Genomic DNA, 63942 nt, shown 5'->3' on the forward strand with positions numbered 1-63942 from the left:
GCAACGGCGATAACAGCAAACAGCGGGTGGGTGGATTCTCTTCCTCTTTCTAGCTACAATATGCTGCTAATTTATAGCTCTAGGCGCACTGCCCTCCGGCGCGTCGAGCACCCTATCTCGCCTGTGCCCACAGCACGCACAGCGCGCACAGCGCGCACAGCGCTCTCTCTAACCTGTTTCGCCCTCCTGCTTACGCGACGCTTATTACGCGCTTGGCCCGCTAGTGCCGCACGTCCGGGCTATGTCCCAACGCGTTTCGACGCGGCTATGCCGGTGTTATGGGCTCCGGGTGGCCTCTCGCGTCCTCTGCTGTTGTTTGTTGCGTCCTAGACGCGTCCCAAGGGCCCCAATAGCTCTCGCTGGCTTGTACGCCGTTCGGACGCGGAACGGAGCTCGGTTCGGTCATCGGACCGGCCTGTCATCCCGATTGGGAAACACCGCCCGGCCCGGCTGTGCGACTGCGCCTGCCAGCGAAATTCGCTCAGGCCCGATCGTTGAGGCTGTGGCCGGGCTGTGTAGCCCGATTCTGCTATCCCAGCTCGTGCGGCTGCGCCCTCATCATGGTTGTTGGAGCGGAGCGGCGGGTGTTGTTCGGCGCTCGATGGGGACGCCGATGACGACCCGGAACCGATCCTCTCGGTCGAAACATGGCCTGTGAGCCATTTGCAGTAGATTCCGCTGGTGCGCGAATCCAGCGCGCGTCATCTCCCCCCAAATAAAAGATTGAGTGTCCTCACTCATCGTCAAACCGCGGCCTTCATCACTCCATATCGGTATGTCGGATCAGTGGTGACTAAGCATGCTTCTTATTCTTCTGCGAGTAATACTCGTCACTTGCTCTGTTTCTGGCCATTCCAGTGGCGCTTCAAGCAGACTTTCTCCCTGTCAAGGCTGGAGACACCACTCGCGACTGCTTAGCAAGGTCCCTGGGTTTCTCGCCAATTACTTGCGCTCGCTCGTGGATGACGTGGCAGTCGTCCTCTGGTCATCTCGTAACTTCTGGTCTGTTTCTGTTCGTGTCTATCCTCCATTGGAGCTGCATAACACTTGGGACACCAAATTCTTCTTGAATTAAGCCATGCTTTCATTTCCGGGTGTCCATTTCATTTTTGTGAGTCATTTTCCAGTTGTTTTCTCTTGTTTATGACGATTTTCATCCACCAAACCATCCATATATCCTTCAAATTTCTTATACCTGTGTTCTCAACATTCCATTTCGGTCAACCCATTGACCTCTTCCTCTATTCCTTGAATTTTGTCCGTTCTTTTTGCTGATTTCTTTCGTTTACCACGTCTTGTCTTGCTGAATGTATTCCCAGCTTTCAACCTGTCTTCTGCTGCGCGTTCTAAAGCTCGCCGCTGCTTCATTGTCAGCAGCGGTACAAACGGTCGAAGCTCTCTGCTGGGCTTTCCGGCGCGTTCTCCTCCGCCATACCACTCCTCCCTCAACCAATTCATCAGAAGAACATCTTCGGCATTTGTTGCTGACTGGGGCGTCTCACTGGACACATAGACCGGTTTCCACCGCTCAAACCTCCCCAAATCGCTACTCTGCGTTGTCTCAGCGCGTACCGATCGGCTTCCGTCTGCGAGCCGCAAATACGCGTCGCTTATGTCCTCCTTGGTCGAAGCTCCATGTCCATGAGATGGACCGGCCAGCGCTTCAAGACGGCGTTCAAGATTTTCCGTTTGCTGACGCAACCGCTTTATCGGCTCTTCGAACACACTGCTGGCCGTGTCTGGCCGTCTTTCCGATGCTTCAATCCAATCAAACCGCTCACGCAAGTCCTTGACCGCATCTCGGAGTCTGGAACGGGAATCCTCAAGAGATCCCAGTTCTGGATTCATGCAATCGTCATTTCTGGTTCGTGTGTCCTCGGTACTCTTTTGGAGCCGCTTCACAACTACCCAGAGTGACTTTAACTCGTCCCGTATGTTGCCGAGAGTATCCTGGATGTCCTCGCCTACCGGTCCGACATGTTCTAGCCGTTCGCGATTCAAGGCGGTCCATGCGGCTGTTTCATTTCTCAACGCTTCCGCTGATGTTTCTGTCGTTGGCATGCGCTCTCGCAAAATCAAACCGTCATTCAGTATGTCTCGCTCCGGCTCATTCGCATGCGCAAATCGCCTGCGTTGATCATTCGGTGCTGGATCATGGCTATCCTGGTCCGAAATTGGCTGATGTTCTTGGTCTGTAGGCGCCCTCGCAAGCCATGCGGGCTGGTAACAGTCGTCTTCATGCCCAGGACTCACTCCGTCTAGGTTGTACCACGTCAGTTTGACTTGGCTCGGTGAGTTTATATCTTGTTGGTAATGACGGTTCCATTCTGCAGCCTCTACTTCAACCGCGTCGCTCTTCCAATGTGTGGATTCAGCTGGTCCGGTGGGCATTTTCCTCGGGTGCACACGAAATGTAGGCGCATTTTCATCCTCGCTCCTTATCCTCAGACTAATATTCGGCCTAGGTATACGTTGAGACCATTCACCAGATCGCGATTCTGGTGCTATGACCGTCTCGCGTTCGCAGTCCCGCGCACTGGATATCGGCACCGATGGCATCCGGTTGCGAGTGCCAGGAGCATCAGACTCCATTTGCGTCTTGCGTGCCTCTCGAACGTCACTCCCTTCGCCCGTGTCAGCCTCTAGACTCGCTCCCGATATAACTGAGGTGCGTCCGTGATCTTTAAGTGGTTCGCTGAGTGGTCCAGACGATCCTCCGTTTGAAACGTTTGCACTATCAGGTAAGTCGATTATTCCTATTGCTGCTAATCGTTCAGCGACCTGAATAAGTTCTTCTAGTGAATTCGGGTCTTCTCGGCGTCGGTCCGGTGCTGCGATACGGACACCAACCTCTTCTTGGACGATCCTGCCAACCTGTCGGTCTAGCAGCGCACGACGTAATTGTCGAGCAGCCTCGACATGGAGCGTATCGAGGTAATAGCTGCACGCTTCTCGATTTGTCAAGATTGACGGCTCTCTTTGCAGTTTTGTCACTAAAATCATAAACTGGCGTCCGAATCGTCTCAGGCGGCCTTCCTCCTTGAGCGTAAGTCCGCCATGTTCCTTACACAATTCTATCAAGTCCTGAAGTGTTCCAGCAGTCCTCCGTGCCAATTCGGGGTACAAATCGCGAATCTCTGCTTCAAACTGTTGGTACGAATATGCCACCCCATACGTCTTGAGTTCACGCCAGAATTCTCGCTTTCTAACAGGCACATAGCTGGTCATCAACTCTTTGCGCTGCTGTTGACCGGCGACGCTGCCGAGTTCGAAAAATCGTGGCCACGTTGTCGAGAAATTCAACCAGATCATCAATCGAGTCTGAGTCGAACGTTGGTTGTTGAGTTTCCCATGGCCTTGGAATTCGAAATGGAGCCGCCGAATTAGAGTTCGGCATCGCTTGTCCCTGTTGTCGTGGGCGGGGTATCTGGGATTGTCCAGCCATAAATACATAAGTTACATTGTTCTGTGTGCTGTCTGGCAGCTGATTGTCCAATAAATAATTCTTGAGAAAGATTTTGTCTTGTTTTGATAAAATAAAAGGAAATTGAGGATTGTTGTAAATTTTTCTAGCAGAGTCCTGAATCAAAAGGGGGCTAGAATGGGTATCTTGAGGAATCTTCAACTTGTCAGGGTGGTCCTTGTTCTTGTCCTTATGGATGATCCCCTCGCGGTGGGCTCCATATGAAACGCATGCAATAGGTGCAATGGTGCAAGTGAAAACTCCACTAACACCACCAACAACTAAATCAAGGCGGGTGAGGTCGGGGCTCCATGCAAAGTATATGCATGCTGCAATCCATAAGAAGCAAGTACTGACAAGAGTGAAGGGTGAAAGGCAAAGGAGAAAGAGAAAGAGAAGGTGATGATGTGAGAGGGCCAGGTAGAGGTTGAGCTGAACATGAGAGCAGGTGTGACATCTTGAACATGTCTCTTGCAGTGTGACCTGCACTCTCCAACAACTAACCCAAGTGAAACCTAACCAAAAACCAAAACCAACACCAAAACCCAAAATGGTAGTGGTCACAGTCACAGTCACATCTGATTTGTTTGGAGTTTTCATGTTTTCTGATGTTTTTGGTGATTTTCCTCCTAATAACATAACCACCTGCATCAAGAGCAACAGCTGCCTGAAAAGCAGCTCCAACATGGGTCGCTCAATCCAAATAGGAGGTCGACGTTCCATGGTGGGAAGCGCGTCTGAGCATGGTGGGGTCCACATCAACACTCTATCACATCAACAACACAAAGGCGGCAACGAGAACTTGAATTTGGGGGAGTCGGAAGTCGGGGAACGGAAGTCGGGGCTCGGATCGGAGATAACGAATGACAAACGGCGATAACGGCGACAGAGATAACGATAATAGCAACGGCGATAACAGCAAACAGCGGGTGGGTGGATTCTCTTCCTCTTTCTAGCTACAATATGCTGCTAATTTATAGCTCTAGGCGCACTGCCCTCCGGCGCGTCGAGCACCCTATCTCGCCTGTGCCCACAGCACGCACAGCGCGCACAGCGCGCACAGCGCTCTCTCTAACCTGTTTCGCCCTCCTGCTTACGCGACGCTTATTACGCGCTTGGCCCGCTAGTGCCGCACGTCCGGGCTATGTCCCAACGCGTTTCGACGCGGCTATGCCGGTGTTATGGGCTCCGGGTGGCCTCTCGCGTCCTCTGCTGTTGTTTGTTGCGTCCTAGACGCGTCCCAAGGGCCCCAATAGCTCTCGCTGGCTTGTACGCCGTTCGGACGCGGAACGGAGCTCGGTTCGGTCATCGGACCGGCCTGTCATCCCGATTGGGAAACACCGCCCGGCCCGGCTGTGCGACTGCGCCTGCCAGCGAAATTCGCTCAGGCCCGATCGTTGAGGCTGTGGCCGGGCTGTGTAGCCCGATTCTGCTATCCCAGCTCGTGCGGCTGCGCCCTCATCATGGTTGTTGGAGCGGAGCGGCGGGTGTTGTTCGGCGCTCGATGGGGACGCCGATGACGACCCGGAACCGATCCTCTCGGTCGAAACATGGCCTGTGAGCCATTTGCAGTAGATTCCGCTGGTGCGCGAATCCAGCGCGCGTCACCACCACAAGCCTCTTGGAGCTCGCCAACACTGTTGGCTCTTGTCCAAGCTACTCCCGGGACCCCGCGCACACAACGCCAAGATCAAAGTCCGGCGGGAACCGCGGTCGACGCCGGTCGTTGCTAGGTGTTGCTAGGACTTCCTAGGCCCCTTATTGGAGGCCTTCAAGGCGGCGCTGCGACTTACAAAGGCCGGCAACACTCAGCATAAATGGCGGCCAACGCCAAAATGTCTGGCGTGCCAAGCCGACAAAATGGCGTGTACGCCTGATGGGCTGGCGTTGGCTTTGATCGCCAGCCAAACGCCACTCCCACGCCACGCCACGCCACTTGGCGCGGGCGCACGCCATTCGGCCACGCCAAAACGATAGCTCTCTTTCTCTGCTCGCTCCAGTTCACAACCATCTGGACTGCTTAGAATCTTTGGATTTTTTTATGCTGAAGCCACTGTCTCTTTCCCACACCATCGACTGTTTCTCAAATGCTCCACAATTGAGGAGTGTGACATTCTTTGGACCCGCCAAGGACGTCTCAACGTTCAGGCTGCCATGGAGCCAATTGCAACATTTCTCGCTCCACACTAACTTCAATGTTCCGTCTACTCCTGCCGACTTGCGCTTTATTCCCTTATACAGGCTTCCATCTGGCGGCACATTGTTCCTCGACTTGTGTCTTGCACTCGGACCAAATAACAACCTGACATCAGCGACGCCCCAACGGGTGTTGAGCCAGTCACTTAGGCTTTATTTCTGGGCGGAAGTTGGTAACAGTGACGCGGCTCACAGTAGTCTGGGGCAAGTCCTAGCTTCTCTCTTGTTTCCCAAGGTCACGAAGTTGATACTGGGAGCACAAACTCCCGGGCATCCGACCTACCTATGCTGGAACCAAGCGGAATTCTGCGCCATCATGGAGCGCTCAGATATGGGACAACACCTGACTTGTCTCATCATCACCCTACCTTTCAGGACGACTGAGCTCTGCGATATTCTCGCTCGGCTTGAATCATTAGAGGATTTGTGCCTCACAGACCTATACACCGGAGAGAGTCCGCCGCCCCTCGTGACGGACGAGCTGCTGCACCGGCTTACCGTCTCTGCAGACTCGGATCCGGATCGGATGCTGGTCCCCAAGCTCGGCTTACTCGAGATCTCTGGCCGCTTCACATTCACGGACCACGCCTTGGAGGAATTCGCACACAGCAGGATGCTGCATGCCAAGGCGCTGCCCCTGCCAAATGTCTTCACTCTTGGTCTATATCACAACAAAGGAGTCGAATGCCCAGTAGGTAAACAGCTCGAGGTCCAATTTCGACAGCGGTTTCGCGTTACCATAGAAGAGTACTGACTCGAATGGGCGGTTATAAGTGTCGCTGGTGCAAGAGGCATCAACAACCTTCACATTCCAGCTGCAGGTTACCCATTGTATAACTACCCGAACCTTGTCTTTAACTGTTTCATGATCGCAACCTGTCCTGGTACTAGTATGCAGTGTTATTTGGCACTTCAAGTTATCCGAACGAAGACGACTCGAAATTGAGATATTCGCTTGCAGAGGGCGAAAGAATCTGAACCATGCGTGATTCAATTCTTGTAATGGTGGGTGCAAAGGCAGAAAGGTACAGCAGGTTGGAGCGATGATTATAGTTGTGGATGAGCGAAGGTGGAGAAATGAAATGTGAGACTATCAAAATATCGGAGAAGAAAGTACGTGGTGGATACGGCGTCAATATGTATCGGGCAGAAGGAAGAATATGTGGAACGCACAGTAAAGTTATAAGACCAAGTGCCGCAAACTATCCACCAGCGCCGCAAACCACATCACTCTCCTTCTCTCTATCCACAACCTGAAAACCGGCTCCGCCACCCAACTTTGGCTCCCGAACCCAAAATGCAGCCAGCAATTTGTTTTCCGCCAACACGCCTTGCTGGACCGCAGACGATAACGCGCACCAGAGGATGAGGTCAGGCGTGGCCACGAACGACGTGGCGCGCCTCCTCCTCGACACACAGCCTTTATACCCGCGAGATCGGATGGATAGTGGTGTAGTGGAAGTGATGGTAGGGGTTGATGGTAGAGCGTGGATTGGACAGTAAAAAGCAATGCGGACACGGACTAAAAATCTAGTCCAAGACGGGAGTAGAAGTAGCAGTAAGGTAAAGTATAGAAGGAAAACTAAGCGGGGGCAAGATCGGAAAAAGAGAAACTCAGCATTGAGATGAGACAACGGTAGAGGAAGGATGGAAAGAGAGGGGAGGTATGTACAAGTGAAGGCTCGAGAACGATTCGAATTTCGAAGAGAAGCAATTTGTAGTTGCGCATTGGTGAGAAAATAGGAAGGGAGTTGAACCCAATGCCGTCAAGAAGGTCGGATAATATGAGTGTTCAAGTCCAGGTTGAATTCTGTCCAGTTTATCAAGTCCGTCTTGCTCGCGTTCCAAAGGTTCAGTCAAACAAGGCTCATCCCACAAAACGGCGTCAACGAGGATCTTCGGGCATGTCGTAGCGCTTGGAAAAAATTGGGTGGCACGAATGGTGTAGAATGAGCCACGGGATGCAGTCTGCAGCGGCGTAGGTGATGCAGGGGCAGAGCGACAAAGTCGTATGGGGGCACCATGACACGTGACTTTTGAGGGAAGCAATGGAAAAGTAGGTGGTCGACTCCGTAAATGGCGGGAGTAGCACGAGCTAACGCTGGCGCAGATGCGGAAAGACGAGAGAATGTCTTCGAAGGAGGGAGGGTGGTTTTTGGCACGGGGCATCTTTTGCACCGCAGGCCAAGAGTAAGAGACATTTGTCGACAGAGGAAATGAGGGCACAAGATAATATGCGGGCGCGTTAATCTTGCTGCCCACGTTAAGTCAAGGTTGCTACCAGGCAGCTTTCCAGCCTGCCTGAAAGCGAAATCAGTCTACTGTTGGTCGTAAGGAAAACAACAAGACAAACGCACGAATGCAAGCCTCTTCAAACAGAATTTCTCTCTGTGGCATGTTTTGGTGTTGTTGTCGTGGTCCATGCGAGTCGCGACTTGCGTTTCCAAGCAACACAAGGCTCGCAGGCTAGTCTCCCGTCCCTGGTATAGTCGTAAAATAAGAGTTCAGAGAGCAACTGCGAAGAGAAGAATGTTAGCAAAAAGCGACAGAGACAAGGCCGAGCTTGGCGCACCAAGAAGACCAGCGGTTCGGAGTGCTCTCCAGGCACATCCCACTGAGCTCTTTCACTCTAAGAGCTTGCGCATGTCAGTTGTCGAGGCAGTAGTGCCCCGCAGCATTGGGTGGAGACAGCGTCCGCTGTATCATCCTGTTGGCCACCAGTGAGTGAATCTGACTGTGGTTTTGAGAATAACACATACGATTAGAGCCCGCGATTCGTTCTTTTCTTCGAAGTCATTCGTTGTGTCGGAGGAGAGATTTATCTTCATACCTTCGCTTGTCGATAGAAGGTGAGTGGGTCGATTGACTTGAGGCACTTGAGTTCGCCGGAGCAAGGATCCACGGACATCTGCAAAAAGAAAAGGTTAGAAAAAAAGGAATGGACAGCGAGGCGGCCATGACACACCAAGAGGGCCCACGATTCCGAGTCACCACCATAGCCCTCCCACCACCCAAGAGCACGCGCTTGCTGAGTGTCGAAGCTCGCGCCAGTGCCACGTAGTATAAGCGGACACGCTAATCGGGACTGGTGAGCAGGCTTTTGCTTTGCTGGCTGTAACACGTATCGGGTAGCGTGCCTTCGCTATGGTTAGAGGGATTGAGCGCGTGGGCGGAGCAAGACAGCGTCGAGGACGGAGGCCGGACAGCGATTGGTGGTCGTTGTCGCGAGCGGAAGAGGACTCGGAGTGATGGGAAACGGTCACGCATCCCTCACGATCTGGCTTTGTCTCGACGAGCACGGCCCACTTGGCTTGCACGATTCTTTGAGCTTGCGCATTCTTCCTCTGAAGCTTTCGAGTTTCAACGAGCACAACATCCATATCTTTCTTTCGCGCCATCACATCTCGACGTGCGCGACCCGCTGCAGGCAGCAGATCGCGCTACACACTGCCGACTCTCCCGGACTTCCTGTCTGTCAGAGCAAGCACCGGTACCAGCGACACCTGGGCCGTCTTGTGTTCAACTTCTACGACTTTGAGCCCGCGAATGCGACACACGTGCCGACTTTCTGGCGGGGACACACGGAGACCGCCAGCTTCCGGAATGACCTCCTCCATATGACCTCGGCGCAATACCTCTTCGGCGCAGTCTTTGGCGGCGTGCACTGTCTCGCCTGAGCCACGTTCTTCCCATCCGTTGTGGAGCAATGGCTGTGGCGCGTGTCTGCCGTGCTGGTCACCACCCTTCCTGTCGCTTTGATCTGGTTCTTGCGGACGGTCCCGGTGCGGTATATATCCCAAGACATCGATGACTCCGAGTCGGACTCCAGCTCGCTGGCGCCGTATGTGAAACATTGCGGGCAGTGCTTGTGAGGCTGGATATAGCGGTATACTGCGTGGCCAGGATCATTCTGATTGTCTTACCCTTGTCGACGCTGTGCTCATTGCCCCCAGAGGCGTTCATCGATGTTAATTGGAGCGCATATATTCCACATCTGTAAAATAACTTCAAAAGGAGAGCTTGTCTTTCACGTAAGTATATGAGTTGCAACTGAGGCATCTTCACGCTCTGTGTTTTGTGCGGCGAACTCTCAGTGCTCGCGTGAGCTCGGTAGTGCTCATTTCTATCCTCAACCTGCATGCTATTCCAGGTCACCAAATAGATCCAAGTCTGAAGTTGGAAAGACATCACTCACATTTCTACCTACAATACTCAACAGTCAATATCGATTCTATCGAAGCCTGCCTTTAGCAGTCGCTCTTATCAGCCCCTTCTCAAATGCCTTCGGTATATATTCAGAGCTTCGCCTCCAGCTTGAGGAATGCAGCACGCTTCGGCGGATCGCAGGATGGGTTATGCCGTCGATAGTACTTAAGAATATCAAGATGCCACTCGACGATGCGGATGGCGGGGTGGCGGTCCAGTGCATTGTCAAGAAGCTGGAGTGTTGCAGCACTGGAAATGAAGGGATAGTGATCGTCGACGGCTGGGAGATGCTGGAAAGTGAGTTGGACATGGACTAGCGACGGCGCGCCATTTCGAGAGAGCAACGTGACGAGGCCCGGAGGCGGATCGAATGAGTCGATGTTGAGGATTAGCACCCGCAGACGCGAGAGCTGGGCGGGGAAAATAAGCTGTTGTTCAAGAAGCGATGCTGGGTCTAAACAAAAAGAAATGGGAGAGGAAAGATGCTGACTGGAGGCAAGATTGAGATATATGTGCTCGAGCGTTGCGGCAGAGGAGAAACATGCGGAGAGCTCTACCTGGCTGTTAACCCAGTCGAGCTCCAGCACACGCAATTGCTGGATGTATGGCAGGAACTGCGAGTCCGTCAAAAGGGTTGTGGAAAATTCAGGACTCTGTGCAATGCTCAGATTTGTGAGTGGCTTCTCGCACTCTGGATAAGCAGCTGTTCCAGACGTGTCTGAATGGGCAACTTTGATATAAGCAAACGTGGATGATGTGGCAACCGAGAGAACGCGATGGAGCAGGCCGTGTGTGAGAAGAACATTGTGGAGGGCAAAGCACCGCAGCTGTCCATGGGCTTGTAGGATACTCAGCAGCGAGATGAGGAGGCTTGATTTCAAGCTTAACAATGGTGGTTCATAGCGCAGGCTGTAGATAGTAGCGTCGCGAACGCAGGTGAGCCGCCTGAAGACAGACTCAGCAACGGGGTGGTTCTCCTCCAAGTCCGCCGCATCATATTTAATCATGATGTGGAGGCTGGTTACATATGACGCGAAGCGTGGGTTTGCTTCAAAGAGGCCAGCTGCGTGGCCGTAGGAGCCGGTCGCGATGTGAAGAGCCGAGAAGAGTTGCTTTTGCGCGGGGTATCGGAATGAAGTCGAGACCAGGGAGCATGCGGAGAGTGTACGCCTGTCCTCGTTGGAGATGTTGGCAAGAATAGGCTCATAGAGCTCTGGCGGAAGCCGGGTGGGCATGTCGCAGGCAAGAGCAAAAGCAGTCGAGATCGCAGATACAATAAAATGGGATTCAACGGGATTCAGACGTTGGGTAATTGATCACTTGAGAGTAGAAAAGGACGTTGAAATGCACGGGCGATTAGTTCTGGTGGCGAGAAACAACGAGCGAAGTGGCGACTGTCACAGCGACGATGCATCAAACTCCCCTTCTCTCTTACTGTCACCGCTATGTCCATCCATCTCTCTAGGCCGTTGCAGTGCACAGCCCGCAGCATACCCATTTCGTTCCAACTCAAAATCGAAGCCAAAGGCACAACGGCTGACTGGACGAAGACCGTTTTTGGCTGAGGAGGCAAAACTGCGGCAGTTGTGTGTATGTCCCGGCACACTCTTCTAGCTCTTCTCCGTTTTGCTGACCCGGCCCTGGCATCCAGAGAAACGACTACATGCTCCGCTGGGAGCTGACTACACGAGAGGCTGGATGTGTTCTTAGGCAACGGAGCGATGTGCGTTTTCGCTCGCCTTCCTTTGTAGATGTGGCTAATTCAGAGAATAGTAATAAGTACCTAGAGCTTTACGCTCGGGCGAACTTGCAGCAATGCCTTCTGGGTACAACCACAACAAACTACCAGCAAACACGATGTCGGTCCGCAGTAATGGTGCGGCGATGGAGTTTTGGGTGGTTCTCGAGAGGGCAGTGGGAGACAATTTAAAACGGATTTGGATATAGGTGCGCGCAAAAAGTCACTCTCTTTACCCAAGGTTGTTACTGACATTCTCCCTCGTAGGCTCTTTGTCGACTTGATTTCAGGGTCGCAACATCGCGACATTATTCTGATTCTCCAGCAACACCTCTTTCGGTTAGACAGTCTCGAGACTCGTCATTCTTCCCGTATCTGGAAGACTGCCATGTATACTGGTGTTCTCGAGTGCGTATTTGACCACGCCTACTTTCATCCATTGAAAGTGCTGAAGTGTCCTCCCCGCCATAAATGGCATATACACCCATGATTTATCTCCGCAACCACAGGAAGACCAGTCGACACACGCGTCTCCTTACCCCAGACATCAAGATGGCCGACGGAAATACAACGACCCATCTCATCTTCCGTCGGCAAGTACATTGGAAGGTACGGTCAACTTTTTTCTACATCTTCCATGTCTGAAACGCCGTTTAGCCACATGAACAACAATATCCCCTCTTAAGCAACATATACATACTTCCCTGCTTCGTTCTTAGCTCTCCCGCTTTTCTGTCGACGTCCGCACCATCCGCCCAAGCGAATCAAATTTTTTGTCCGCATGTGGAAAGTCACGTGCGCACCACTCGCCTGAAAGACGTCCACATATCTTACTCAACGCGGCAGCTAGCGCTCTACGGAGTGTATCTCGTTGTGCCTCATACCTGTCCCCTCCTACCTATCTCTTTATTCCCTACCATTCGACGGGGAAGGCCCCCATTGAACGCGTTTTCTCCTACAGCCATATGGGAGGCATGGGCGACTTTTCTTCCTCGACGGGATACATACACGTCGGCGGAGGTTATTCGGGGCGATTTTCAAGGGATAGGGGAGCTTGAGAAAGCGTTTTAAGCGGGAGTTCTGAAGCATTTGGCGAAGGACAGCATATGCGGACCGTCATCCGGGTCGGACGAGCTCCCAAGCAAGACGATGCTACATATCTCTCGACACACGAAGGCTGGGCTTCTTCTCAATTTTCCCAACGACTCTCCTCGACAGTTGCCCCCTTGTTTGCGTGGAGAATCTCTTGGATCGTCATTCCACTTCTGAATGGACACATAAACTACGATATATATCTACCTCTGCAGAATTTGAATGTAGTGCTCTTTCGTGGTTTACAACAGTTGGCAAAGAATCTACTATGTTACAAGTGTGCAATGTGCGCTCCCGGCCCAGTCGACGTCTGCAAACGTGGTTGGAGGTAGAGAACGTAAAGTGGCAAAGGGCAAGCCTGAGATAAGTAGGATAACTCGAGCCGCCGCCAAGTACAGTGTAATTGTCGCTGTTATACCGAGCCTTGTTTGGGGAACGAAGACGACGGGCTGCAGAGATAGTGATGACCAACGCAGAGATGCGCCAGAGCAACATTTCGACGGGCGAAGGGAATGCCGCCTCACAAGGCAATAGATGGCGCAAAACAGGAGGCCACAGATTAACTGGCTGATGTCGGCGAGGGACCACGAGAACATGCTGGAGGACTGGAGAATGTGGTAGTCGGTGAAATGCGTGCACCAGAATGTGGGGACGGAGGCGTTGTCGAGGACTCGAGCAGGTCATGCTCACCACTGTGGTGAAGACGCCGCTGACGCAGCGGGGTAGGGTGGGCCGCGGTTATGCTAGCCGGGAGGGGCGGTGTACTAGGGTAGTAGTTTGGGAGTCGTATCTCGTCGATGACTTGAATTTCTTTAACCATGCTTGATTGACCATCATCGGAGCAGCTGGCTTTTCGTGACGATTGGGTGCCCTTGTTCGTCGATGAAACCATCCATGAGAATAAAAATCAGTGGCTTAGCGACATTTTAGTATACTCATGAGTGTTAACGCGGAGAAGGCGGAACTACAAACCTTCTGAGAGTGACCAAGCCATCAAGAGCTACAGCCGCGAGTCCAACGAGGGCCACGGTCATCAGCTTTGCGTGAAAAGCAGTGGAAAATTCCGCCATTTCGCCCAGACTGAAAGCTAGATGCAGAGGAAGATCGTAGCGAAGCAGCCCCCAGAGAATATCAAAGAGGCAGCTGCATTCGGGTCGACAGGTTCATCCAAGGGAGAGCGATAGCGGAGCGAGGGAAGGGCAAGAAGAACTAGCATTAGTACTAGCTCCTGACGCACTGCGATGGCGTTCCTGGCCCTCGAGCACACTTGAATGTCAGAGAGAAAGTAACTCAAATCAAGGATCAAAATCCTGTGACGCGTTCTCTTCCGCACCACGACCTTTAGGCCATCTACTTCGTCCACCACGCATTGCTACGACGATGCAGGTCGTTGAGCCTGAACTAAGGGAGAGCTTCATGGGCGTGGGGGTGAGCGGAAAGTGCGTTGATAAGCTCTACATCTACGTTTGGCACTGACATTTGGAAGAGGCTACAAAGCCCTAGTGGCGTTGCGAGGATGGAACTTTGGGTGGTCGCAGACTCGGAGGATGGATATGGGCGGTATACTGTATCAAAAGTTTTTCACAACTTTCAACTCTTTTTTTCAGACTTTTTAGGGACAACTCCAGGCAAGGTGTTTCCAGCTAAAACAACTGCCAGAGGGATTAATACAACTTGTAATTTACAACAACATCTTTTATTTTCTCAACTACAATCTCCTGTGCCTAGGCTCTGTGCTTGTTTCTGAATAGTCTGACTCCCAGCAGATTCCAATTAATGATGGAAATAAATTTAATGATCTGATTGAACTCCCATATTACATAAATGAATAAATAAAACTCTCTGCTAGAAATTCCTAGCTTCTGTTAATATCAGAGTCAAGTTTTAAAGACAGTTGCACCAGGCTTGTTGAAAGTTGCAGTATAAGAGATTGCAAGTTGCACATGCTTTTCTAAAGTTGTAAGTTGCATGTCCAAAGTTGCAATAAGGAGTGCTAAGTTGCAAGTTGTTCCTGTCAAGTTGCTGCAGGGAGTAATAGTTGTCAGCCATGAAGTTGTGCATGAAAAGTTGCAAGTTGTGCACAAAAACAACCAGTTGTATCATTGAGTTTTGAATAAAATCAAAGTTGTACCTAAATTCTCACTGCTTTGGGTAGAAGTTGTACTAAAACTTTTGATACAGTATACTGCCCATAGATGGATAATGGGCGACGAGCGGCTTATAAGTACGTGAAAAGCCCGCTCTCCTTACCGAAGGTCGTTGGTGATAATTCTCCCTCGCAGGTCTTTTCGACTCCATTTCTACTTGAAGGAGCGGGGCCATTCTCATCCTTCGGCAACGTTTCTTCCAGGACCCGTTCTGCTTGTCCATGCCCTGCATATTACTTGCTGTCAAGAGAGTGGGCACTACTAGTAAGGGTGCGTATTGTAACCATCCATCTTGCGGCCAGTAACCAAGTACTTAGGTTCTACCCGCCAGCAATGACATATTCACCATTTGTTGAGAATTGACGTTGGCAGGCTCTGCAGGACAGTTGGTATTTGGCCAATTCGGTGCGTCAAAGCATGTTCTTGTCTTCTGCAATTTGCTTGACGTCTTTCACCGCAGAGGTTCTTTGACTCCTCCTCTGACGGGTGTAACTGCGGCAGACCACTTGTCCTACCAACTCGAAACCGTTGGTACCGGTCAGCTTACAATCACCTGCCCCCGGCCCATGACGACGGTGGAACAACAACTTGAGAAACAGCTCATATTACAAATGGAGAGGAGAAAATTTTTGTCAGAGACGGGTTGCGTTGTGGGTCTTATTTCTAGGTCTAGACTAGCATCCGCTCATTTCTGTGTTTTACAATATGAAGGAGCCCGCCAAATCCGCGCCGAGCTAATACTTTGGGGTGGATCAAGTGGGGAGGAGGAGGAAGGTCGCCGTGCCACATGCTGCACATTCTTAGTAACTTGTTGCAGAGTCGTATCTATGTCGACGTGTTGAATGCACGCTTTCTACACATGAAGCACTCGTTCTGTATTTGGACTGAAGCCAGCGAAAACGTGAGGTTGCGCAATTGCGACCAGAGTGTATTGGCTTCTGTGGTAAGTCGCAATTGCTTGTTCGCGTATTACTTACGACCTTTTCCTTTGGCAGATACCTGGTACATGTGCTTCTTGCAGGCGCTAAAACGACTGGAAGAATCGAGGCCACGAGTTCACTGCCTCCATGTTCTATGTCGATCATGAACCCGTTTTCTGGGAGATTTTCTCAAGACTCTGGTCCAATTCAGGATGTCGCGTGCAAGCCTCACCCCACTAAGCGGGCATATATACATCGTACAGACACATGCCCGCTCGCCCATTACCATGCTCCTCTTACTCGCACTTGGTGGTTCCTCTCTTCAGCTTGCCTCGAGTCAGTCCTCCGAGTCCATAGCGCCTTGCTCGTGCGAGAGCCCACATGACTCCAGGACTCTCTTCGACATCGCATGGGGCTGCTTTGCAACATTGTTTGCATGCGTATGGGTGTCCGTACATCCCAACGTTCCTCCTCCCCCGCCGGAAGAGCCGCTAGAGCCTGGCGTATGGAAGAGGGTCAAATGGCATCTCCAATGCTTTCTTGGGCCGTTGAAACGCCGTCTAACGCTGATGGCGGTGGCCGTCCTTGCTCCCGAGCTCATATTTGGCCTTGCTGTAAGGCAGCTTGTGATGGCGCGTCACTTTGCTAGGAGTGCGTAACAGTTGCCATTTATTGCTCTTTTAAAACATTCTAATTACTTTGAACAGAGCACGAGATTTCCATTACCCATGGTTTTTTTGTCGGTATGGGGGGCTTTGTGGATGCAGAGAAGCATCCAGTCGTTACCGACAAACAGATCGACTCAAATTCCGCAGTGCGAGCTGAAATTCAAAGTACTCCACTGTTCAGCATCCAAGCAAAAAGTAAGGGTGACTTATTTTCCAAAGGAATTGCGTTTTTCCAAACACTTTGGTTTATTCTGTAGTGCATCGGGCGATGTGCTCAACATCTTCCCATCACACAACTCGAAGTATCAACACTTGCCTTTGCCGTGCTCACATCATTCATCTGGCTCATTTGGTTGAAGAAGCCCCTGGATGTCCAAGAGCCGATTCAGCTCACAAATAGAATCTCGATCCTCGACCAGCCTTCAAGTTTTGCTGCGGGTCCAGACCTCCCGCAAGCCGGCACAACCCTTATCGAGAGTTTGGATCGTGTGCGCTTGCCAGGCACCGTTCAAGACTCGGCTCGGGACACTGAAGCGGCTGACGCGGAAGCATCGGCCCGGGCCGTAAAAGCATTACCAGAGGCTGCACTGGCAGGACTCCCCGGGCCGGAAGCTACAAAAATCTCCAGTGGAGTGCCAGTGCGATCTGGCACGTCCAAGCCGAGCCACCGTAAAATGCTTCTTCATCACCTGGGCAACATTCTTGTTGGGGGGCTCAGCTCTTCTGTGGCCAATCTAAACTCGGCAACTTCTGTCCCCGCATTTTGGTGTGGGGTTAGAAATGATCTTCCTGCTTCTCTTGTTTTGGGGTCACTCATCCTCGAGCTCATTTGTGGATCGGTTTTTGGTGCCATACACTGCATTGTGTGGTTTGTTGAATTTCCCAGTACCATGGAGATGTGGATTTGGCGCAGCTCTGCAGCTTTGATCAGTGCAGTCGCGCCGATTTTCATTCTTCCTTTCCTCATATACTTCATGGTGCGAACACTTGTGGAGCTCTCCTGGCTAGTCATATCCTTCCTGTGGCAACACATATCGCGCGGGGACACCAGAGTAAAGTTGGCAAAGGATTGGGATGACGTTGTGGGATCGGTGCTAGGGCCAGTGTTTCTGTTCGTCTGGGTTCTCTATGGGGTCATTTATTGCCTTGCACGAGCGTTGATCCTGACGCTCATGCTGACAACCCTCCGCTCCCTCCCCGCAGAGGCATTTATCAATGTGAACTGGAACCTATACATCCCTCACTTGTAACTTGGTCGAATTAGGATTATATTATCCAGCCCAATAAATCAGGTAAACCCCGCGTGGTAGTAGGCTCAGACCATGATAGACCGAATGCTCTGGAGACTCTACGCAGAGACTCGGATAAACGGTGCATTTTTGCAATTGCTCGTTGATCATGGTGAATATCCAACTTGAACAGAATGATGTCAGGGACACAGCGTGTATAATTTCATTGGACTGGCCGAATTCCGATTATCATGATAGCATGGGCAGTTCCCGAGGGAACAACTAAAGCGCCAAAGGGCGCGCTGGTGGGGTGTGCCATTTCGTAGAATGGCGGATGCATTGTCTAGGCGGTACTGGCGGGACAACGGGAGTGTCGAGAGACGCAAAGCTTTGCATGCAGGAGGGCGTGTCAGTGGGTATGAAGCAACTACGGGCGACGTTGGGGGCAGGGCTGCGAAGCGCTGTGCGCTCCCCGCAGAAGCGCCATAACTTGACTCCGATGTCTGTAAAGTCACGGTCAGGTCGTATCATTGGCAAAATATTCGACACAACTTGAAGCATTGCCAAAGGATATGTGGTAGCGCCACTTGCAAGCGTTTATTGCTGCACGACGTCGCACAACGCATCTCGAAATCTCAGTCCTGAGTAAAGAGGTTCATGCCAATCTAGCAGAGAAGTTTAGTAACTTGACATGCCTTTCTCTTTACTAGCGCCTCGCTCAACTTGCACTGGAGTCTGGCAGTGAGACTTCACGGAACGGCTGGAACATGGCTCGACTCACTCGAGCAAGGGTTTCGACGAGCAAGACGAAAGAGAGGAACAGGAACTTGACTGCCCTCTGAGGCTCTGGGCTGCTGATCACGATATTGACGCGCAGGGCGTCAGACGCTTGCTAATCCTACGGATTCCTACCGATCGAGTCAGTCTTCTGTACACTCTCAGCGCTAACTTGAATATCGCATACGCACCCAAATCCTCCAGCAGCCTGAGCTGACGTTGAATAATTGAAGACGTTGCCGCCCCCGCTGACAGTGGTACTGTTTCCGAGCAGAAATTGTGGCGGTATAGACCAATTAGAGGTCGAACGAAGGAGTAGGCTTAGATACTTGGAAAATGATTGGCGTTACAGATGGAGACAGCGCAGCATGATAAGTACCTTCTCAGGCTATAAAGGCAGGCTCCTTCCGGCGCGTTTTGGTGCCAACAGGATCCAGAGGTCGGTGAGCCAAGCAGAGTATTAGTGACGCGCGCGTGCGAGTAGGTAGAAGCCCCAGTATTAGTCCATCATGGGCCCCCGGCTCGCTTGAGCAATATTGGCAGGCGAAAGGCGGGAGGGGAAGGAAGCAGTCGCAGGCGTCGTCGTCGCAGAAGACAGAGATCGGCCCGAGCACGTGATCCCACCGATCTTCTTCTCCACTTCCACCACGACGGCTGTGGCCGACTCCTTCGCCTGCGATAACTGTGGCCGCGCCTGGGGGTCTGCACACAATAGGCGGCGCCAAACGTAGTGCCTCGTTGGGGGAGGCAAGCGGATGGGAGGTTGGGAGCGCTGGGAGCAGGAGGTGTGTCTCCATTTCCTCGTCAACCATGTTTCCAAGCTGACAAACATGCCCAGTACCTCCGCACTGGCTTTTGGGAGCATATTCGCCCGCGCCTGGCTGACTGCATTCCCATTCCCAAGTAGCGCCATGATTGTCGTTGGCGTGGCAATCCCTCTTCTCGCCCGCTGTGCGGAGTTACAGTAGGCGTGGAGACGACTGCGTGCGAGCCCGCTGCTGCCAGAGGGGACGGTTTAGACGGGCTACGGGCTCGCTCATATGTGGGGAACTCGTGTGAGTCGTTGCTCTATCTTCCTGTCGACAACTGGTTTTGACCTGCTCCAAAGTCCCGCTTCCCATTGCCCTATTTTCTTGCTCCTTCATCATCTCCATCGCCACGGCCAGGCCTGTCGCGCGCTCCTAACGCAAACGAACCTGCCAAACCGTTCTCATTCCAGCTCGCGCAGCAACTCCGCAAAGAGACACGGTTCGACGGACACTACATGGATTTTCGCGCTCATATCTGCAGGCAGCAGAACCTCCCCGAAACCCCACACATGCTCGACCTCTAGTTTCATGACTTTGCCGACTTCTTCCCTTGTTTGCGGAGCTCCGACGAGCTGCCTACGATACGCCATTCGTGGACAAGACCACTGATTCTTTCCTTTTCCTTGCGGTGCCGCGTCACTGCCAGTGCATCGAAAACCACATGTTTCGCCCACCGCCCCAGCTACCGCTCTGGCGAGCGCGTCTAGTTGCGTGGTATTCCTCCACGATCTTACGCGACTCTTTCCTTCTGTGAATCCCAGGAGGAAAGCCGCTGTCGCGCCAGTCTTCCTGCGCGCAAGACGGTCCTTCGTCGAGGAGCAAAATGAAAATCCCACCCATATATCCTGGCCGCATTATATTTGCCCCAGCGTACAAACGACTACGCTTGTGGTCATGGGGCTAAATACCCAAGCTTGTCGACCGACTTCGACGAAGAACAGCAGTGGGTAATTTGGGTCAAGCTCGTGGACTATCGCAGCTTTCTTCAGTGCAATACACCCTCACTATAACTCCCTGCTCCGCTCTCATCTCTCTCCCGCCCTTCCCGCCCGCGCTTGCACCCTACAAGCAATCGGCGGTGACTTCCCAAAATGGCAAGTCACGTGCTCACTCGCCGACCGAAAGACGGCGACATATCTCGCACGAGGCAGCAGCTGGCGCTCCATGGCGTGTATCTCCACGTTCCCCATACCATTCTCCTCCTACTTGATTCTTTCTGCCCCGCCATTCGAGGCGCAATACCGCTGTCGAGCGCGGTTTGTCTTGCGTTCATATGAGCAGTATCGGTGATGTTTCTTCGTCGAAGGGGGACATACGCGTCGGGGGGATGTGATTTGGGGCGACTCAAAAGTGGTGGGGGAGCTCAGGAAAAAGTTTCAAGTGGATTGGGGGGAGGAAAACTCTTGCGGACTAATACTTGGGGGAGTTGCCCGTTGGACGAGCGCTCAAGCACTAGACGGAGACAATGCTCGACACACGGAGGCTGGCATTCTTCTCCTCCATTCTTCCTTGCCCGTCAAATGTCCTCTACAGCTGTCTTCTGGTTGCCAGGAGATGGAGGAGACCGCTGTCGTGATTATCCTTCCAGAATCCAGATGTATGTGTATATACTTTCCATCGCTGCTTGTCGATTACATGCATTCGATATTGTTTTATACAATCTGCACGATCGCTGTATTGTACGTTGTGTAGCTTAATCATATCCAAACCTGCTTCGACAACATGATGATAACTGTTTCCCTTCCAAATATATTCTTCATACATAATTCACGTCGTTACATGTGATACTTCTGCCTGTTACTTGGGAGTCGCGTACAGTTTAGCAATCCAATAACTGCTTGTCTAATCATTAAATAACAAGGAGTATCAGGTGGACGAAAGGGAAGATATCGGGACTGGAACAAATCAAGAGCGCGGACATCCGCCCCGGCACCCGCCCAACTCGAGCCAGGTCAAGACCACCTTGCCGCACGCGTTTTTGCATCTCGAGAAAACGGTTGCCCCAAGAACGGCCGCGACAACTGGGTCCTCGAGGAAAACCCTGCCGAAAGCAGGGCCGCCCGCACAGGAAAAGGCGCGGATCCGCTCGTTGCAGTCATAGACCGTGTGGCTGTCGACCAGCACCGTCTCCTCCTGGACGCGCAAGTGGCCCAAAAAAATAGCGAAGCGGATGGCGCGGGAGGGAATGGTGCTAGGTGGAGAAGAGCAAGAACTTGAAGGGCTTGGGCGCGCGTGTAAGTAGTTTTCGGATTGCAACTCCTCGCATGCAGACAGAACAGCGCGGATGCGTAAGTCCACGGAAGCTTTGGCGGGTCCGTTTGCGCTTCAAGTTGGAGTGCGCCAGAAGCCTGGCGGTGCCGACGGAGATGACGAAACAACAAGAAAATGGGGCAGTGGGAATCGGGACTTGAGAGTAGGTCAGTCCAGGTTGTCGGCAGGAAGTTCGAGCCACGACTCACCTGTGCTCCTGCCCACACGTTGAAGATGTAGCTCCAAAGCCTCCGAGTCCCCACGCTGAGATGACTCCGAAAAGTGGCCGGGGAGAGGAATTGCCGCGCCGACGACAATCATCGCGCTACTAGGGAATGAGAATGCGGGGAGCCAGGCACTGATAAATACGCTGCCGGAAGCTGGGGCAAGGTCCTGGCTATCTTTGTGAGCTCGGCGACCTCGTTGACAAGAAGATGGACATAGCAAACGCACCTCCTACTCCCACCAGCGCTCAAGTCTTGACTCTTGCCTCAGCCCTCCGTATAGCGGCTTTACCTCACCATTCCTATCCCCATCGAAGACCCGCTGCAGCGCTTGGTGGTGTTGTTATCGTCATGGAGTCACTACAGTTGTCGGTATTGGTGTAGTGGGCTCCTGGCCGAATATATCGATGTCAGCTATAACAAGCTCTGAAAAACTTGAGGTGGGGAATAGAGTGACGCGCAGAGGTGCTTAGTAGTCCGCCACAAGGGTGCTGATGTGGCTACAGGCTTGGGACCTTCCAAGTAGTCGTCGTTAGAGAAGAAAAATTTGTTATTGTGACACATCTGTCTGGGGCTTATCTTCCGCTCAAAATTTACCGCAAGTATAACCCGGACTTCGTTAATAGTGCGACTGCCATACATATATGCGCATAATACGTCAGCCCGGCGCTTGCGGCCTGCTGCATCAAGGCCACCCACACAACCTCCACAGCCTTGTCAACGACTTCCACGTTCTTACCTTGCCCCTTGATGTGCCCCCGGACTCCCTTGGACATTCTCCCCAGCGAGCTCTGGGACAGTGTATTCGACCTTCTCCCGGATGGCCTGCTGCTGCTGGAGCTCGCTCAAGTGAGCCGGTTCTTCAATACGCGTTGCCTCGACAGATTCCTTCGCGGACAGCTCAGTCTTCTGGGCACAGAAAAGCGAATCGCTATCAGGCCCTGCGACATCATCGCACTCTCGCTATGTGTTCTCTGGAGAGAGCTCCCTACAGAGATGCTCGTCTGCGAGCAGCTCGATGTCTCCGACCTCCGCAACCTGCAAGTGTTGTCGTGTTTGCAAGACCTCATCATTCGATCTCCCATGCTACACACCCTCTACCTATACTTCATCACCGACTTGCTCTCGGATTCTTGTCCTTCTGAGAGCCGCAAGCTCGTCCTCCCCCACCTATGTCAAACGCTCTCGCTCTTTGCCCATCGCAACGAGAACAGCCATACTTAAACAGGATGTGGTCTTCGCATTTACTGAAAAAGCGATGTTCTCCTGCTCTGCCGACGATCTGGCTCAGTGGGAGCTCCACAAGGGGAGGTTCAATTACGACCGTCCTCGGGAAGGCAGATGGCGTCTTGGCTTCAAGAAAAGCCAAATTGAAGAGGGAAACTTGAAGTCCAAACGGCCTTGGGGTGCGGTTACCAGAACTCGTCTGTATGATGGTCGAACGGAAGATCTCCCAATGCTACGCAGCCTTCTCTCGGTCAATGCCCGTCTCATCCAGTCACCTGGTCCGCGTCTAGCTTGGCACAGCAGCCTCGTAGTGCTCAATTGCTCGGTAGACAGACCTGGAGGTCCCGGCCCCATGTTCAGCAAGTGGTTCCGCGAATTCGAGCTGTCCCGCACCTCGATCCGTATTGCGTCCGAGGAATGTCTTGCGGCCGTGATGAAATATGCTCATCTTCGTTGGATTGAGTTCCTCGAGATCGATCCGGCCATTGGCCCGGCGCTCGCGCAACTGCAACACTTCCTCGTGAACCATCGTCGCCTTAAAAAAATCGACTATTGTCGGAGCTGGAGCTACAAGCCCCCAAAAGAGCAGGCTCCCATCCTTGATGCGGACTTCTGCCATCCAGCGCTCGAAAGTTTGCGGGTCCACATTCCGGCATTCCCCGACATGCACTGTTACTCCCTCGTCAAGGGCCTTGTCAATAGCCCCAAACTTTCCGTGATTACACTCTCCCTCGACAAATTAGTCGCCAGAGCCCGGCTTAGTGCGCAAACAGAAAATGTTATAAACGCACTGGACTTTATTGCCAGTGCGCGGCGACAAGTCCCCGCACTCACACTCACGCTTCGCATCCTCCCAGAATATCCGTTCTACCTCTACCGGACTGCAACTTGTCAATGGACAGACGATCCCCGCGCAGCCGCCATTGCTGCGCGGCTCCACTCTGTGACCAGCGTCCAGTTGTTGACATCGATGCCGGCTGCGGCAGTCGGACGCGGGGTTCTGCGGTGGTGTCGCCTGCTGCCCAATCTCCGATTCTTCGCTTGGAAGCTCGAGAATCACGGGATCTGGTTACCGTCAGACCAGGGGGAAAGACGAGAAAAGGAAGTGTTCGCAGCTGATGTAGCGGCGGCTTTGCCGCATGTGCCCACCATCCTCTACGACCCAGAGTTGACCGGCTATTAGCCAAATACTTACTCGTTCTGTTTTGCAGAAGGGATTTGGACTACTACTCAGTGCAGAACATTCAACAGACAGTAGTACTTACTTGGCAAAGACTGAGATAGAATATCAGATGCTCTACAAAGGACAACATATACTACTTGGAATACTTAGTGTCTGCCATTTGACCTGAGCTTCTAGACAAGCACATCAAACACATCGTCCCATTCTTGCGCCTGTACATAATCTCTCCATGTCCTTACCCTACGCCCTAGACATTTCCAAGCTGAACGGCATCGTCGGTGTAGTCGAGCAGAACACATCAGTACATTTCCCGGTTGTGCAGGGACAAAAGCCTACACCTAAACTCTCTAATATGCTTGTACAGAACGCTCAAACGAGCACATCACTCCAATCTTGAGCAAGCACGTACTGCTTCCACGTGCGCGGTTGGCGAGCGAGCCCCTGCTGCGAGAGCACAGTGCCTTCCGAAAAGTCTATCGAGCGAGAAGTTAGTATTCATCAAAGTGGAAAAGAGAAGGAAGATCGTCCATCAAACTTGCCGACAGATGTGAAGACCTCTTCGATGGCCAGCGCAATATGTGGCGGAGTACCAGCAGTCTTGACTCCCTCGCCGAAGACCGCGGACGGTATTTGGTGGAATACGACTTTCTTGCCAGTCGCTGGAGAACGATGAGCCAGCGAGACAGAGCCACCTTGCGAAAACGTCACCCTCTGAAAGCTCCTTCGTCTGGTCTTCAAAGCTAATAAGCTCGTCAAATGTCGCCCACGTCTGCTTGTCGGGAAAGACCGGCAGCTCGAGTGCCTTACGGACAAACAGGCCGTAGTCTTGCTCAGCGTCAATAATAGGCATCCGCCTCGTCGGGGGCAGGGGAAGGTTGACGGCCCAAGTGTCCTCGGAGACTCTGACTGGCCGCATGAAGGTGCGCATATTGCTCGCGTACCCGCCGGCCTAGATGTCGACAAAAGGGACCCCAGAAGCGCGGCCGTAGTCGGAGACGCGTGCTTTGCTTTCGAAATGGCCCACGTTCTTGTATTTGCCGCCAGACAGAGCGTCGATGCTGGGCAGCCCGGACCAGACGATGCCCTTGACACCTGCGGCTTTTGCAGCGTCTATCATGAGCTTGCCTTCAATGGTTTCCTTGAGAGGGAGTTGAGGCAATGAATCCAGGACTGTAATGACTCACCCGCGGTGGGTCTCCGTGTTCCGCCCAGTTAGTGACAAGCTACGAAGCGCATAAGTACAAATCTGACTGAGGAAGGGCAGCACACACGAAAGCATAGTCCGCCCCTTCAAACGCCTTGAATACGGCACCGCTATTCTCCACCGACAGCGTCACCGCGACCACCTCGATGCCCTTCTCCGACAACGCTTTCGCTGCGGGTTTCGAGACATCGCGGGTGAATGCGCGAATTCGATATGGTTTGTCGGATTCGGTGAGGGCGAGGACAACGCTGCCGCCTTGGGTCCCAGTGGCGCCTACAACAGCGACAAGAGGAGCAGCGGGGTCCGTGGTGATGGTCATGGTCAGGCAATGTGGTGGCTCTGTAGGCTCAGTAAGCTGGCTTCTTATAAAGCAAAATGTCAGACACTAACTTCAATCGAAGACAATACGACGAGTACACGCGTCGATAACGCCGCTGGTGGCGCCCGCGCTTTCCACCCTCCTCGTAATGTGCAATGAGTCGTCCGGGCCGCCTGGGGGGTAGTAGTCGTTTTCACATCGAGGCCGAAGTCGATGATGATGACGCGTTACTCTCTGCCCTCTGCGTAATGCCCGATGAGACTGGATGAGAGAGGGGAAACCGGAACATGTTGGAGAGACGCCCGCAGCTAGCGATAAGTGGGCTGAGTTCGGCTGAGTTGTCTCGTCGTGGTAGTCAGCAAAGGACGGTGTGATCGGGAGGCACGGCGCATCATTTCTTTTTCTGACCACCAACCAACCAGTGGCAAATGCTTTGACACGGTTTTCGGAGTATAAGCCACTGGGGCCTGGGACGGGGAGGACGTGGGATATGGGGAGCAGCGTGGATGGGCTGGTCATTGGCCAAGGTGCGCCAGTATCTTTCCTTCCCGCTCGGACGTTTTCGCTGACATTTGTGCCCGCAGCAGAGCCGCTTGGCCCAGCAATGCCGCCTCATGGTACCTCCAGGCACTCTCCTTGCAGGACATCTCTAAGCCCCACCGACCAGTCACTCGCGCGGCCCGGGCCGTCCCCGCTTGGGCTGGCCCTGAATCCCCTGATGTCGAGCTAGCCTGCTGACTACAAGCTCAAAAAGCGTTCAGTCGACGAAGGACCATGTATCCGCCATCCAGCATTTGCTCAAGCAAAGGAGAGTCGGGCAGGGAGGATAATCAAGGAGGGACTGTCGCGAACAGCGAGAGCCAGCATCGCCCTCGGAGGACCTGAAGCGAGGGTCGAATGCAAGCGGCCATGTCGAGCAAGGTATGCTTCTTACCTTGTTTGCTCAATGCTGACCTCTGCAAAGTTGGAGAGCGACGCCTGTGAAGCTGGGAAGGGAATCGATGGAGAGCGAAATCGCGTGAGTGCTGGTTATTGCCTTCCTAGCTGTTTTCTCCCTCTTAGTAACGTCAGGCTCCCCAATGACGACTCCTTTCCAAACACCCGACGACTCCGAGCAGGCATGCGTTAAATCTGAGAACTAAGTGCTCGGTCGCAACCGGAGGATGAATCGAGGGATGGTACGACGGTCGTAACGAGGGACTAAGATTGTCGTCAGTAACTGGGTCAACAACACGCAGGCATACCTCGTTGATTTTGCGGAGTCCGTAGTGAGATTTATCCCTGACCAAGAAAGGTGCCTGATTATATCTGAAGGATCGGCATAACGCTTCTGCAAGCTTGTCGCTTCTGCAGTTAACCACCACGCGTCATCTCTCCCCCGTGTGTATTCATATCATCTGGTATGGCGGAACGCTAACAAGTCACTCAGCAACGACTCGTCGACTGCCAAGTATGACTATCACAAAGCTTGGGAGGAATTGCCACGCGGCAACCTTCGAATCTTTGCTCAACGAGCATTAATAGCCCTCTACAGTAGAAGTAAAGCGCACAAGAAGCTTCATGCGGGTGAGCATCATCGGGTTCCCATCTAACTACCACTGCATGTTACCAGTCATTTGTCGGAAGCATTACGATATAACCAACGGGAGCCGCGCCGGCACAGCCCATATCTCATGCTTCCTCTTTCCCTCGTCCTCACTCAGGCGGCCGCGCAGCTACCAGGCCCATCATGGCGGGTTCGTGCCTTCTTTTGCTGGTTGTCGTGGCTAATTCCCAACCCACAGAAACCGAGTATCACAACCTCGCTCACGGACCGGATCAGCCTCGCCCAAGGGGCCATCTCGCAAGCTATCTCGCAGCTGGATAGCACGAACTTTATGTTTCCCGATCCAGGTAAGCTGTTCCCTGAGTGCAGAATCCCCTACATCGTTGTACAGCCCACTCTTACCCGCGATCCGGCACGCTCTACTCTCAACTCGCGGAGTTCGACCAGCTCACCAACCAGTCGCGGTACGCTGCTGATCTGGGAGGGTATTATGGCTCAGCGCAGACGGTGCTCGACAACATGGGAATGAAAAACTTCTCGGGCTTCAATGTAGTGAGTTTACTCACGCATCGTTTCTGCGTCGTATTCTGACTTAAAGCTTTTAGCGTCGTTCGTTAACATCAGGTAGAATGACGATAATACTAGGACTTGGTTGATTAGCTCAACGATGGCCTGTGTGTAGTCTCTAGCTTGTTTGCGATATCTGAACTTGCTGTAGGATCTTCGGACATGGGGCCATTATCGCCTACAAAACTTACAATGTCCCTATATTTCTTCAATATGCAGTACAGACGTTGACGAGCCTGCTCGTCACAAGTCACACTTTGTCACCCAGTTTGATTTCCTATTTTAGTTTCCACTTCCTTTTCTAGTTGCTATTTCCTACCTTAGTTTCCATTCCCTATCTTTCCTGACTTTGTTGCTCATTTTCCATTTGATTTTAGTTTCTATTTCATTTAGCCCTTATTTATCTAGTCTATAAAAGCCTGTCCATAGCTAAGTAGTTAGCATCATCCTCAGTGCTTCCCCTCCCAGTCTTTCCCTTCTGAGTTTGAGTTCTCTTTTGAGTTCTTGAGTTCTTGGTGTTGAGTTTCCTGAGGAGTTTGTTAGCTCTGAAGGCACTTGCACACTTAGTCCTTGTTTGTCTTTTGGCAAGCAAGCACGTCATTTTGGAGCCCACCGCGAGGGTCTTCAAAACAGCTTCCGAAACTCCTCACTGTTCACCACACCAACCAAGCCTCCGAACTGTACATTGCGCCGACTACTACAAACTGTACAAATACTCGTCACCTTCCTAAGCCTCAGCCCGACGTCCGCATTTCCCTCCTTCCTGACACAATCTCCGTCGCGGCGCCCAGCACGCTTTCACTCGCCCGCGATACCAGTACCGCTGAGACCCGATCCCGCTGTCGCACTCCGTTGGTCCGTTTGAGGCAATCCAGCTACTGTTTTTCATTTGTCCCGCGCCTATCTCTCCGAAGCGACCCATTTGCGCTACTAAGACAAGCCCGGCCCTGAAACAAAGGCCCACTTGACGACGACACACCTTGGTAACTCCACCACGCCCGCGCGCAGCTGTTTCCGATCCCCTCCAGCGCGGCATCCTCCTCGATTCCGGCACACAATTCCCGCCAGCTGCTACACCCGCGGCCGACGTGAACCGCCACGGCCGTTGGCATCCGAGTCCTAGACTTCCACCCGACCTGCCCCCTACCCTCGCGTTTCCGCCATAGGGTTTGCTACACCAACAAGTCAGTACAGCGACTAGCTGCCAAGAGCACTCACCACCGGCGTTTACCAACTCTTGAGAAACCCCGCCCCGCATCCTCTTGCGTCGTCCGTGCCTGCCCTCCCTGATTCAGCCGCCCGTTGCGGCCCTGTGGCGACTTTTACGCCAGTCTGCCGTTTTTGCCTCACCGGAGCCGCCGTTCGCGTCCCAAACTCGCGCCTCCACCCATAAAGCCCACCGTTGAGGTTGATTTCTGGCCCAGCCATTCGCTACGCGTGCAACAAGTACTCGTCTGCGCTGCCCAGGCTGCCCACTCCGCGCGTCCACCGTGAAAGCCGCCGCCACAGTTGTGTTGCCGTCCCAGCCCTCCAGAGAGCTGTCCTGCGCTGAAGACGAATCAGTACAGCTGTTATTAGGTCCAACAAGCACTCACCGGCGTCGAGTTCGTTCGAAAAACCCCCCCAGCCTTCACATCTCTGCCCCTCTGTGCTGGTTCCGGCCCTCCTTACCTCTCCGCGCCGCCGAGTATTGCCATACCACCCGCCACACACTCGTGTTTCCGTCCTAGGGGTCCCGAGACATCCTCGGTGCCTGAAACAAGTCAGACAAGTCGCCACCCGTCGGAGAGCACGCACCAGCTGTTACTTTCGCCCGAAAACCGGCCCCATACGCCCTCCGTGACCGTGCTTGCCCTTCCTACTCCTCAGCGCCGCACTTGCCGTCCTCCGACTCTTGTACTGCTCCGAACACCGGCCGCCACACCCGCGTTTCGTCCCAGCCGTCCAGAAACGTCATCCGCACCCGCTACAAGTCAGCACAAGCCGCGACGCATTGAGAGCACTCATCGGCATTCACTCGCGCTCCCAAACCCCCCCGCCCTCACATCTCCACCCATTCCAGCCCTCCCGACCTCTTCTGCATCGCCCGTGGCCGCATTCCAGCCCTTTGACTACTCCCCAAGCCTCCCCATCGCGGTATATCGTCGATGGGCCGCGAAAAATCGTGCTTGCTGGCGGCGAGGATGGAAGACGAAAGCAAAATGAAGAGATGTGACCGATGCGTGACGCCGTCCGATACAGCCCGCCCCGGAGCTTGACCGGACCGAAGGCCGAAGCTGCGCAAGCAAACACTCCGCCTCCACATCCCACGACTATCCCCGAGCTGCGCCGGGCGACATGCGATGCTTTAGCAACGGACTCACGCCGCGGCGCTACTCCCCGCTACTAGTACCCCTGATGATGAATTATTCCCGCGACGCGAACTATACCTGCTGAATTGCCAGTGAGAAATATGATTCTCCACCCTGCGCTGCAACCTTCCCTGCATAAGTTTGAGAAACCCGAGCTGCTTACCCTGCGATCCATGAATTACCCACGCTGCTGATTGAACTTCGAACTGAGAGCCCACCCGCGATATTGTTGCCTGCCTGCCACATTCCCCCCGAGACGCTGTTTTGCGCTGCTGAATTGCTCCCGCCACCACCGCCTTCTACACTTTTGACCGCTTGGCGACCCCTTCTGATCCGGATCAACCTTCTGAACTACATTTCCGCTGTTGCCCTGATTCGCAGGCCCATGTTTGCCTGGTCAGGCAGTGGTGTAGTTGCTTTAGGACTTCCTCTTTGGAAAGTTGCCAGACTTGATGAAGTCTATGGACTCTCTCCCCCATTTCTGTTTCACTTTTTCACTTTTCTGATTTATTCCTTGTTAGTGTTCTCTTTCCAGTGAGTGACTGGGGACAGTCACTTTTTGAGTTGAGAGGAGGTGACGAGCCTGCTCGTCACAAGTCACACTTTGTCACCCAGTTTGATTTCCTATTTTAGTTTCCACTTCCTTTTCTAGTTGCTATTTCCTACCTTAGTTTCCATTCCCTATCTTTCCTGACTTTGTTGCTCATTTTCCATTTGATTTTAGTTTCTATTTCATTTAGCCCTTATTTATCTAGTCTATAAAAGCCTGTCCATAGCTAAGTAGTTAGCATCATCCTCAGTGCTTCCCCTCCCAGTCTTTCCCTTCTGAGTTTGAGTTCTCTTTTGAGTTCTTGAGTTCTTGGTGTTGAGTTTCCTGAGGAGTTTGTTAGCTCTGAAGGCACTTGCACACTTAGTCCTTGTTTGTCTTTTGGCAAGCAAGCACGTCAACGTGGTGGGCAGCAGTCCCATACACCCTCACGCAAACAGCCCTTGACATGGGCAAGATTGCATACAAGAATTTTAGCCTGAGCTCTTCATGTCAAAGCAGTATGTGTTTCCCTCCACCACAAACTTACTCTAGCCCACGATTAAAACAGTTAGCATGGCTGGCGGGGTATTTTCGGTATAATTTTTCTATTGTGAATGATGTCTCTGCCTGACGCAGCCTCATAGAACAAGGATGTCAACAATGCTGACATTGTTGTCATTGTGACAGGGTGCGTCGCAGCAGAAACAGTTTTCGAGTTGTTAACCATCAACACTTACACCTGTTACAGCCGTTTCTTCCTGTTTGTCCCTTCCATCCACTGAGGGCCCATCCTCATTTCCCACAGCCTTTCCGCCTTGTTGGCTGAAGCGACCGGCGACCCTGCGTACCTCACTGCGGCTGTCCAGTCCATGTCTTTTATCCGCGCGCACCTCTACAACGCCCAAGGCCTCGTCAAGGATGGGATATCCGCCCGTGCCACCGACAGCTGTGCGCTAGACAATGTCGGCCTATTGGCATACGACTCGGGGCTCATGATAGAGGGCCTGGCGGTGCTGTACTCGGTAACGCAGAACGACACTCACCGCGACATGTTCGTCCTCCGCGTCGTTTCCTTCTCACTTGCCCTGCTGAATGCATCTCATTAGGCTTGACCAGCTCATAACTGCCTCCCTTGAAACAACCGCCTGGCAGAATGAAACGGGCATCATCCAGACAGGCAGTGCGTCTTGGAAAAGTATTTGAAAGTGCTCATGATCCCCTCTCTCAAGGTGGTCACACAGGCGACATGATGATACCTCGCGCGTTAGTGGCCGCATATCTGCGCAATGCAACCAGCCCCTCGTTGAGACCGTCCATCCGCGCATACCTAGCTGTCCAGGTGCGTGTGTGTTTCCTTCCGAACCGAGACCTTCACGGAGCCGCCGTAGTATAATGCCGTACGCGTTGCGGATCTCGCAAAACAGAACGGCAGTGATATTTATGGCGCGTATTGGATTGGACCTGCGGGCAACAAGTTCGACACGGGCCACCAAACTATCGCTATCCAAGCTTTGATAAGCTCCTTTGCGCTTGATGACCCCGCATCGCCGAGCTCAAGTGGCTTCTCCTCACCAGCGCCACCCAGAGCAACCAACTCGATCTCTCCCTCCCCGCCTCCCAAAGCCAAGGCGTCTGTCGGCGCTCTTGTGGGTGCTATTGTAGGCGGAATTATCGCCCTCTGCTTGCTGGGTCTTCTGCTGCTCCGCTGGAGGCGAAAACGGAGAAATATGCGTCAGCTGACAATGCCTTTCCCCAACTCTGCCCTCGATATCAAAAATGCCTCTGCTGGCGATCGGCATTCGCCTTCCCGCCCCGCTGCTCCTAACTCCAAGCGACGTGTTCTGCCCGTTCGCAGAGCTCCCTCGCAGTCCCCAAGTTCCGAGTCCTGGGCGGCACCGCCGCCAACCCCGGCCAGCGGCGAGGCTCGCGCCGACTTGCCAGAATTGAGTCCGTGGCCGTTGCCTGTCAAGCAGCGCAGCATCTCGGTGGTTGCGGTTGGTCGGGGACAGCCGGAGCCGACGACGGAGGAGCTTGTGCGGATGCTCTATAACAGAATGAACGGCGAGAATACCAGCACACCGGAGGAGGCGTTACCGGAGTATCGGTCAGCTTAGAATATTGAAGTTGCTTGTGGGGGTAAGTTACAGTACAACTTCACAAATCTGCACCTCCGGCAGGTATTTGCCCTCGGTAACATTGTCCCGAACAGCAGTGGAGAGTATGGGTTCCAGTGAGAGGCTGCAATGTAACAGTAAAGATCAAGTCGGATGTGTTAAACGACGGCGAAAGCAAACGTGAGGGGAGATTAATATTGTAAGAGAAGTATAAACACCAAGAGCATACAGAAGGTATGGTGGGGGGAATGGGTAAGGGGTGGACATGCCCGGCATAGACCAAGAAAGCAGCGACAATGGACGGGGCAAAAACCACCCGCGGAGGTCGAACGCAGTACCAACGCGCATTCGAAAACCTTGACAATTGTGATGGTATATGGAAAGGCATGTGTAGATACGTGGTCGTAGCTGGTAGTATAAGCCGATTCCAATTTAAGTGTGGTTGCTGTCGAAAACGGCGTCGACGAGTGCCTTCTCGGCCATCGCAGCACCCAGAAAGAATTGTGTGCCTCCACTGGTAAGTAATGCACCACGAGATACAGTCGGTAGAGGCGTAGTTAACGCAGGACGAGAGCGGCAAAGTCCAATGTGGGTAGTGTGACGGTGACGGATGTGACCTCGAAAGAGGCAACGAAAAAAGCGTCGTAGAAGCAGGTGTCGACTCCGGAGTGGCGTGAGGAGTAGGAGCAGGAGCTTGCACGGATGTGGAGAGACGAGAGGATGTCGTGGAAGGAGGAACGCATTTGGCAGGGCCTGCGGGTCATCCTTTGAAGAGAAATAGGCGAGAATAGCCGTCTTTTTCGCGGCATACGGGTGCTTGTTCTGCCTTTGAGAACACGGCGCGCCAGGAGAAATGGTAGCAGGGGTGTGGAGAGAAAAGAGAAGAGCATAAGGCGGTGTGTGGGCCGACAATTGGATATGCTGCTAACCAGCGGCTATGGCGCTCTTGCTTTCCAGCCTGCCTGAAAGTAGAATGAGTCTACATTTTCTTGCAATGAGGACGACCAGACGCACCAATTCAAACAGCTTCCGCTTGAGGCAAAGTCCCTTTCCGCCCCACTCGCTTATAACCCGTTTCCTCGTCGTTGTCGTGGGTCCTGCGAGCATTTCCGCGCAGCGCAAAGCTCGCAACTCAGCCATGATAAGCTTCCTGTCCCTCGTGTCGTCGTCGAACGAGAGTTGAAGAGCATCTGTGGAGAGGAACACGTTAACAGTAGCGAGCAAAAACGAGATCGGCTTTGACGCACCAAGAAGACCAGCGATTCGCTATCCAGCCACGTCACACGAGTCCTTGTCTTCGAAAAGCCTGCGAATGTCGGTAGTCGATACAGTCGGGCCATGCACCATCGGGTTCGCTGACCCTCACTCAGAAACAGGACAACAAACGAAGAGGATACGGCGCACCACCAAGACCAATGGTTTCTTCTTCTTCCCGCCCTCTTCGTTGTTATCATGTGCCGTCAGCGGTGGAGGCCGTGCGTATCGTTATCCGTAACCACATTCTAGGGGAGGAAGGTCAGTCAGACATCCGGCAGTCGGCCGTGAAAACGCACTGATAGACGCGTGACAGAGCGCCAAACCCTCAGATAGCTCGCGCTGAATCCGCCCACCCCAGCAGTAGTGTCCTCCGTCGAGTGTCGCAGATGACAGTGGCGAGGCGGGTGGTCGTCAAGACAAGGAAGATTGACGGGTAACGCGGTGTGACCGGCCCGTCTTTCCTTCTTCCGTTCCTCCACCACTGGGCTTTGCGGCAAGCCTCCACATGCCGGCGCTGTACGACCTTCGGGACTTGCGGGCTCTTTGAAAAGGAAGTCATGGCTGGATAATATGTCGGACATCTCGGTGCGCAAATCGCGTTTTTGTTGTTCTCAGATTTTCTGACTCTTTCTCGGCAGATGTCCATCCTCCTGCTCTGGCTACAGCTTCCCAACGATGATAAGCTCTGCGTCATTCAACTTTCTGAGTCCCGCACTGCTCCGCCATGCCCGCGGCGCCTGCAAACCAACGACGTGTCGTCCACGATTACCCGCGAAACTAATTTCGGGTGGTGGCGAGAGTGGTAGCGCATGGGGAAGGCTATCTTGGAGTGGGGCTGTGGCGTACGTCTTCCCGGTTTCGCCTCCGCTTTCAGTACAGCTGATATCTGCCTCCCAGCCATTCGTCAATCGTCATCTCATTCGCCGATAACAACAAACGGGAGAACAGGCGCATCTTATCGTGCCATTAACAACGAGCACAGCTCTCATCTTGTGCTCCAGCCTTATGTGAGTGAACCTACGAGAACAGGCGGTGTCTGGCAGTGTGCTCATTTCGTTCGACAGTACAGTAGTGTCTTACACGTAACTGGTGCCTCCGCCAAACCCAAGCTGGAGGAGTTAAGTCCACGCGATTCATCCACGAACGCGTGAACTTACTTCGCATAGGCCTTGACCCACCCGATTTCATTCGCAAACCTTCAAGGTAAGTTAGTACTCGTTTTGGCCTGATATGTACTTACCGGCCGCGCCTTCTTGCAGACCTGAATCGTCAAATCCACAGATTCATGTGCGTTCCTTCCTCGTTCAAGTTTCCCTCCTCACGGTCATTTGCAGCATGGTCGTTGAGTCGTTGTCCTGGTCGGCTGTTGGGCGTTAAAACTGGATCACTATTCAGCAAACGGTGCTGGTGACATATAAAATCTCACTATTCTCGCCTGCTGACCGTCCCTACACACTGGCAGTCGCGCTCGACAACGTCCAGGAGAAGTGCTATGGGCGGATGACAAACATACACTCTCCTCCCCCTCCATCCGCATGCTAACCTCCATTTTCAGCATTTTGACGCTGGCAATTCCAAAATGGCGCGTTTTCTCCTCCTCCTCGTTCTCTCGGCATCCGCGCTGACACACTTGTTATTTCCAGTGTCGATTTGGCGACTTTCGAAGACTGCTGGGGCGGGAGAGGTCGTTCGGGACATATAGGCGCAGGTCGGCAAGCGGCTGGACATAGTAGTCGGCAGTCTAGCATCTGTAGACAAATTTCGGCGCCTTGGGCCCCGGCCAACTTGGGGAAGGCGGGAAATGGGTTGGTAAGCGACACGTGTTACGGGCACGTGTCAATGACTCGACACGAAAAGGGGCAGTCCCTCTTTTCCTCAACGACGACAATGGCGGAAGCGCACCTCTCGGCGCGGCGCGACGCGATGAAGCAGTCTACGACGTGGACATGCGGTGTGCTTGACGTCCGACGCGAGGACTTGACGCTGTTCTACAAGCACGCTGACACTGCCAGTGAACGGTGGGGCCGCCGCTTGTGCGTTGCAGCTGCTCCAACGTTGACTGTTTTTTCTTGAAGACTCGCGATGCTCAACTTTGGAGAGGCAACGGAGGCGCAGCTGCAGGACCTAGCTGCCGCGTGTCGGCCCGCGACATTTGGGCGGGGGACGGAAGACGTGCTTGACGAGGGCTACCGCAAGGCAGGGAAACTCGACTGCGGCGACTTTGCGGCATCGCTTGACATTGGAACACTTAATATCCTCGATGAAATTACACCGGATTTGCTCGACGGACGCGGGGACGCAGTTATCACGGCGGAGCTGTATAAGCTGAACGTATATGGTGAGTTCAATCCTTGAAAAGTTCTGCCTTTAAATTTTATTGAATGTCCTCCGGGCCCTGGCTCTTTCTTCAAGTCTCACAAGGACACGCCCCGCAGAAAAAGCATGGTCGGCTCGCTCGTCATTGTTCTTCCCACAGACCACCGAGGCGGACAACTGAACTTGTCACACGGCAAAAACTCGTTCACGTTTGACTCTGCGGTGCGAGTGGCCGGTGAAAGCGGCTCAATCGCATACGTCGCCTTCTTCAGCGATGTCACCCATGCTGTCGAGCCCGTTGTCGCCGGCCATCGGGTCACACTCACCTACAATCTGCTCATTTCGCCAAAATCGTCCTCGTTGCATCTGAACACAAGACAGCCGCTGTCTGAGGTCGAAGTCGCCTGCCAGAGTGCATTGGCCGCGCTGCTTGCCGACCCCGCTTTCCTGCCCGACGGCGGTCTTCTCGGCTTTGGGCTCGAGCACGAGTACCCTGTCCCGCGCACGATTTCCGACCCAACCACCCTCGGCCACGTGCTCTATATGCTCAAGGGGGCGGATGCACGGATGCAGCGTGCAACAGCCCGGGCCGGGCTCAAGACGACGCTCAAGCTCGTGTATATCACGTCACACAAACTATTTTAAAACAACTGAGATGCCTCATCTTACTAGTGAAACTTGATATACAAGGGAAAAGCAGTTTATTCCAGAGTTTTTTCACAAAATCTTAAAGCATAACTTGATATATGGGCCAGGCTTGTGGCTGCAACACATACTACAACTGACCTACAGAGGGGTACAGCTGCTACCAGTAATTCCAGCTAGTATGTGGGTAGGGGAGAGCATGATGTTAGCCTAATTGTGGAGGATCATTAGCTGTAGCTGCACAGAGGGCTTTCTGAAAATTTCCTTTTTAGGCAATTAAGCGCTTAAGCCCTATGGCTTATTTAAGGGCTTAAGGCTTACTTAAGGCTTAATCGATTTTGGAGCCCCAAATTAAGGGCTTATGAACATCACTGATGTTATCCTCTCATAGATAAGATATTTTACCCTTTTGAAAGTCTGCACACTGACTTTTCCCACACCCTTGTCAACAGGTATTTTTCTAAACATCCTTTTATGCTAGTGGTTAATAAGTAGTCCAATATGTCAGTCTTCTTCAGCCATTATCATTACCAGGTAACAATTAGCCTTATCACTATATGCAAGAAGACTACTCACAGTACTAGTTAGTATACAAGCTGGTTTTGTATAAGGTTCATAAGTTCGGGGCTGACATATAAGTTGCTATAATAATATATTATGCTAGAGCCATAATAATATAATAATAATATTAAATAATATAATAATATAGTAATGTAATATAGTCTGGAATAATAATAGTAATATGGTATGATGATAGATAATATACTAATGGCCAGCACTACTTACTACTAGGAATAGTATATGGCTCGTATATGGCGGTTACTTTGAGTAAAATAAATAAATCTGGCCACTCTGCTGTTGAAATCAGCGATGATCCGAGCGCTGATGGGATCAAAGTGAGCGCAATCAGTTTGCAATCACACTCCGATCAAGGATCTGTGCGTTAGGGCAAACGATGCCCTACGCTGAGTATCTATTGACTTTATATACTAGTTGTACATTATTCTAGTATATTCTAAGTGAGTCAGGAAAAGATCAGTCAGCATAAGGTGGAAAATGCCAGAATATTCCGGCGAGTCACACTGTGACCATCAAAACCTCAACATCTGCTCTGCCCCTTCCAGCCACTCCAATCTCCGGGCCTTCAGGGTTGCCTTTATATTTGTTAGAGGTGATCAAGGCACTTAAAGGAGCTTACCACTCCATGCATGTGTAGCCAAATAAAATTCCTGCAATTATCCAATTTCCATACTCTTCGACTGGTTATAACTTATTAAACACTAGGGCTTGCTTTATCATCCAGGTTATCTTAAGCAGAGTGGACAATCGTCTCCAAAGTAGACCTAAACCTGACTATTGTTTTGTTTGTGCAACTACACTTCTCCAAAAAAGGCAATCCCGGGCCCTACTGGTAATAAATGCGACACAATTCTTACAATGCATTTTTTTTTGAATGGAAATATTTTATAACGGTAGTGCATATAATTATGTACTATTCTTGTCAGTTACAGCCAAATCCGGCGAGAAATGCTTACGCAACGCCCTAGGGTACTGTTCAAACAGTTAATCACGTGTCTGCAATATAGAAGGCTTGTGCTCGATTTAAAAAAAGGCTCGCAAAATTGAATGTCAAAGGCAAGAGTCGCAAGACTTTGGGCAAAAGGCTGGCTGCTGGCAAATTTCAAGATTTGCTCCAAAATGCTTGCGAGACAGTAAATGTCTTGCGATTTATTTTTTTGCTTAAAGTAACCGCCATAGGAATAGTGCCTGCTCTCTCTGACTTGAAATTCTAGAATCTAAACTCTAAAGGATTATGCATCAAAGACGTTATCCCAGACTTGCATCTGTACATAATCTCTCCATGTCCTTACCCTATGCCCTAGACAATTTCCAAGCTGAACGGCGTCTTCAGTGTAGTCTAAAAAGACACATCAGCATATTCGGCGTTTGCACAAGAAGAAAAGCCTACACCCAAACTCTCCAATGGCAGCGAATAGCTCGTCGAAGGCCACGGCCAGATGAACTGGCATACCAGCGGCGGTCATCCCAGCTACAAAGGCCGCGGATGTGATTTGATTGAAGACAACCTTCTTGCCTGTCGCTGAGAAACACAAAAGGTGAGGAACAAGGGGGTGTCACGTGTCAAAAAGTGACAACAGGGATGGTCGGTCGGTCCCCCCTCCGGACCCTTAATTTTTTTTTTCTGTAGAAACTTTTTGGTGAAAAATGTGAGCCAAAATTGCCTTAGGGTGGGTTACAAGTTGTGTTTAGTGCACTATACATCTATAATTAAGTACTAACAATCTCACAAGGGGTTTTTTCTTTAGTATCTCATGATTAGATGGGAGATTGCATCAAATTAGGCCATATGGGGCAGGAGTCTGTACTGTGGGGTGAGACTTATGAAACAATGACTATATCAGAACCTACCCTACAAGATATATAGATACCTAGGATTCTGTATTTTCATTAATATTCAGACAACGGACTGAGTCTAATGCTATCAGATCACATGACTGTGTGAAACACCTTCCCAATATGGCAATGTCACGTCACAGTCACGGTCGGTGGGTCCCCTGGAGGAGCTTAAACAAAAAGTCCAAGGTATGTTCCTTTATTTTTTTTCTGATACCCCCTTGGTGAGGAAACCAAACGGAAAGGAAGCTAGTTATCTCCACTCACCCTCAGAAAGCTGTCGGACCTGGTCCTCGCTGCTCAGCATCTCTGCAAACACCGCCCACGTCTGCTTATCGGGGAACACAGTCGCTTCGATCGCCTTGCGCACAAAGAGCCCATAGTCGTGGTGGGCATCGATGAGCGGTATTCGCGCTGAAGGCGAAATGGGGAGGCTGACTGCCCAGACATCTGGCGCGACCTTCCGCGGGCGCATTATCGTGCACATATTGCTCGCATAGCCTCCTGCTTGGAGGACAACGAAGGGGACGCCCGATGCCCGACCGTATTCTGACACGAGAACCTTGCTTTTGAAATGGCAAACTTGTGTGTACTTGCTGCGCGACAGAGAGGCCATACTGGGAAGACCTGACCAGACGATGCCCTTAACTCCGGCAGCCTTCGCTGCGTCGATCATGAGTTTACCTTCCGCCGTTTCCTGTGAAAGTGTCAACAGCTGTCTGCAGCAAGGGACTATGACTCACCCGACCCGGATCGAAATGCTCCGCCCAATTGGTGAGCAACTAGCAAGACATATGTGAGTACACTTTGCCAGAGGAAAAAGTAGCTGTTAGTACAAAGGCATAGTCCGCGCCTTCGAATGCCGCAAAAACCGCCTCCTTGTTGTCAGCTGTCAAAGACAGGCCGACAACTTCGACGCCATGCCTGGACAGCGCCATCGAAGAGGGTTTGGCAGTGTCGCGAGTAAATGTGCGAATGCGGTATGACTTGTCGGATTCCAAAAGGGCAAGCACAACGCTGCCGCCTTGAGCCCCGGTCCCGCCCACGACAACAACAAGTGGCGAGTCGGTGTCTTTCACGATGGTCATTGGGGGAAAGGTAAGCTGAGCGATAACACATACCCGTCTTCTTATATTTCGGCGTTCATTGCCCCGTAACAGCGGAATGGAGCTTCCACATGAGGAGCGCGAGCCCAAACTGATAGTTGTCGAAGACGATTGTCGTGAGGTTTATTTACATCGCGATATGGTGATAGAATCCTCTCCGGCGCCGCAAGTTGTGGCCTCGTTCGGAGGGCATGAGCCAAAAAGAGTGGGGGTATCCCGTTATTAAGCGGAGGCCTAATGAATGCTAATAGAAATCCGGCGCAAAGTGACGGGTCCGGTATGCAGACGGAGGGTTGAGTTTGCACGGTACTGATCCAATAGCGAGGGAGAATGAAGTCGTATTGCGCGACCAAGGTGTGTCTATTCATCCGGAGCTCGGTCACCCCTGTCTTCATTGCCGAAGTCGTCCTCGCAGCAACCGGACTCGAGTTGTGCCGTGGTCCGTGGACTGGTTGGGAAAAAGCGGCAGAGAAGAGAAAGTATGATCACAACATTGACGACAAGTTGGCATAGCGATAATCTAGCGGTTCGGGATTGAGAAGAGCACACCAAAGATAGACCAGTGCAGCACATACCAATGGGATACGGACACTTTAAAAATAGCCCAGCAAAGTCACCGAGGGATTGTCGTCAATTCAGTGAGAACGCTCCATCTGGTTCTTCGTTTTGCCATGAGGGTTGTGCGGGAAACGATAGGAACAATATATGCCCGTGAGTGCAGGCTGCAGCAGCAGCAGGCCGCACTTTGTCAGGGAGAACCACATCGTTGGTTTCACGCAAGAGGAAGAGCCCAAGACGACGGATTTGAAACAAGATATTTGACTCGGATAACGTCGACTGGGAAGAAGAGCGTGGAGTATTTGAACAAGACATAGAGATGAGCTGACGGCGGAGCATTAGGTGAGGGATATTGGTTGTGTAGGCTTAAGACCAGGTTAGTGGGCTTAAGCTTGCATATCAGAAAAGACAGAAACATAGACACACCGCCGGTAGAGCGACCCTCCAGGTTCTTTCTCTTCTCCCTCGGTTGAGCGTTGCTGATTCAGAGGCGATTGAGCCTGAGGGTGTGGGAGAGAAGGCCGGAGAAGTCAAATGATTCTTCGACCATTGCGTGAGGAGGTTACTCGGAATATTGATTCGAGAAACTAACCAAAATACAAGCATTCCCCTCTGAATCTATTGTCCTTCGCGGTAGGCATGATGTGCGAGCTGTAAGCATCGTTGGTGGTTGCCACTGGTTGGTTGGTGGTCAGCAAAAGAAATGATACGGGTGCCACCAATTCCCGATCACACCGTGCTTTGCTGACTTCTACTCTGACCATGACGAGTCAACAACTCAGCCCACTTATCGCTACCTGTGGACGTCTCTCCAACATGTTCCGGTTACCCGTCCTTCATCGAGCCTCATCGGGCATTACGCAGAGGGCAGGGAGTGACGCGTCATCATCGACTTCGGCCTCGATTTGAAAACGACGACTACCCCCACGCGGCCCGGACGACACATTTCACATTACTTACGAGGAAGGTGGAAAGCGCGGGCGCCACCAGCGGCGCCGTCGACGCATTACTCGTGGTTAGTAGTCTGACGTTTTGCTTATAAAAAGCTAGCTTACTGAGCCTACAGAGCCACCGATATCCTGACTATGACCATCACCAAGGACCCTGCTGCCCCTCTTGTCGCCGTTGTCGGCGCTACTGGGACCCAAGGCGGCAGCGTCGTCCTCGCCCTCACTGAATCCGAGCGACCATATCGAATTCGCGCATTCACCCGCGATGTCTCAAAACCTGCAGCGAAAGCATTGGCGGAGAAGGGCATCGAGGTGGTCGCGGTAACATTGGCGGTGGAGAATAGAGATGCTGTATTCAATGCGTTTGAAGGGGTGGACTATGCTTTCGTGTGTGCTGCCCTTCCTCAGTCAGATTTGTACTTATGCGCTTCGTAGCTTGTCACTAACTGGGCGGAACACGGAGACCCACCGCGGGTGAGTCATTACAGTCCTGGATTCATTGCCTCAACTCCCTCTCAAGGAAACCATTGAAGGCAAGCTCATGATAGACGCTGCAAAAGCCGCAGGTGTCAAGGGCATCGTCTGGTCCGGGCTGCCCAGCATCGACGCTCTGTCTGGCGGCAAATACAAGAACGTGGGCCATTTCGAAAGCAAAGCACGCGTCTCCGACTACGGCCGCGCTTCTGGGGTCCCTTTTGTCGACATCTAGGCCGGCGGGTACGCGAGCAATATGCGCACCTTCATGCGGCCAGTCAGAGTCTCCGAGGACACTTGGGCCGTCAACCTTCCCCTGCCCCCGACGAGGCGGATGCCTATTATTGACGCTGAGCAAGACTACGGCCTGTTTGTCCGTAAGGCACTCGAGCTGCCGGTCTTTCCCGACAAGCAGACGTGGGCGACATTTGACGAGCTTATTAGCTTTGAAGACCAGACGAAGGAGCTTTCAGAGGGTGATGTTTCCCCATGGTGACTCTGTCTCGATGGCTAATCGTTCTCCAGCGACTGGCAAGAAGGTCGTCTTCAACCAGATATCGTCCGCGGTCTTTGGCGAGGGAGTCAAGAGCGCTGGTACTCCGCCACATATTGCGCTGGCCATCGAAGAGGTCTTCACATCTGTCGGCGAGTTTGGATGTACAATCTTTCTTCTCTTTCCCGCTTTGATGAATACTAACTTCTTGCTCGATAGACTTTTCGGAGGGCACTGTCGTCTCACAGGAGGGGCTCGCTCGCCAACCGCGGACGTGGAAGCAGTACCTGGAGGCTCAAGATTGGAGCGATGTGCTCGTTTGAGTGTTCTGTCTAAAGCACTTATTAGCTACCGTCGGCTTTCCAGCTACACACAATAGTTATAAGCTTCTCATGCAATACTTGATGTACCAGTAGAAATGAAAGCAAAACTGGTCACCTCAATTCCGAGTCAGGGTTAGTCATTTGTGAAGCTCGAAAAAGCGACTAGACGCCTTGCCACAACTGAACAGGGCAAAAAACTGAATATATTTCCTGCCTCTATTGCGTCTCTCTAATCGTCATCTCCGCAGACCATGCTCTGCTTCATCTTGGACGTCGTCATACATCATACTTATATGAATTTTTGTCCTTAGATTCGTTCTCCCCTGCCCTCTGCCCACGCCCATCCCAGTTTGGGACAGCTTGAAGGACGCTCAGTGCGCTGGCTTCGCCGGCGGCCGCTGCCCTCAATGCTCCCGCTTTCGCGACTTGACCTCTCTGGATTCGCCAGTGGTTGGTCCATTGGTTTCTGCTGGAAGACATCCGCACTCACCACTCGCTAGAAAGACAGAGCCTGAGGTAAACCGCCGTCCTTGCATGTGGTATGGCTCTTGCTGCCCGCGTCGTTGACGCTGACTCGGTTCAGCACAATTAACAGTCGGGTTTGGGCTTGGAGAGCCTGCGTTGGTGAATCCCGCTGTCTTGCGTGAGGTGTGTGCCGACTTGTCGCTGGTCTTGACGATACCAACGAACGGCACAGTTAGTAATACTATAGACGTCCGACAAGCGACTTACTCGATGGTGGGGCTTTGTCTCAAAGGTGCTATCGCCGCAAACAGACTCGTTGTCGCTAAGGTGCGTTTCCTGTTGTTACAGTCTTGCTGCGTTTGACGAGGTGATAAGCCGCGAGCAACGGCAGGAGTGAAAGGATACGCACAGACTTGATTCGTAACGGACTGGAGCCCATGAACGAGCCCTTCCGCTCTATGTACAACCCTGCCGTGCCCGAGTTCCGTCAACTTTTGGGTACAGAGTCAGTCGGACTTTCGAAAACTTGAAGAGTGCTGAGCGTACGACCAGGTTTATTGGGAGAGTCTGCATAATTTTGTTGGGCACGCGCGGGGGATTGAGGGTCGTTGGGTCGTAGTCTGGCCAGCGGGTGCGAGTTGGGAGGCTAGCAAACTTGAATAATGACAGACATAGTGGTTGATGAGAGAACGTCGCAGCAAGGTGTTGTGTCGCCGCCTTCATTTGAAAGCGAGTGCATGCCTCCCTGGGTTCTCGGACCTCCAGTTTGCGGCAATGTATCGTTCGTATTCGCGTGGTGGAATGGAAAGCACTCAGGCTTGTGAATCGTTTCGAAACGCGGGAAAGGAGACACGCGTGACGATGCTTAGATCAGCACACCGAGCTTGTCGTCCCCCTCCTCCACCTTTTGACTTCGTCGTCTAGTCCGAAAGTAAGGGCCTGGGACATTTGACTACCGCATGATTGAACCATTGCTCCTCAGACTCTCGACTTCTTTGGCAACTCGGAGGACTCGAAAAAAAATTGGCGAACTCGGCACCAGCCTGAGCCACACGGAGATGCCAATACTTATTATCCCTTACGGTCGAGTTGCAACGCGACACATGGATCGCCATGAACTGTAGAGTGCTGTTTCACCCGGGTGAAGGGATTGCGTGATCGTGAAGACGAATCTGCTTTCGAGAAAAAATGGTCTATGCTTGTGCGTCCAGCAACATCCTCTGTTGTTGGCACCCCATATTGACCTGCGTCTAGAGGTGAAAACTCAGCGATAGTGCGAACAACCACTGGCCCGGGGACACAGAACACCACCAGCCTCGTGCTCCGTCTGGGCCATTCGTGAAGGGAAAGCGAAGGCACTGGCGGTCTGGGATATGAAGGCTACTAGTGGATTGAGAGATGGGTCCAGCGCGCTGCTCACTGTTCTCGCTCTTTCACTGCCCACGACGGCCTCGGATTGAACGATTGACGCTCTGCTTCCGCTCTCTTTTCAAGTCCTTTATTCAACGTGAGTGGCTCTTCTGTACTGTGATTGTTTTTCCGACCACACTTTCAGTGGACGAACACGTACCCTCACCCGCAAAATGCATACGACAACGTGTCAGGGAGCAAGGAGAATCCACAATTACCCATGGCCAACCTGCCTCGTCATCTCCCACCGTCATTCTACAGCTCTTTCCACCAACGAGGTCCCACTACCATCTTCACACACGTCCACAATGATGCCCCCTCCCCGCCACAATCTCATCTCGGTGTCATTAGCTTTTGCCGCGTCCACTATTATCTCCCCAGAATCTCACGTCGCATTCTCCGCTTGGTGTCTGAGCCCGTCCCAAGTCGACAATAAAACGGGAGATTGGATATACCAACAAGGCTCAGGCTGGGGAGATGGCCATCCAATATGTCGACTACTAGGACGAGTTGACTGAACGCTACGTCGATTTTGACACTCTCGTCCCACGGACTGTGCTCAATGATGTCCTCGGTGTCGAAGGTCAATTACCGGTCAACAAGTGGGAGGTGGTGTGTCATGACTATGGCGTCGGCCATGTTCTCGCTCATATTATGAAGAAGGGCGAGGAAGTCGCTGTCGTTTATAACCCCGAGGACTGGCGGATCTAGACGCTCGTAGTTTTCATACCCATGACAACGACAACTCGCTCCCATTCCTTCGCGTCTTCTCTCATCTGCCTACTTTTTGCCTTCGACTTTTCCTAATCACCCTATAAAAAAACCAAGAACCCTCGATAGACAGAAAGCCGCGTCCCACCCCCACAGTCTCGATATCTTTTTACTGTACTTGTAGGATACTTACTCAGACCGACCTCTTTTTAGCGCTGACAGTACATATCTTGTAGCTAGAAGTACTGGATCACGGTTGCATGAACCGAACCCGCGCTGGCTTTACAATACTGGATATTATCTAGATGGATTCTGTTTGTTTTTTGATGCAGTTCGACGCGTTTTCCTTCCCGAGTGACAAGTCCCGTGAGTGTGACTCCACGTTTCCTCTCACCGCCAAAAGTTTGCTGCCAGTGACTCGCTCTGGCCTACAACATGCCTCGAACTCTCCCAATAGTGCTGCTGTATATGAACGAGACGTAAGCCTGGCGCTTACTGCCTCAAGGCCGCGCAGAGTGGCCCCACAAAACCTCCACAGCCTTGTCATGACTAATGGCTTCCACAGACTTGCTTCCTCCCGTCATGCCAGTCCGACCAGCATTGGACATCCTTCCCCGCGAGCTCTGGGAGACACTATTCGACCTCCTGTCAGAAGACCTGCTCTTGAAACTGGCCCAAGTGTGTCGGTTCTTCAATGCTCGTTGCCTCGATAGGTTTCTTTACGGGTCGCTCAGCTATATAGGCACGGCAACGCGGGTCTCTATCGACTCCTGCGGCCTTCTTGCCCTCCCGCTTTGCGTTCTCTGGAAAGAGTTCCCCATCGAGGTCCTCATCTGCGAAGAGCTCGACGCCTCCGACTTGCCCAGGCTGCTGTCATGTCTAGACCGCGTCATCCTCCGCTCGCCCAAACTGCACACCCTCTATCTTAACTTCAACACCGACCTACTCGCGGACTCTTCTCCTTATAAACCCCACAAGCTCATCCTGCCTTATGAAACCCGCGCGCTGTTAAAGATAACCCGCTTCCTTGCTAGCTTACGCGAGAGCCGACCCGTAGATAGTCGTAGTTTGTCCTCCTTGCACTATAGACGAAGTACCGAGGCAAACCGTAAAGACCGTTACCCGTTACCCCCCATCATCTACCCTGGCGACCGGTCGGGCTTCCCGGCGCCGATCTGTCGCATTGGCATCAGCCACGTGCCTCGTCGCACGCCAAGCCGCCAAACGCCAACACACCCCCTCGTGCGAGAGGCACCCAGAACCAGTCCCCTCCAACGAGCTCCATCCATCCAACCCGTCCCGCCAGTCCGATCCGACCGACGACACGTAACCGCATGCAAAGTCCGCATGCCCCGCCCCGAGACCTAATCCAGCCTCCGGCGTTCCGTCCGCTCAGCCAGAAATCCCATCCAGCCAAGTCGTTCACCCCCTGGTCCGACGCACAGCCTATCCCAGCCCCACGCCCAGCCCAAGGTCTGCCCGCAGCCAGTCCCACGCAAGTCGATGCACTAGCCCCCGTGCCGCGGTGCCGATGCGTAATCTGGGTTGCAAAGCAGGTCTGTGGCACCACCCCAGGCGTGGGTAGACCCATGTCTGATTCAATGCGATTCCATGGCTACAGCCCTGTATCGATTGAATTATATTACAGCTTGGGCTCTCTAGCAAAAGCCGAAAGAACCCGTATGGGTCCGATTGCTGTCTCGGGCGGCGCTCTTGAGCCGGGAGTGTTGTCCACGGTGCGACACCGTCGGGTAGGTGCACGCGATCTTCCGCCTCGCGCATTGACTGATACATTCTCGTCAGGAAAAATGATAATGGGAAGAGAGTGGGGACGCACTTGCACCGTCCATCAACACTACCGTCTTCCGGGCGCCCACACGCAATCTTGCGTTCGCGACAGAAAAAGCACGAAAGCGCCTGCTTCTTCGTCCGGCCAGCAGGCATGCCAGGGCGGAGTGCGAGGCTGAAAATGAGCGGTTGTGGTTGGCTGTCGAGCGGTTCGTATCGTGGGGGTTGTTGCTGCGGGAGGCTCTTGTTGGAGGACGAGGGAGGAGACGGGGCGTTGTGATGGGTCAAATGTACCAGTGGACGCGCTGATGGGCGTCGGCAGCGCGATCGTCATCACTGGTGTCACGGTCGATGCAGGGCTGGGGCCAGAGCGGCAAAGCGCAGAGTACGGCGACAAACACGCCTTGTCGGGCGGCGGTGCAGCGGGACAGTGTCGGGCCAGGTCGAGAAAGCGGTCGTGTACCGCGCCAGGGCCGGCTTCTCTCCGCAGGGGCCTGGATGGCTGCTCTCGTCAGCGACAAGTTACGAGAAAGGCCACGCAACGCACCACTTTCAGCGGGGGCAAAACCACACCCTTCATCGGCCTGGAGGTTGGCTGGTGTGGGCGAGAAAACGGCCCGTCGATATCAGCAGCGCGGGCCAGCCTCCTTGCAGGACGGCAATCGAATAGGATAGGGCAGAATCTGTGTCGACATCCTCGCGGTGGTGGAGGTACGAGAACAAGAAAGAACTGCGCTGCCGTACGAGCCTATATATGGGCAGCCCGCCGACGACGTGTCGGATCAGATCGAGATCTGCATACTTCAGATTAGGGTGTGGCGGTTGCGGGCTCGCTCGCTCGCCCCCGCACTAGCCTAGCATGCCGACCGTTTCGCCACCTGTGGCGTCGTGACTCAGGCCTGCACTCCGTGAAGGAAGGAGCGCAAACGCGGTAATACCATTTCTGGAGTCACCCTGCATTCAGGCGCCGCCTGCGAGATCTCCGTGATCCGGTGTCGGTTCCCCACGCCACCCGTGAACGCCTCGTCTGCCCGCCGTGTCGAACCCGGCCGCCCCCCCGCAGACCACGTGCGGGGGCGATCGCGTCGGTGTTTGGCAGTGTGGACCGCTGAATCGGCCCGCCGTTTCGACCGCCGCAGACGAACAATACACGTGCGGTTGCGATCGCTCCACGCCGCGAGCTGCCCGGCCAGGCGCCCCGACGCCGGCCGAGACCGCAAGCTCCACGTTCGTTGCCCGAGATCCCCGTGGCGCGATACTTTCGCGTTGTGCCCAAGGCGGAAATCCCGTGTACGGTGTAATGTCGCGATAATGAATCATGGCGACGGAAGCAGGACGGAACTGCGCAGATGCTGCCCTCGCCGGGAGGGCGGGATCGACTTGAAATCACTTACAATTGGCTGGACAGTGGAGGCGCATCGGGTGGCCTGGGCAACAAGCGCTCCGCCGACGTTGATCATCTCACAGTGTTAGACGCCGGGATCCGGGGAACGCCGGCCGCGGCCAACTGACAGGGGGGGCAGAAGCAGTAATTCTCAGTAATTTCGCTGGATGAGCCTGATGCTCTCACGCTGATCCGTGCCCTGCCGTCCCCCTGGCGCGGCATCTCTCCATCGATTGCGCGCCTCGCTCGAAGGGGAAACGCCGCACGGCGTGCGGCCCGTGCTACCCGAAGCTCACCAAGAAGTCGGTTGCCAATGATGTGGTCAACGACGCACAAGACTCCCCAAGATTTGAAGTACCATCCCAACGGCCGCACAATCCACTGGCACCTGGTGCGGAGGCTTAGGCAGCCCAATTGAGCCAGTGTAGGATAAATCTATTTGGCATTATCGGCCATTGGGTTAATCAGAGAGGCTGGCTCGTTGCTGGCTCAAGATCGGGAGCGCAGGCCCGCCCGACGCCGCCGTTGTGGCGCTGGTACAGTGGCCAACGGGCCAAATCATTGGGCCTTCCGGTAGCACGGGCCGCGCCACACGGCGTTTCCCCTTTGGGCCGGGCGAGCCACGCGCCAGGGCAACGAGGGAGACCCGAACGGACGATGTACAAGGATGTACATTGTCGGAGCTGTTGACAAGTTGGTGGCGAGCCTCCTCGCCCACGAGTCATTTCTCGCGTCCGGGAAGCCCGCGAAATCCCAGCTCATGCGCAGAACCCTCTCGTCCGCATCTAATCTCGGCGTCTATCACATCATCTCACGTCAATCGGCGTCAGTCAATCAGCGATTGTTCCGAATCTGTCCGGGCGATAGGATTGCTTCCGCGCCACGCCACGCCGCCCGATGCGCCTCAGGCCGATTTATTCTCGCCCGTTCCAGTCGTTTTCGAAGGCAAAGGTCGTCGTGTTGCCGCCACTCAAAGTGGTGCGTTGCGTGGCCTTTCCCGTAGGTCAATGCTGACCAGAACAGCCTACACGACCATTGCGGAAGGGAGACGATGTCACCACGGTGCATGACCGCTTTCTTGACCTCGCGCGCCACTGTCCCGCCGCGCCGCCGCCCAACACGGAGTCGCCGTCGCCATCGATGTACTCGGGCTACCGCCCGCCGTCGACACCTGTGACCAGCGCGCTGCCAACGCCCATCAGCGCGTCCACAGCGGACCTGTCACGTCCCGTACAACCCCCGCCATACAACCGCTTGGCACTCGACAGCCAGCCACAGCCGCTTATTTTCAGCCTCGCACTCCGGCCCGGCATGCCTGCTGGCCGGACGAAGAAGCAGGCGCTCTCTTGCTTTTTTTGTCGCGAGCGCAAGATTGCGTGTGGGAGACCGGAGGACGGGGGTGTAGACGGGCGGTGCAAGTGCGTTTTAAGTTCTTTTGAACCCGCTGGTGCTGAACAGGCTGCAGTCAATGCGCGCGACGCAAAATCGCGTGTACCTACCCGACGGTGTCGCATCGTGGACAGCATTCGCGGCTGAAGAGCGCGCAGGGCGCCGCGCACAAGGTCGAGCACGCGCAGGCGCAGCAGCAGGCGCAGCAGCAGGCGCAGCAGCAGGCGCAGCAGCAGGCCGCGCACTCGCACAGCGCGTCGTCGCTAACGTCGACGCTGACGTCGACGGCGTGCAGCCCGCGCACCCGCAGTACCGCCGCGCGTCCTGATCGCCGTGATGTATGTATGACTATGGCTGAATATTCAAGGTCGGAGGAGTGCGCTCGCCCGCGGAGCTCCGGCTCTTCGGGCCCGTCCGCGAATCGCGATGAACACGGGGCCGGGTGCAGCGTCGGCCTTGTCTGGGTCCGACAGACTGGGCCGTGGCTGTGACCGTGGCCGGACGACGAAGCGGGGCTTTAATTTGCGACGTGCCGTGCGAGGAGCAGACTCATCCGAAGGGACGGAAGATGGGCAAGGAATAAGCAGGCCGCCAGTCAGAACGTGAGCCGAATCGAATCGACGCCCGGAACGGAACGGGATCGTCGCGTTGCCAACTCGACTGGGGTGTGCGTGTTTGGTGTGAAGTGTGTCCTCCCCCGGAATCACGCGCGGGTGCGTGCGGATGGGAACGCGGGACGGACTGCGGGAACACGTTAACAGCGGGCTGCAGGGAGGCTGCAGCTGCCATACGACTGCACACCGACGCCGCTAAGTTCGTCTAACGTCAAATCCCAGCCCATAACGAGTGCAACGTCTCTGCTAGTCCACCCACACGCACGCGGTCACCCTCCACCGGACACCGTGACTCGCAGTCTAGAGCCGGATACTCCTTCGTCACCAGGTTCCTCCTCCTCTGTCAATGGCCACCAACACAGTTGTCGTCCCAGACGGCCTAGAATGCAGCGGCCCAACCGCCCTCGGAGGCGCTGTCGTCGTCGTGACTCGTCCTTTTGAGAGACGAAGAACAACGGGTGGCGCCAACCCCCGCGAAGAGAGTACTGGCCGGAGATGCAGATGGCAGTTGCGGAGGTGGGAATGGAGAAGTGTCGCGGAACCGCTATCGTCTCTTGTGCATTGGCAAGAACTTCAACGAGCCAACAACGTCGCTCGTTATGCAGCCGGTCGTGAGCCCGCTGCCCTCCGCGGCGGCGTTCGCCTTAGCGGAAAGATAAGCACGCCGATAATCCACACAACGGCTTCAATACGCACCGATAATACATACTTCCTCGCCCGGCTGACGCGAACGCACACAACGACATGCCTAGAACGCGCGAATCAGCAGACGACCGTCGATACCGAGGGAGAATCCGCACCGAGTTCCCTATTTCCAAGGGTTTTGCTCCACCCGCGCCACCCCCAGGCTCCAGCGTCCCTGTCGGTCGTTCGTCTTGCCGCCGTTTTCGCCCACACGCACACGCGCCCAGGTCCAAAAACAACGCAGGCTACTCTTGCATGAGCTAGAGCGACACTGCGAGAAGAGTTAGGACCCCTGTGAAGGCAAGAAAAGTCAGAAAACGATGGACGACAAACACACACACTGCCGCGCACCCAGCAGACCAGCGTGCCAGCCAGCGCCCATCTTTCCTCGATCCCCCTCCCCCCTTCTTCCCGCCCTCCTCCATTCGCATCCTCCGCCGACAAGCGCTTGAGGCAAGTATCATCGCGCGCGCGACTTGTTTCAAGCTGGCCCAGGAAAGTCAGCCAAGGTCACGCAGTCGGCCGCCAAGACGCACCGCACGGTCCATGGGCGTCTACAGCGGGGCGAATGGGCGTTTAGGAGGTAAAGGGTATGATGCAGAGGGGACACGGCCGGCCGCCCATGTCCGGTCAAGGTCCCCGCCCGTTCCGGCTGACGAAAGCCAACGACATGCCTAGAACGCGCAAATGAGCAGACGCCCGTCGATACCGAAGGGGGGACACGCACGACGTGGAGACCGTTCTGACACGCTTTCTCTCCCCCGTGCCCTTCACCGCGCCCAGCGTTAGTACTCTTGCGGTCGTTCGTTGCGGGACATAGAGGTCGTTCGTGGGCGGGAAGACGTGAGCGGTCTTGGGGAGGACACGGAGGGGAATGCAGGACTAGCCGCCGTCCCAACAGCACCTGTAACGGTAAACGGTCAGAAAAAACGCAGACGACAAACACGCGTTAACGCACGCCTCGTAGACCAGCCTGCGTCACGACCGGGCCCGCGCCGATCTTCCCACATTCCTCCCCCTCTTCCGCCCGTCTGGGTCCGCTGCCACTGTATTCAGTCAGCCGGTGCCTCACGGCACAAACGCCCTCGCGCTGAGGCGTTTCCTCCCGGGAATGAACAACGCAGAGTGGCGCTGGCTGTGTAGAACAAGCGGGGGTAGTAGGCAATGGAGATGGTGCTCGCGCGGGCGCGCGGATCATGATGGAGAGGGAGACGCGGAAGGGATAGTATCGCTCGTTTCGTTGTCGGTAGTAAACAGACGCGAAGTCTTTCGCTGGTACAAAACTCGGTGCTGGCGAACGACATAGTACTCCGCACGCTGGAAGCATAGTAAGAAGCCCTCCACACCCGTGCAACGACAGAGCCGTACCTGTACTATTTTTCAAAAATACCCTGGTTATAACCAGCGGGCATGTTTCTAAAGGCCCTGGTTACAACCAAGGCCTCTATCTAACTTCATATAAGTAAAATGTGGGTCCAGGACACCGGCATCATCGGCACTGGGCTCACCTACGTCGATGGCATCAATTGTACCGATTCAGCGCAAAATGTACTCGTGCTCAATGCCATCATTATTAGTTGCCGTTGCCGCCGCCGCCGCCCCGCCCGACGATACCGCCCGCCTGATACTAATCCACTCCGTTACTATCCGCACATTGCTTGCCACGACAATCATTCTCATCAAATCACGTCCTGCCTGCCCGCCCGCCCGCCGCCCGCCTGCTCGCCCGCCCGCCTGCTCGCCCGCCCGCTCGCTCGCCCGCGTGCCCGCGTGCCTGCCTCATGTCGGCCCGCTCACTTTGCCCATATATTACTCATGACAGCTTAACTTGTTCTAGTGTGCGCTGTTTTGTGTATAGCACCTCCGCTACTACTAACTTGTAGTGTTGGTGGACTCAAGGTGGACTTAGAGAAAATTTCGACGAGAAGATTTGCTTGGCATCATGACTCTCCAATCACACATCTGTCATAAACAGATCTGCTTCCAATGTTCCGAATCCGACTTGGAAGAAAAGATTCAAGAGCGTAAAGGCAGGTCCAATGTAACTGTTTGTAACTGACATGCACTACATTGAAGATTATGCTGCCTACTTTCAAGCTTGAACCAATTAGCTGCAATGACTGGCCGTCTTTCCAATCCATCGTATGTGACGTGATTCATCTGCCATTTGTCATATTCAAATCAGACGAGTCGGCCGAAGATCTTGTGATCATTCACAATTTTTTTGCATGATAAACTAACTACTAGCTACGATGTGCGTTCCCGACGTGGTTGAGTTGTCTCACCTCTTGCTCTCCTTGTTGCTCCACGCGTCTGCAAACCCTCGACAACATTGGTGGCCTCCACGGGCGGCTGCTCCAAGACAGCCTTGGCCCTTTTACCCCGCTGCTTGGCTTGAGGAGCCGAAGGGTGGATTATCTTGGCAGCTTTGGCTGGACGCTCCAAGCTTGACTTGGTCTTGGTATTTCGCCCGCGTTTCTTGCCTCGAGGAGGGGGAGGAGATGGTGGGACAGTATCAAGGGGGAGGAGGAGGTGGTGGTGGTGGAGGTGGTGGAGGAGGTGGTGGAGGTGGAGGAACGTGGAGGAGCGGAGGCGGTGCACTGGCACCCGGACCCGGACCCGGACCCGGACCCAGACCCAGACCCAGACCCAGACCCAGACCCAGACCCAGACCCAGACCGGTCGTATTGTGGAGGGGCGAAGACAGTAAAGCAGCGTTGGTCGGCGGTACCGGCGGAGGGACAAGACTAGCAATGTCAGACAAGGATGGTGGTGGGGGAATAGCATCGGTTTGTGAAGGCGAACCCGTGAGCTCTTCCGCAGCCCGCCGCCTTTCCGCCAACATCGCGAGAGCGGCCTGGGTGAAGCGGTCTCCCTCTGCACGCACGCGCTCGCGACGTCGTTCCTCTGCCTTAGCGTCTGCCTCTGCCTTGGCCTTGGCGCGCTCCATCTCTTTGGCAGCCTCCTCCTCCGCCAAGCGTCGAGCCTTGACGGCCGGTGGCTCAAGTAAGCGTTTGGGTCGAGGTCGAGGACGAGATTCGGTTGGGGGTGGGCCACGCTCATGCCGCCGTCAATACCCCCATCATCACTCTCGCTCTCGCTCTCGCTGCCGCTGCCGCTGTGGCTATCGCTCTCCCCATCGCTTTCGCTTTCGCTGGTGAGGCTCGCTGTGGCCTTGCCCTTCCCTTTGGCCGTCTTAGACTTGGGTGTCGCTTTGGTGTTCTTTTTTTTGCTGCTGTCCGGTTCTCCCATGGGATGTGAGTCGTTGTCAAGACTGATCAGGTTGTCGAGTTGAATGCGAGGCCCAGAGGATGTAGATTGAGTCGAGGTGGAGGCAAGATTGTCTCCAGGGAGTGCCGCTGCGCGACGCTCTTCCTCACCTACACCGTTAAGCATTGGGGATCAATGGTTAAGAGATGTGTTACTCACTGAACGCCGTTTCTAAGTATGCCTTCCATCCACCAATGACATTCGTACGAAAGTTCGAGCGGTCGGCACTGGGCCACGAGACGGGCGCGGCTGCATGATTGTTGCCCACATATAAGCTGTTTGTAGTCTTAGTTCCCCCCCACGACAAGGAAATAAAGACGATGAATTACTCACCTGTGACCTAGTTGTCCAAATCTCTCCGTTGCGCGAGGGCCGCATGCCGCCTATCCCAGCGAAAACGTGGCAGCCGGTATATTCACTGACGAGCTCAGCAACGGGCCACATGAACTCTTTGAAATCGCGAATGCAGCTGTTGGCACAGTGAGTCCGCCGTATGAGAATTTAGAGGATAAGCACACACCGCTCACGAAACTCAGGCGTTTGCGGCACCCCCAACTCCTTGAAGCGCTGATGCCCCTTGCTTCGCTCTATCTTTTCTTCCCTTATGCGCTCCCGATAGCCATCCAACTCCTCCTCGTCGGTGATTTTAGCCACGATACGCTGGACAACGCTCTGCCGGAACTGGGGATCGATGACGACAGGCGGCTTGTCGGGGTGCTCCTCGTTGATCCGACTCGCCTCAGTCCGGTAGACCTCGCGTAGTTCCTCCTTGTGCTCGGACATGTATTGCGGGATGAGAGAGCCGACTGCGTCCGGCGGGGCCCATTTTGTCGAGGTCGTGGAAAAGCCGTGTGTAGGGGTTTTGCTCGTCCGCCCGCTTATACTTCCCCTGTTTTTTTCGCGCATTGTATTTGACGATGGTGTTTATTCGCTGGAAGGGAAGGATGAGGAATGATGGCGCACGTGATGGGAAAATCTTGCCTTATTAAGATCCTTCTGGCGCGCGTGCTTCTGGGCGATCAGCTCGGGCGTCATCGGGTTGGGCTCCGGGAGAGGAATACGGTTTGCATCGTAAGCAGGAATAGGGTCCGGGACGGTCTCGGGCTGCTGGTGATCTGGCGTCTGCCATGAAACGAGCGAGTGGTACTCGTTGCACACAAAGTCGATGTAATCGATGCGCTCGCGCTTGTGGTTCACAGGTATGTCGGCAAAAGGCTGAATATGTCGCTCAAGAATTCGCCAGCGCTCTCCATCAGCCCAGCCCTTGTTGGATTTCTTATCGATGGGTGCGACACGTTTACCCCTCTTCTTCTTCCTCTTCTCCATTGTTCAACGCTGACATGAATTCAATCGGTATTCACCACGATAAAATGGAAGGACTGACTCTGAACGACGTGCAGGTCGAAACAGCCGCGACCAGCAGACAGGGGCCGCAGGGCAAGGAAAAGATTTAAAAACAGCAGCAAATTTTGTCGTGCACTTTTAACTTTTTCGAACGATTGACTCGCTGTTGCTCAGCTCAGGTTCTTGGGCCATAAAATTCTGGCTTTGTGGCGCTCTGGCTCGCTTTCGTTGGTCATCATGTGGCCTTGGCCGCCGTATAAGTTATCATCTCCCCCATCTCCGAGTCCCGATTAACCAGCATTTCAGGACTTGATCACATGCATTGTCTTTCTGCTATTTTAACACTCGGCTCAGGGATAAAACGAACAGAAAATCTTCCCCCCAGTCATGGCAGCTACAGATCGTCCGGTCAGCATTATTTCCTTGGGTATATTGCTTGCCCTCACGCTCTCCGAGTTTAGCCCACGAAGGCTGTTGTCATTTATCGCGTCAATGGCGATCGTCACCGTCGCACTGTTCCCATCTCTTCATCCGGCACTGTGGACTCCGCCTTTCCAGCTTTCTGTGTCCTTTGGGATAACCCCCCTTTTGACTGCCGCCATTGCCAGCTGGATGGCTTTAGCTTCCCCTCGCCCAGCCAGCACGTTGCTTTTACCCTCCTCCGCGCCTGCCGCCATACGGATCAGACCGGTGCCAAGGACTCCAGTCCCAATTTGGCTATCAACAACCTCCTTGCTGGCCGAGTACACTCGCCAATCACTGGCAATCTTCTGGTTTTCAAGCATATGGCGCTGTCCCGAGAACAAGCCATTTTCTACGGTGAGACGAAAATGTTGGCGGTCAAGGAGGCCGATTTGGAGCTTGTGGATGAGTTTATCCGTCGGTAAGTGGGAGTCAATCTGTAGCGTTCACGAATATTCACATCAACATTCAGCTACTTCCTAGGTAGCGACTATAATGCCCCACTTCCTCCTAATATGTTCACCCTTCCGCCCATTCGGTAGTAGTTTGTAAATTTTGTCGAGAAATATCATGCACTCTGGTCTTCGAGTTCGAGTGTGGGACAACGGGCCGCCGCCCGAATCGATATCTTGCACATCGATGCGGATCAGCCATCACCATCATCATGACAACAGTCTAGAGCTTCTTTCGCTTGGCTTTTCCCTCCATGGCCTGACTCGTCTTTCCCCTGTGTCTCCTTTCCCCCCCGCATTCAGCCTAATGACGACCGAAGAACGACTGGCCAGCGTCGAGCAACAGCTGCAGCAGCTCGTTTGTGAGCACCAGTTGCTCCAGCAGCTCATCCGTGACCTCCTGGATTTGCCTCTCGCCAACCGCAAAGTTCAGACCACCAATCGGGTTACGGAGCCGGAGGCTGCTACAGCAGAATCGAGCGGAGAGAGTGCACCCTCCTCTCAGGCTGCCGCACCTGGTGAGTTCGAATACAAATGTTACCCCAATCAACTCAAGTCGTCAACTCTTCTTCAGTGTTGTCCTCGTCTGTCATTTCGCTTCCGGCGCCGGTGCAGCTAACCCCCCACGCGCACAACGCGAAACAATCCCACGGCTCTAAGCGCACCTAGATCAGGTCGCCCCCAATATGTGTACACGACACCAACAACGGGACGTGTCTGGACTGCTGAATGGTGCGTCATCTATCTTTCTATGAATCTTTCTCTCATCTTCAGTGTAGGTCTGAAGCTGGCATCCGAACGCAAGGGGTCCCGAACTTGTTTGTCAGAAAGTTGTTCGATACACCAAGGAACAAAACAACTCGGCACTTCTATGTCGTTTTCAGAGGCGCTCGGACTGGCCTTTTGGAATGGTGTGTTCTTCCTAGGCAGCCTCTGTGGGTGTGAAATGCTTTTCAGGTCTGACGTCCAGGTCTCCATCCGCGGTTTCAGCTGCTCGGTCTATTCCGGATACCAAGACCGCTTCGAAGCCGAGCGAGCTTGGGATTACGCTCTCAGGTCTGGTTTCACGTCCACCACCCCTCGCATACCTGGCCAGTTGGTCATGCACCCACGAGAGACACCCTGGCCAATCGACCCACAGCAACAGCAAGACCTTGTGCCCCCCGCTAGCGCGAATCGCAGCTCGTGGCTCGTTGGAGCCATGGTTTGTCGTCTCTGCTGGGATTCGCCCAGGGATCTATGCCACATGGTATGTTTCTTCAACGTGCCTCCGTCAAGACGCTTATTCTTTGCTTAGGTTGGAGGCCGCGCTCAACACTCAGGGAGTGAAGGACAGTATCTATAAGCGGGCCCACTCATTTGACGATGCCTGCAAGGTGTACTTAATTGCTCAGGATAATGGTTCAGTGCTTGTACGCCGCAACCCCACATAGTTACTTGTCGTCTACACAATCAATTGGTCTTGCTTATCTGCTCCGACTGGCGGCCTCGCGCGCTGCGGCCTCGGCCTCGAGCACCTCCTGTTTGCGAGTTCGCCTCTTCTCTATAAGTGCCACCATCTTCTCATAACCGTGCTCTTTCCTGTAGTTGCTGGTTGATGTAAGTAACCTCATGCAGGTCCGAAGTTACAACTCACTCTAACCGTCTTTCTTGCTGTCGAATCGTAATTTGACCTCGATGTCTGAGGATTCCATGAGCTTGGCAATGACACGATAAAGAAGAACTTTACGACTCCCGATATTTGCGCGCGTTTTCACGAGCACGATCACGAGCAGCCACCGCTCGCTCCTCATCCTTCCGAATAGCTTTGGCTGCCATACGAATACGAGCCTTCTCACGAAGGATATCTTCGTGGCTTCAATCCGTAAGTAAAGAGAGCTGGAGGAGCATATGAGTACATACGACTCGCGATATGATGCTAGTGCAGCCTTCCGAAGAGCGTGGGCTCTCACAGAGGTATTTTTAGTGTGCTTCGCTGCCATTCGTGACAGCAGGACGGAAGAGGGGAACGCTTGATAACGCTGATCGACCGCTCAATGATGACTGATCGTTGGCTTATATCGTCTTCAACAAGTTGTAGAGGCCTTGGATAGGTGTAGGATGCTGTCCTAGACGTAATATACGGCTAAATACAGCATTAGAATTTTTTTTGTATTTTGAATACAACAAACAATAGCTCAAATGTGTGGCGGCGTTGGCGCTTGACTAGTCAACAAGGTCATTTGGGACTTCATGATACAAGTTGTTTTAGCTTGTTTCAGAAATCACAAAAAAAATCAGGGCAATAGGCAGCAATGTCGGGTATACGCTCCCAAAGTTTCAGCACCTCTGTCAATATATGACTGAAGGAATTTATTCTTTCCTCTGTCAACTTCCTGAGGTGAGTTCGCGATTAAGTGAGGCGAGTTCGCGACGTGTGATGAGGCGAGTTCGCTTCGCAGAGCGGAGATTTCGAAGTGTCAGTGTTTCGAAGTGTCAGTGTTGGGCAGATAATTCATAGCAGAGTCACTTTTTCTTTATTTCTCTCTCAAGGCAAGATGCGAGGGCAGAGTCAAAATTGCATTAAACCAAGGGCTGCGCTACACAATGGGATGGAACTAAGACTACGCTTTCAAAACCTGAAGAACTTCTGAAGTACTAGGTATATTGAGAGTTAAAAACAGGGAATATCAAGTCTTCGAAGGAATAAGTAACAGTGCTGCGGTCATGCCAACTGGGGTATGAGGCTTGTAAGGCACCCTCGAGGGCGAAACTGCGGCATGGCGGAGTCTGCATAAGTTTTTGGCAAAGAGGACAACGCCAGCGCCGTTGAAGAGCAAGGCGGATGCACCGAAAACAATTGCTATGCCCACAGGCATATCTACCAAAAATCAGTATTCGGGGAAGTGGATGGTTTGGTTATGAGCGGACGTACACGACGGGGTGGGACATGAGTTCCAAGCAGATCGAGCAGCGGAAATGGTGGGGAACGACAGCGGGACTGCGTGGTGGACGCTCAGGACCGGTGAAGATGTCATTGTCGGTGATGGTCGAATACAAGCGGGCACCGGTGTACTGCAACGCGGCTGGACGAGGGGAAATGCGCCATCGGTGGTGACGTAGAGCGGCAAGACGGATTTCAATGGCCTCCGCCGATATAAGGCGTCGATAAGTTGCGACGCAGGTGTTGTCATCGGATGAGTCGACTTCGACGAGGGGAGTTCCACGGGGGATGATGCGATTGTGGTCCATCCGGTCGCGGAAGACCACAGCAGCGTCCCGAGCAGCCTCGCTGTCCTCAGGGACTGGAACGTTGGAATTGCGGCGAGGGCGGCCCAAAGCTGAAGGAGTCGATTAAGCACTACACCCAAAATGCAAATAGTAGACGTACCGACACTGGCTTCGTTGGTCAGAGATGTCGCTACTGGGTATAGTGAGTCAGTCGTGTTGTTTGAGTTGCTTGTGCGCCATACCCTGGTTCATCCCTCGTTGCGATCGGCGGGGTAGCGGCGCTATTGCAAGTGAGACAAGGGAAAAAGGGAGTTAGTCAAGATTGGCCTACCGATAACTCGGGTCCCATTGCCATCCCCAGTGGCTCTGGGGAGCGGCTCACGGCGAGGGGGCATGGGCATGGGGGAAAGGGGGGCAACGAGAACTTAGCCAAAATTTAAAGACGTGGCCCCCATAATGAGGGCCCATTCCCGTCGTACCGCCAAGGACATGTCAACGCAAGATTGTTGACTTCTTGCTCAGCTGTTGCCGTGGTACGGTCGACAGGAGGGTCGCTTGGTGCCAGTGGTGGTGGACACGAATCAAGATGGATAATGACACGAGGCATGCTTGACACCGTGGCTATCTTCGGCAACTCACCGGCACCACGCATTGCCGGCACTGATCCCAAATGATATTGCCCTTGCCGCCCAGCGGTCATGTCTTCTTTGCCCACTGTTTGCCTTCTTAGCATGGAAAATCTTGGTCTAAGCCTTGGTTTTTTGTTCCGAAAGTCAGCTAATCTCCCTAAAAAGGCGCTCCTTCAGCGCTGGAGCCTCGGCCATAACCATGTTTTCGCCACCAACCATACCTCCAACCACACCGCCTTCACCGCCCCCATGGCCACACAACGCACCTCCCAAGGCTGTGCTCCTCGCTCGCATGTGCCATGAAACTTACCGGATGGATCGTCGTCGGGAGTTGCGTGCAGACGCCAAGGCTCCCACGCACTGTTTGTGGTGCGAGGGAGCCTTTGATTCCATGTATCATTGTCGAATGCCTGTCTGCAGCCACAATCCCCCCGCCTGCTTATCATGTTTTTTGCTTTTTCACGAGTCTCACCCCTGCGGTCCCATTGAGGTGAGAGGCATCGAAATCTTGAATGCCAAGTACTGAATTCATGCCTTTTAGTCGTGGGATGGGACTACCTGGACACCACTGCACCTTTCTTCTCTCGGACATGTTTGGCAAAGGGGACATCGCCATGAAGCGTGCCCTAACCCGGGCCCCGTACTCGTCGCGCAGATGGATCTCACGGGGATGATTGAGCCATACGACCTTTACGCGTGCCAGTGCAATTGCGAATGATATCAAGATTTGGCTAGTCGTGTTGTAGTAGTTTAGCCGTTTAACACGACCGTCAAACACGAGACGTCAAATTTGTGATGGTCACTTAGTAACACTCTTGGCGCTGACCACCATGCGATTACCCATGTGCTCCCCTTCCTTGCGCTCCTCTTGCGCTCTGCTTTGCTCTTCGACAAACAATGGGCCGACGCGGTAGAAATCGCCGAGTTTACTTCGACGAAGACCACGATTTCGCCTATGGCGACGAGCAAATCGACATATCCCTTGACAGCCAAAGGTCAACGACAACTGCTTTCAATCAGGTTCCAAAACGCCCTCGACATGAAGCGGAGAGTGGAGGTTTCGTGGAGGAAGGAGACAATCAGCTTGCGAACTGGCTGCCAATGGAGGAGGACCGAGATCATGATGGTCTCGACATTCTGGCTGCCTCGATTTCCTCCATCGACGTCGAGCTTGACGAACATGTGGCTTTGAAGCGCAAGCGATATGAAAGTGTGCGTGTACTGGGCTATACCTCATTCTAGCCGTTTTAACGACCCCTTTCCTTTAGGATAACCCACTCTCCGTATGGCGCGAGTTCATGGGTCTCTTTCTGCACGAGCAGCTGCGTCGACATGGATTAGGCTCGACTCCAGCATGCTCCTTGTGTCACCCTCTATGGCTAGATCTATGCATAAAATGCTGGTGAGGTCCACAGAAAGCTATCCATAAGATATGGGTGTTCCACCAGAGACCTCTAAGTGAGACTTGTGACAGGAATGGTGACAGGAGATCAAAACTGATATTACACAACAGGATTGACAGATATCACTTATGTAATATCATATATAATATCCTTAAGTCCTATTTCTTCAGGCCGATGACCCGGTATGTAGTTAGGGGGACTGTGTGATAGGGAAAAGAGATTATCATCCTAATTGGGATGAAATTGATGGATCTCTATATAGCCATCAGAATCACTGATGCCAATCAAAAATGGTTCCACATCAAGGTATATATCTAGATGCCATCACTCCATCACTGATAACCCTCTCAGGTAGTCTAATAATAATAAATTCAAGGGCTGTTATATATTACAAATAGCTGGACCCATATCTTATGCATAATATTCCCTGGACACCACCCATATCTTATGCATAGATCTGACTATAGGAGCTGCTTGTGTGGCACTAGCGACGATGGACTGTTTCGCTGCGAGCAATGCGGCGAACACGTCCAATGCAAATCTTGTTTGGTCGAGCAGCATATCAGAAATCCGCTGCACGTTGTCAAGGTATGTCGAATTCTTACTTCTTTCTTCCCATTCCAGTGGCTTAGGGTTAACGCTTTAATTCAGGAGTGGACGGGTCAGTTCTGGGTCCCGATTGGGCTCTTTACCACGCGAGCGAATGCTGTTGGCCACCCCGGAATAGGGTGCGTCTATCAATTGGGCCACGCTGGCAGCCCGTGCCCCTTCCCTGGCAAACGACGCTCCATGGTTGTTTTGGATGTCAACGGTATCTTCACCGTTGATATTCAATACTGCGATTGTCGCAACACCAACGGTAGCGACGCAGTGCCGCAGCTTCTTCGCCAAGCCTGGTTTCCAGCAACAACTACGAGTCCGGCGACATGCGCGACATTCCAGCTTTTAGAGCTGTTCCGACTTTTGCACGCAATTGGGAACATCAACGTGCAAGACTTCGTTCGCGCTCTGGAACGTTTAGTGGATGCAACCTCCACAGAGGATGTACCGGTGCGTCTGTATTCTGTATTCTCGCGATTGAATGCTCTCATCGTTGACAAACAATCTTGTAGGATCGTTACAACGCTTTCGGTAGAATGGCTCGAGAGTACGATTTCCTCACTCGTCTCAAACGAGGCGGGACAGGGACACGAGCCGGATGGTATACGTCAAACACCGACTGGGGCCGTCGCTGTCCGCTGCTGGGCCTGTCCCCACGTTGACCGTAACCTTCCCCGTGGTTGGGACACCGTACCATCGCATCGCCAGCAAGTTTGAGTGCAGTTTTTGTCGTATAAGTCTGCTCACTATCTGCAGATATCTGTACCGTCTGTTCATTGCGATGGACTCCAACTTCCGGATGAAAAACCGCCTCCGCGCCAACGAAATTCA

General features: G+C 53.4%; 10 protein-coding genes across 10 annotated transcripts; 7 read left to right on the forward strand and 3 right to left on the reverse strand.

Moving 5' to 3' along the window:
- Positions 1–8907: 8907 nt before the first annotated feature.
- Positions 8908–9336, forward strand: MIND_01423400 (uncharacterized protein; the record flags this gene model as incomplete). The annotated part of the gene is made up of 1 exon (XM_037370618.1): positions 8908–9336. The coding sequence occupies one exon, from the start codon at positions 8908–8910 to the stop codon at positions 9334–9336; it is 429 nt and encodes a 142-aa protein (XP_037212999.1).
- Positions 9337–9365: 29 nt separating this feature from the next.
- MIND_01423500 (uncharacterized protein) lies at positions 9366–9659 on the forward strand (the record flags this gene model as incomplete). The annotated part of the gene is made up of 2 exons (XM_037370619.1): positions 9366–9446; positions 9489–9659. The coding sequence occupies 2 exons, from the start codon at positions 9366–9368 to the stop codon at positions 9657–9659; spliced, it is 252 nt and encodes an 83-aa protein (XP_037213000.1).
- Positions 9660–16049: 6390 nt separating this feature from the next.
- Positions 16050–17680, forward strand: MIND_01423600 (uncharacterized protein; the record flags this gene model as incomplete). The annotated part of the gene is made up of 3 exons (XM_037370620.1): positions 16050–16413; positions 16470–16625; positions 16734–17680. 3 exons carry the CDS (start codon positions 16050–16052, stop codon positions 17678–17680), a joined length of 1467 nt encoding a protein of 488 aa, XP_037213001.1.
- Positions 17681–24627: 6947 nt separating this feature from the next.
- On the reverse strand, positions 24628–25045 carry MIND_01423700 (NmrA domain-containing protein; the record flags this gene model as incomplete). Its single annotated transcript, XM_037370621.1, has 2 exons — positions 24628–24788; positions 24838–25045. The coding sequence occupies 2 exons, from the start codon at positions 25043–25045 to the stop codon at positions 24628–24630; spliced, it is 369 nt and encodes a 122-aa protein (XP_037213002.1).
- Positions 25046–25078: 33 nt separating this feature from the next.
- Positions 25079–25652, reverse strand: MIND_01423800 (uncharacterized protein; the record flags this gene model as incomplete). Its single annotated transcript, XM_037370622.1, has 3 exons — positions 25079–25267; positions 25314–25352; positions 25401–25652. The coding sequence occupies 3 exons, from the start codon at positions 25650–25652 to the stop codon at positions 25079–25081; spliced, it is 480 nt and encodes a 159-aa protein (XP_037213003.1).
- Positions 25653–27325: 1673 nt separating this feature from the next.
- Positions 27326–27854, forward strand: MIND_01423900 (Glycoside hydrolase family 76 protein; the record flags this gene model as incomplete). Its single annotated transcript, XM_037370623.1, has 4 exons — positions 27326–27388; positions 27437–27545; positions 27590–27750; positions 27804–27854. 4 exons carry the CDS (start codon positions 27326–27328, stop codon positions 27852–27854), a joined length of 384 nt encoding a protein of 127 aa, XP_037213004.1.
- An 8049-nt stretch (positions 27855–35903) lies between these two features.
- MIND_01424100 (Fe2OG dioxygenase domain-containing protein) lies at positions 35904–36977 on the forward strand (the record flags this gene model as incomplete). The annotated part of the gene is made up of 3 exons (XM_037370624.1): positions 35904–36049; positions 36092–36354; positions 36493–36977. The coding sequence occupies 3 exons, from the start codon at positions 35904–35906 to the stop codon at positions 36975–36977; spliced, it is 894 nt and encodes a 297-aa protein (XP_037213005.1).
- Positions 36978–38788: 1811 nt separating this feature from the next.
- On the reverse strand, positions 38789–40480 carry MIND_01424200 (uncharacterized protein; the record flags this gene model as incomplete). The annotated part of the gene is made up of 4 exons (XM_037370625.1): positions 38789–38895; positions 39679–40089; positions 40136–40174; positions 40229–40480. 4 exons carry the CDS (start codon positions 40478–40480, stop codon positions 38857–38859), a joined length of 741 nt encoding a protein of 246 aa, XP_037213006.1. The 3' UTR covers positions 38789–38856.
- A 1661-nt stretch (positions 40481–42141) lies between these two features.
- Positions 42142–42715, forward strand: MIND_01424300 (uncharacterized protein; the record flags this gene model as incomplete). The annotated part of the gene is made up of 3 exons (XM_037370626.1): positions 42142–42393; positions 42442–42480; positions 42527–42715. The coding sequence occupies 3 exons, from the start codon at positions 42142–42144 to the stop codon at positions 42713–42715; spliced, it is 480 nt and encodes a 159-aa protein (XP_037213007.1).
- A 21-nt stretch (positions 42716–42736) lies between these two features.
- MIND_01424400 (NmrA domain-containing protein) lies at positions 42737–43296 on the forward strand (the record flags this gene model as incomplete). Its single annotated transcript, XM_037370627.1, has 3 exons — positions 42737–42956; positions 43006–43137; positions 43193–43296. The coding sequence occupies 3 exons, from the start codon at positions 42737–42739 to the stop codon at positions 43294–43296; spliced, it is 456 nt and encodes a 151-aa protein (XP_037213008.1).
- Between the last annotated feature and the right edge of the window lie 20646 nt (positions 43297–63942).

The sequence above is a fragment of the Mycena indigotica genome (genome assembly GCF_014461135.1).
Source record: "Mycena indigotica strain 171206Taipei chromosome Unknown Mind.scaff0019, whole genome shotgun sequence".
Classification (NCBI taxonomy): Eukaryota; Fungi; Basidiomycota; class Agaricomycetes; order Agaricales; family Mycenaceae; genus Mycena; species Mycena indigotica.